Source organism: Oncorhynchus clarkii, chromosome 23 (genome assembly GCF_045791955.1).
Source record: "Oncorhynchus clarkii lewisi isolate Uvic-CL-2024 chromosome 23, UVic_Ocla_1.0, whole genome shotgun sequence".
Classification (NCBI taxonomy): domain Eukaryota; kingdom Metazoa; phylum Chordata; class Actinopteri; order Salmoniformes; family Salmonidae; genus Oncorhynchus; species Oncorhynchus clarkii.
In genome coordinates, this window is record NC_092169.1 from 29,690,349 (window position 1) to 29,762,437 (window position 72,089).

Sequence of the window (72,089 nt, forward strand, 5' to 3'; positions counted from 1 at the left end):
CAGACCACTGCAAATGTACCAAGACCTGGCCGTCCCTCTAAACTTTCAGCTCATACAAGGAGAAGACTGATCAGAGATGCAGCCAAGAGGCCCATGATCACTCTGGATGAACTGCAGAGATCTACAGCTGAGGTGGGAGACTCTGTCCATAGGACAACAATCAGTCGTATATTGCACAAATCTGGCCTTTATGGAAGAGTGGCAAGAAGAAAGCCATTTCTTAAAGATATCCATAAAAAGTGTCGTTTAAAGTTTGCCACAAGACACCTGGGAGACACACCAAACATGTGGAAGAAGGTGCTCTGGTCAGATGAAACCAAAATTGAACTTTTTGGCAACAATGCAAAACGTTATGTTTGGCGTAAAAGCAACACAGCTGAACACACCATCCCCACTGTCAAACATGGTGGTGGCAGCATCATGGTTTGGGCCTGCTTTTCTTCAGCAGGGACAGGGAAGATGGTTAAAATTGATGGGAAGATGGATGGAGCCAAATACAGGACCATTCTGGAAGAAAACCTGATGGAGTCTGCAAAAGACCTGAGACTGGGACGGAGATTTGTCTTCCAACAAGACAATGATCCAAAACATAAAGAAAAATCTACAATGGAATGGTTCAAAAATAAACATATCCAGGTGTTAGAATGGCCAAGTCAAAGTCCAGACCTGAATCCAATCGAGAATCTGTGGAAAGAACTGAAAACTGCTGTTCACAAATGCTCTCCATCCAACCTCACTGAGCTCGAGCTGTTTTGCAAGGAGGAATGGGAAAAAAATTTCAGTCTCTTGATGTGCAAAACTCATAGAGACATACCCCAAGCGACTTACAGCTGTAATCGCAGCAAAAGGTGGCGCTACAAAGTATTAACTTAAGGGGGCTGAATAATTTTGCACGCCCAATTTTTCAGTTTTTGATTTGTTAAAAAAGCTTGAAATATCCAATAAATGTCGTTCCACTTCATGATTGTGTCCCACTTGTTGTTGATTCTTCACAAAAAAATACAGTTTTATATCTTTATGTTTGAAGCCTGAAATGTGGCAAAAGGTCGCAAAGTTCAAGGGGGCCGAATACTTTCGCAAGGCACTGTACAACTTTAAACTAGAGTAGCCTCATCTGTCCTGGAGGAACACCTGACCTGAGTATTCAGAGTCACAATCTTTTGTGAACTCTCAACTCTACTCAACCAGATAAATACTCACATAACTTTCCACACTGGAGTCACTAATAAACCATGTGCTGTTAATTAATATTTTTGCAAGTACAAGACGAGGAACATTTGATCTTTTCCCCTGTTCATTGTAACATTGTTGTCATTTGGAAATAAACCACAAAACACTTTTTTTTTTTAGAAACTCTGGTTTGATTTAGAGTTATTGTGGTGCTCTTGTCTAAACTTGTGAATATACCTAATCCAAAGATAGTGAAATGTTTAGAAACAGCAAATAAAATAGCAGCAGAGAAAACTCACTAGTCTTATTTAAAGTACAGGTTTCTCTAACCCACTTGTGTGCTATGTAATATAGGTGGTGTCTATTATTGACTATCTATTTTGGTCAAAATCCCATGATTGTATTAGACGCTTTAATAAAATAAAAAGTATATTACAAACCAAGGTGGATGTCATAAAACGGGACACTATCCAAATCCAAATGTCACTGTGCTCCATAGTTAACGTTCCTTAGGACCCACATGTCTGACACAATGGATTAGCCAATCACAAAGTCCTTGATTAGTTGAATGAAGTGCGTTAGTGCTGAGCTGGAGCAAAAGCCTGCACATCATATAGGTCCCCAGAGGCAGGGCTGAAGACTAGTGATGAAGAACACAGATTTAAAACATCAGTCCAACTCCACTCTTCCACTACTGAGGTCACTGGTCAGATGCATGACATCATAAAAGGGTCAAAGCATGGAGTCCAGGGTCTGCTGGGGGTCTGATGATGTCATCACCAGGCAGAGACGCTTGGAGAGCTCAGGACCAACCCGGCGAGTTGTGGAAGTCACGCCCTCCCCTCTGCGAATCAGGAGGTCCGATAGCAGTGACAGTTTCTCACGTTCTGACTTGCACCGACTGTACGCCTGCCAACGACATCACAATGCGGAGAGCAATTGTGAGATTCAGTGTGGGGAAAACACATGCTGTATGTGTGTGTACATATTATGTGTAGTTTTACCTGGTTGAGTAGCTGGGGAGAGGGGTAGGCAGCGAGGATGGCAGAGGCCATATCTTGGCTGACTCTGTTCAGCTGCTGGATCTGTCTCTTCCAGACCTGCAGCAGTCCTTTCCCAGCCTTGTCCACTTTCTGGCCTCCAGCCCACTCACTCTCCAGGTAGAACGAGAAGCCTGTCTTCTCCCTCTCTCGTCTGGAGACAGACACGCACACAAACACACAATATATGAGATGTTACTCCCTTACAACTCTGCACAGCTGTATATTGTAATGACTTACTGATTGAGTGGTTCTATATTGAAATTACACAGTTGACAGTTTATCTGTCACATTAGCTCACTCACTTGAATGGGGCCTCAGCTACTGCTTTGGTTGCCATGGCAATGTGGTCAGAGAAATCCTTCCAGGTGGACAGGAAATGCACCTGAACCCCTGTGTGTAGCTGCAGGTGTACCACGGCCTGATGGGATGGATGTTGGAGGATCAAGAGACTGTTACAGAGGTACTTTGGAAAACTGTCACACAAGTGTCCTACATGACATGAAGCATGTAGGCTTACCTTTACTCCATACAAGTGGACATGGGTGTGCAGGGGCGTCATACACCCCAAAAATCTGAGGGGGCCCAAAGTACGTGAGGATGGCTGGGGGGTGGTCCGTAGGAGTGCTAGGCCTCCCGACCGTAAGTTTGAGAATTTAGCATTTTTCAAACACCTGAAAACAGCCTTTTCCTGCAATCTAGACCCATAATGTATGTAAACAAATGTCTATTTTTCTACATATCTAAGCATACCTCGAGCTGTCTGTACCCTCCTGAGGGTGGTTATTTTTTTAAAGAAACTAAATATGCTTCTCTGCATCTCTACTAAAATCTGGGTAAAATAATGAAAGTGGCGGACCGTGACTATTGGACTTAGGCCTTCAGTTGAGATTTTTTTCTCTCCAATAATTCCTATCCAAAATCATGAAAACAACCGATACAGAGCATCATTTAATGCGCCCAACATAATATTGTGTAGTCGGACCATTCTAGTGCAGACTCTAGCACAGGAGAATAAAACATTTTTGATGACAAAATCAAAACAGGCCTGAGCTGTGCTTCGGGCTGCAGCAGCGGTGTGTGTAAATCATGGGGGAACCAAGCCAGGAAAAAAAAGCCATATTACAACTTATGTTGTGATAATTGCGTTGTTAAGGCTACTCTATACCCATTAGAAATGCATTCATATGGCACCGTTATATACAGTGTACAAAACATTTGGAAAAACTTCCTAATACTTTGTTGCACCCCTTTTGCCCTCAGAACAGCATTAGGGCATGGACTCCACAATGTATAGAAAGCGTTCCACAGGGATGCTGGCCCATGTTCACTCCACTGCTTCCCACAGTTATGTCAAGTTGGCTGGATGTCCTTTGGGAGGTGGACCATTCTTGATACACAGGAAATTGTTGCGCATGAAAAGTCCAACAGCGGCGCAGTTCGTCACACTCAAAACATTGCACACACACAATCCAAGTCTCAAGGTATCTCTTTATGTAGTGGTGTGACGTCTCTTGTTGTGATGCGTGTTTTGTCCTAATTTTCTTATTTTTAATCCCAGCCCTCATCCCTGCAGGAGGCTTTTTGCCTCCTGGTAGGCCTTCATTGTATATAATAATTTGTTCTTAATTGACTTGCCTAATTAAATAAAGGTTAAATAAAAATAAGTAAGTAACCTTGTCCGAGACAGATCGGCCCTTAGTTGAGTTGGTTTCAAAGACTAAAAACTTGCTCAAATAGTATTTGCAAAGACAATTCCACACACTATATTGTCAAACAATTACCAGCTGTTAATCATGACAACCCACCTCCTCTACCTCAACTCGAGACACCTTGGGCAGTGCATCACCTTCATCCTTCTTCCTCCTCTTTTTCACTGCCCCCTTTACTGCTGCTTGCTCATCCCCCAGGACCGCATCCCGGAACTTCTTCTGATTCTGGGATTTCTGGGATCTGTAGGTAAAACAATGTTTTTTTGGGGCAAAATTGAGGACTTTTATGTAACACAGCTTGACGAAGTTTGATGTTTCCACAATAAACACTTTTCCTTCCTCCAAGTCACACTTATTTGAAATGCTAACACTTATAATAACTTCTAGCAATAAACCATTTAATTATGAATGCTTAATTTAAAAAAATAATTGATCAAAATGCTTTATAAAACTATTAGAAATACCCCCAAGTGGACGGTGGCATAGTACCTTGTCCCTACATAATGCACTTTGTAGGCAATATGGTGCCATTTGGGACACACACCACATCCCTCTCCAGCCCCCTCACCTGAAGTATTTCTCCAGGTCTATGACCACCAGACTGGGGGTCCTGCCAGGGTTGCGAGCCTGCAGACCCAGGGTCCAGGAGGTCAAAGAGGCACTACAGTCTGCACCTCCACCCTTCTGTTCCTGGGTAACATACAGACAGGAGTGAGGGAGGTCAGAATCTAGTAACAGTGTATTGCCTAATAGTTGTAAAAGTGTCCTGGATTGATGCAATTATTATCAACAAAAGTGTTGAGACGGCAACGGTTGTTTTGTGTATTTTTTTTTACGCATTTTTAGCATGAAATACTGTACATCATCAATGTGTGACTATGCCTTTTTGGTTGTTGTTATTGTTGCTCGACAACAAGGTATTTTTAAGCAATAAGGCCAGAGGGGGTGTGGATTCTGGCCAAAATACCACGGCTAAGGGCTGTTCTTAAGCACAACGCAACGTGGAGTGCCTGGATACAGCCCTTCCCTGAGGTGCCTTATTGCTATTATTAACTGGTTACCAATGTAATTAGAGCAGTAAAAATAAATTCTCATATCAGTGGTATGCGGGTCTGATATCACAGCTTTCAGACAATCAGCATTCAGGGATCAAACCACCCAGTTTATAAAATCAGCAATATGCTACAACAAAACATGCTAATATGCGCTTCCGGGTCATTGTCATTGTCAATGGTGAGCCCATGTCAGCATTTTAGGATGTTTTGTTGTAGCCTCTGTAAGCTTTACACTCATCATTATTCATGATACATTCATGGTTTTCCATAAATCATGGCATTATCAAGATTAATTTAGAACTGTTTAAAAACATGTTCTTCTCTTACTTGAATAGAAAATGGCACAAGACATTATTCACCATTCAATTCTGGTCGGGCAAAACATAACCCACAACAAGAAAAAAGTGCAAATGCATCCAAGGAGTTTGTAGAATTACAAGCGTGATGTAGTCATTGCATGCAAGGAATATGGGACAAAATAATCAATTTGAGACTACTTTCATACACTTTATTTAGTTCATTAATCTAGAGGTTCACATACTTTTTCTCACAAAGAAAGTGAATGTTGGATCAACATGCTCAATAAAGAAATTAAAAAGTATAATTGTTTTGTGCCATTTGTTTAAATCAGATACACTTCATCTATACTTAAAAAAGGAATTAAAGCAACAAAGTATTGGTCCCATATTTCATGAGCTGAAATAAAAGATCCCAGAATTTACCATTTGCATAAAAAGCTTATTTCTTTCAAATGTTTGGCACAAACTTGTTTAAATCGCTATTAGTGAACATTTGTCCTAATTCAAGATAATCCATCCACCTGACAGTTGTGGCATATCAAGATGGCGATTAAATGGCATGATCATTACACAGGTGCACCTTGTGCTAAGGACAATAAAAGGCCACTAAAATGCCTCAAGTTGAGGGAGCGTTCAATGTCATATTGACTGCAGGAATATTCACCAAAGCTGTTGCCAGATAATTTCTCTACCATAAGCCGCCTCTCCAACATTGTTTTAGAGAATTTGGCAGTATGTCCAACAGGCCTCACAACCGCAGACCATGTGTAACCACGCCAGCCCAGGACCTCCACATCCGGCTTCTTCACCAGTGGGATCGTCTGAGACCAGCCACCCGGACAGCTGATGAAACTGTGGGTTTGCACAACTGAATAATTTCTGCACAAACTGTCAGAAACGGTCTCAGGGAAGCTCAGTTGCGTGCTCATCGTCCTCAGCAGGGTCTTGACCTGACTGCAGTTCGGCGTCGTAACCAACTTTAGTGGGCAAATCCCGGTTTCAACTGTACCGGGAAGATGGCGTTGTGTGGTTGAGCGGTTTGCTGATGTCAACATTGTGAACAGTGTCCCATGTTGGTGGTGGGGTTATGATTTGGGCAGACATATGCTACGGACAACGAACATAATTGCATTTAATCAATGGCAATTTATTTGCACAGAGATACCGCGACGAGATCCCGAGGCCCATTGTTGTGCCAATTATCCACCCCCATCACCTCATGTTTCAGTATGATAATGCACGGCAGTATGTCGCAAGGATCCGTACACAATTCCTGGAAACTGAAAATGTCCCAGTTCTTCCATGGCCTGCATTCTCACCATTGAGCAAGTTTGGATGCTCTGGATCCATGTAGACAATGGCATGTTCCAGTTCCTGCCAATATCCAGCAACTTAGCACAGCCATGGAAGCGGAGTGGGACAACATTCCACGAGCCACTATCAACTGTATGCAAAGGAGATATGTCGCCCCAATCCTTTTTTTAAAGTGTCACCAACAGGTGTATTCACAGTCATGTGAAATCCATAGATTAGGGTCTAATGAATTTAATTCAATTGACTGATTTCCTTATATGAACTGTAACTCAGTAAAATCATTGAAATTGTTGCATTTATATTTTTGTTCAGTGTATTAGTACATTTTAGGTCAAATGTAGGCAGAACTAAAGAAAATGCTGAAGTTTTCAAACTTTCTCTAAGCACTATATGCATATAATGGTATGTACATACATTGTGGACAGTATATTAATAGAAAAGGTGTGTACAGCTGTAGTTATATAGGATGAGCTTTGACTAGAATACAGTATATACAGATGAAGTGGGTAAAAAACAGCATGTAAACATTATTAAAGTGACCTGTGTTCAATGACTATGTAACAATTTGTAAAGTCAAAACAATTTCAATGTTTGAGGGAAAAAATGCGTTCATCTTTAGATCAGAGTTGTAGTTGTACTGAATAACACAGTGCCTTCAGAAAGTATTCATACCCTTTTACTTATTCCACATTGTGTTGTGTTACAGCCTGAATTCAAAATTGAATAAATTATATTTCCTCACCCATCTACACACAATACCCCACAATGACAAAGTGAAAACATGTTTTAATTGAACATGAAATACTGAAATCTAATTTACATACAGTACCAGTCAAAAGTTTGGACACACCTACTCATTCAAGGGTTTACCATTTTCTACACTAACGTTCAAAAGTTTGGGGTCACTCAGAAATTCTTGTTTTTGAAAGAAAATAAAAAAAATTGTCCATTAAAATAACATCAAATTGATCAGAAATACAGAAATGACTATTGGAAATGGAAATGGCAGATTTTTAGGCGTACAGAGGCCCATTACCAGCAACCGTCGCTCCTGTGCTCCAATGGCACGTTGTGTTAGCTAGTTCAAGTTTATCATTTTAAAAGGCTAATTGAACATTAGAAAACCCTTTTGCAATGATGTTAGCACAGCTGAAAACCGTTGTTCTGATTAAAGAAGCAATAAAACTGGCCTTCTTTAGACTAGTTGAGTATCTGGAGCATCAGCATTTGTGGGTTCGATTACAGGCTCAAAATGGCCAGAAACGTGGCCTCCCGGGTGGCGCAGTCGTCTAAGGCGATGCAGTGCTAGCTGTGCGTGAGATTCTGGGTTTGAGCCCAGGCTCTGTCGCAGCCGGGAGGCCCATGGGGTGGCGCACAATTGGCCCAGCCTCGTCTGGGTTGGGCCGGCAGGAATATCCTTGTCCCATCGCGCACTAGTGACTCCTGTGGCGGGTCGGGCGCAGTGCACGCTGACCAGGTTGCCAGGTGTTTCCTCCGACCCATTGGTGCGGCTAGCTGTGCATTGTGTCAAGAAGCAGTGCGGCTTGTGTTTCGGAGGACGCATGTCTCTCGACCTTCGCCTCTCGAGTCCGTACCAGAGTTGCAGCGTTGAGACAAGACTAACTACTACCAATTGGATAACACGAAATTGGGGAGAAAAAAAAAAGGGTACAAATAAATAAAAATGGCCAGAAACAAAGACCTTTCTTCTGAAACTCGTCAGTCTATTCTTATTCTGAGAGAAATTGCCAAGAAACTGAAGATCTTGTACAAGGGTATGTACTCCCTTCACAGAACAGCGCAAACTGGCTCTAACCAGAATATAAAGAGGAGTGGGAGGCCCCAGCGAACAAATGAACAAGAGGACAAGTACATTAGAGTGTCTAGTTTGAGAAAGACGCCTCACAACTGGCAGCTTCATTAAATAGTACCCACAAAACACCAGTCTCAACATCAACAGTGAAGAGGCGACTGGGATGATGGCCTTCTAGGCAAAGAAAAAGCAATATCTCAGACTGGCCAATAAAAATAAAAGATTAAGATGGGCAAAAGAACAAAGACACTGGAACTCTGCCTAGGAATTATTCTTAACTTATTTAGGCTTGCCATACATAACAAAAGGGGTTGAATACTTATTGACTCAAGACATTTCAGCTTTTCATTTGGAAACATTTAGAAAAACATAATTCCACTTTGATATTGTGTGTAGGCCAGTGACAATTTTTTCCCAAATGTAATATATTTCTAATTCAGGCTGTAACAACAAAATATGGAAAAAGTCAGGGTGTGTGAATACTTCATGAAAGCACTGTACATAGGGCAGCAGTCTCTAAGGTGCAGGGTTGAGTACCGGGTGGTAGCCAGCTAATAACAGTGACTAAAGTTCAGGGCAGGGTACTGGGTGGAGGCTGGCTATTGTGTGTACACTGAGTGCTCTTTCAATGACAGACTGACCATGTGAATCCAGGTGAAAGATATGATCCCTTATTGATGTCACCTGTTAAATCCACTTCAATCAGTGTAGCTGAGGGAGAGGAGACAGGTTAAAAATTTAAAAAATTAACCTTGAGACCATTGAGACATGGATTGTGTAAGTGTGCCATTCAGAGGGTGAATGGGCAAGAAAATAGTTTTGAGTGTGCCAAGAACTGCAATGCTGCTGAGTTTCACACAAACAGTTTCCTGTGTGTATTAAGAATAGTTCAAAACCCATAGAACAGCCAGCCAACTTGACTACTGTGGGAAGCATTGGAGTCAACATGGGCCAGCATCCCTGTGGAACGATTGAAACCTTGAAAAGTCCATTCCCCGATGAATTAAGGCTGTTCTGAGGGCAAAGGGGGGTGCAACTCAATGTTAGGAAGGTGTTCCTAATGTTTTGTACACTCTGTACACCCCTCCCCAACTAGCACATTCAAGCTAGTCAGCAGAAACAGGAAGTGGGATGAAACCATAGCCATGCCCAACCCAGAGAGGTGTCACTCACCTGAGTGTAGCTGTGGATCAGGTTGATGAAGTCATCAACAGGTACTTGCATCACTGTGTGGGCCTCCGGGATACACAACACCTCACCTGTCTGAGAAGCAACAGAGATTAAGGGCTTTGATTTGCTTGTTCGACATAGATCAACCACTGCAGTCAGCGACTGCCAAGTGACTGATCTACAAATCACCTGGCATAATGAATAACTACTCGTTATTATTTGTACATCAGTCAATCAGTAAAAATGTACCCATAATGCATCACGGATTCAACACGACCACAAAAAGCTATGGGTTGAGTGTAGGGGTGTGAACGTTTAAAAGAGATTGGGATACATAACGTGAAGAAAAATCCCTAACCAAAAAACATCCCCCCACATAATTAAAATCCCAGTGCAGTTATCACAAAACATTATTTTCCGTGTTATAGCCTGACTAGACGATAGGCAATAAAGGCCTGGGGAAAGTTGTGTAATTTAAATGAAACCAGGGAGGAAAGGGCAAACTTTAGGCTACTTTGGTAAATTTGCAAGGCATTCAAGACAAACGTTGCAAGATTCAGATTACCAGGACATATGCACATCAGTTCTTTGTGCCTGCCCCCTCATTTCTCTCCCTCCCTCCCTCCCTCCCTCCCTCACCATGGCTCGCCTGGGGCATATTCAGTATTCTGTTGCAAACGTTTCGGAATGGAAGCAAACGGAGCAAAACCGGGAGGGACCTACCTGAATTTGTCCAATAGAAACTCTCGTTTAAGTTGCAAACTGTTTGAACTAATGATTACAACCCTGCTCTTTTGCTTCCCTAATAATGCGAGTGTGTGTTCAGTTTTCAGTCTGTTGCGTGTAGAATATCCTCGCCTATTCATTGACGATATACTCTGCTTTTTACTGAAGTTGCAAGACATGGCAAGCCAAGAAATTGCAAGATACAGCATTCCATTTCGATAGATAGGCCTAGTGCACGAACTGCCTATACTGTGCCCCACCCCTCTCTCTCCGTCCCTCGGTAGATCGCCTTGAAAGATGCAAGGGTGTTGATGTTCTCAGAAGTACAGCAAATAAATCAAATCAAATTTTATGTCACATACACATGGTTAGCAGATGTTAATGCGAGTGTAGCCAAATGCTTGTGCTTCTAGTTCCGACAATGCAGTAATAACCAACAAGTAATCTAACTAACAATTCCAAAACTACTGTCTTATACACACAAGTGTAGGGGGATAAAGAATATGTACATAAAGATATATGAATGAGTGATGGTACAGAGCGGCATAGGCAAGATACAGTAGATGGTATCGAGTACAGTATATACATATGAGATGAGTATGTAAACAAAGTGGCATAGTTAAAGTGGCTAGTGATACATGTATTACATAAAGATGCAGTAGATGATATAGAGTACAGTATATACGTATACAGATGAGATGAATAATGTAGGGTATGTAAACATTATATTAGGTAGCATTGTTTAAAGTGGCTAGTGATATATTTTACATCATTTCCCATCAATTCCCATTATTAAAGTGGCTGGAGTTGAGTCAGTGTGTTGGCAGCAGCCACTCAATGTTAGTGGGGGCTGTTTAACAGTCTGATGGCCTTGAGATAGAAGCTGTTTTTCAGTCTCTTGGTCCCTGCTTTAATGCACCTGTACTGACCTCGCTTTCTGGATGATAGCGGGGTGAACAGGCAGTGGCTCGGGTGGTTGTTGTCCTTGATGATCTTTATGGCCTTCCTGTAACATCGGGTGGTGTAGGTGTCCTGGAGGACAGGTAGTTTGCCCCCGGTGATGCGTTGTGCAGACCTCACTACCCTCTGGAGAGCCTTACGGTTGTGGGCGGAGCAGTTGCCGTACCAGGCGGTGATACAGCCCGCCAGGATGCTCTCGATTGTGCATCTGTAGAAGTTTGTGAGTGCTTTTGGTGACAAGCCAAATTTCTTCAGCCTCCTGAGGTTGCTGTCTGTGTGGGTGGACCAATTCAGTTTGTCTGTGATGTGTATGCCGAGGATCTTAAAACTTGCTACCCTCTCCACTACTGTTCCATCGATGTGGATAGGGGGGTGTTCCCTCTGCTGTTTCCTGAAGTCCACAATCATCTCCTTAGTTTTGTTGACGTTGAGTGTGAGGTTATTTTCCTGACACCACACTCCGAGGGCCCTCACCTCCCCCCTGTAGGCCGTCTCGTCGTTGTTGGTAATCAAGCCTACCACTGTTGTGTCGCCCGCAAACTTGATGATTGAGTTGGAGGCGTGCGTGGCCACGCAGTCGTGGGTGAACAGGGAGTACAGGAGAGGGCTCAGAACGCACCCTTGTGGGGCCCCAGTGTTGAGGATCAGCGGGGTGGAGATGTTGTTGCCTACCCTCACCACCTGGGGACGGCCCGTCAGGAAGTCCAGTACCCAGTTGCACAGGGCGGGGGTCGAGACCCAGGGTCTCGAGCTTGATGACGAGCTTGGAGGGTACTATGGTGTTAAATGCCGAGCTGTAGTCGATGAACAGCATTCTCACATAGGTATTCCTCTTGTCCAGATGGGTTAGGGCAGTGTGGTTGAGATTGCATCGTCTGTGGACCTATTTGGGGCGGTAAGCAAATTGGAGTGGGTCTAGGGTGTCAGGTAGGTTTTCAGATTAGCCTTGTTAAAATCCCCAGCTATAATGAATGCAGCCTCAGGATGTATGGATTCCAGTTTGCAAAGAGTCAAATAAAGTTCGTTCAGAGCCATCGATGTGTCTGCTTGGGGGAGGAATATATACGGCTGTGATTATAATCGAAGAGAATTCCCTTGGTAGATAATGCGGTCGACATTTGATTGTGAGGAATTCTAAATCAGGTGAACAGAAGGACTTGAGTTCCTGTATGCTTTTGTGACCACACCACGTCTCGTTAGCCATAAGGCATACGCCCCGCCCCTCTTCTTACCAGAAAGATGTTTGTTTCTGTCGGCGCGATGCGTGGAGAAACTAGCTGGCTGCACCGACTCCGATAGCGTCTCTCCAGTGAGCCATGTTTCCGTGAAGCAAAGAACGTTTTTTTGGGTCGCCGGCTGGGATCCATTCCATTGTCCTGGGTGAAAGGCAGAACACAGGATCCGCTTCGCGAAAGTCATATTCTTGGTCGTACTGATGGTGAGTTGACGCTGCTCTTATATTCAGTAGTTCTTCTCGACTGTATGTAATGAAACCTAAGATGACCTGGGGTACTAATGTAAGAAATAACACGTAAAAAAACAAAAAACTGCATAGTTTCCTAGGAACGCGAAGCGAGGCGGCCATCTCTGTCGGCGCCGGAATAGTCTCCTCCGCTCCAAAAATATTGAATCTTAGGAGTCTATTTGTAGCGGAATCGAATCTTGACACCCAGAAATTGGAGTCGAAACCGAGAGTCGACAATCAAGGAGTCGAGGAATCAATTATTTTGGAGAGCGACGCTCCACCACTACGTCATCGTCATTAATCGTCGGAAAAATAGCAGAGAAAGGCAACAGACAGCAGCTAAGTCCTGTATGGAAAATGAGAAGGTGGAATTAAGGTACAGTAATGATAGTACATGTACTATGTTTACCCATCTGAAAGGGATGCACCATGAGACCCAAACAGTTTTTGGCAGCATTGTGAATTCACATGTAAAATGGCAGTTTAAACATTAAGAAACAGTTTTGATTTGTCACATCCCTAGTTGCGTTGCATGATTAAGATGAAGATAAACACACACTTGTGCTTGGTTAATACAGAATGGATAAGCATGGCAAGAGGAGAAGCGATAGAGATGTGTGTGTGTGTGTGTGTGTGTGTGTGTGTGATGCTCCAGTCACCTGAGTGCTAGGTGTTCTCCTGACCCAGTTGACGCTGCGAGGGAGGGGCTGTTTCTCTATGGCACAGCTGCAGCCCATGGCCTGGAGTGACGTCAGCAAAGGGCCCCCACCTTCCAACTGCAACAGAGCTACACACACACACACGCGCACATATGTTGGAAACTGGGAACTACAAAATCCTCTGTGTAGCCCTTACTTACACCTATTCAATGCTTTTAAATACATGCGGGTGAGACTGAGCAAGTGCACACTCTGGGGAAAAAGGTAGGGAATCGAAACACAGCCACTGCCTCTCTTCAACACACCTGGATCCACAGACACCACCATGTGTTTGATGCACTCCTCTGGTCGCAGTGCTTTCACAGCCTCTGCCAGGGCCGCCTTCTCTGCCTTCTGCCTCTCCTGCTGCAGCATCCGCGCCTCCTTGTCCCCCTGTTGCCTCTCCCTGGCCTCCCTCCTCCTCAGCACCTCCCTGGACCCCTGGATCTCCTCACCAGTCATCTTGGAGGGCTTCCTCTTGGCAGGGGAGATGGTGCTCCTAGCCCAGGAGGATGGCTTTGGCGGGGGCCACAGCTGAGGGAGAGCTGCCTCCTCTGGGTCATCCCAGTCTGGTCTTCCACCTTTCTCCTTCCTACGATGACTGTTTAGGGTCTCATATGAGGTGAATAGAGGTTCAGACTCTGAGTGACCATTCGGTGCCAACAGGCCTAAACCACCAGGAAGGTCAGGTGAGGAGTGATGGTTGTCCTGTCCATTACTGAGTGTGGAGGATGCAGGCTCCAAACCCTCCTGTCTCTGTTTGAGTCTCAGCGCCAGGGGGATATAGGGAACATCCTCTTCCTCATCATCACTACTGATCATCATAACATCAGCCAACCCTATGGGGAGGTCTGTATGAGAGCTGTCCAGGACCACCAGGTCTGGTTGGTCTGTGTGGATCTGGGAGGCTTGGCTCAGGCTACATCTGGGCTGGAGGAAGTCATACACAGGGAGATCCTCATCCAGGTCACTGGTGGAGTCACTGTAGCTACCCATGGTGGGTCCAGCCTCAGACAGTCGAGACGGACTGTGGATGGACAAAGCAGGTTAAAAATCAGAACCATGGCGTTATGTTGACAGGCGCCATTGGATTCTGTATGGTTGGCACTATTCATTATGTTCCATCCAGAATGATAACATACATATTTATTGTACAATCTATTGGAGTAGGCCTAAATAGGCTAAAGAGTATCCAAATTGGCCTTCCTCTCTGGCCATACTAGCCTCGAGAGACCGCTAGTGAGTGCTGTTCTTCTGACGTTGTAGTTCCGCTCTAGGTCATCTTCAACCTAGGTTCCGCTTAGGGTACAATGTCAGGAAGAACAGCGCTCAATGGATAGAGGAGGTGCAACCAAGAAGAGTAGTAATATGTTCAGATTCTGCATCAGTTTTGTGTAGTCTAAGATCAGGGAAGTCAGAACGTGAGGATTTATGGATAAAAATTATGTTGTTAGGGTTACAAAGAAATGGGATAGAGATTCAATTTTGTTGGATCCCTGCTCAAACAGGAGTCAAAGTAAATTATTTAGTAGATATACAGGTGCAATTAGGGAGAGGAGAGGTTAAAAACATGAATCCAAAAGTTTAGGTTAGATTGCTGGCAGAGGAAAATATAGTAAAAGGAAATCTGTACAATAAATTGGGTCTTGTAATGGGAACCGTAGAGATTAAGTAATGTCAACAACAAAAAAATGCTTGGTTAAAAACAACCCAATTTGGATAAATATTGGACAGAACACACATTGGATTATTTTGAACCAGCCATCTGGGTAACCTAGTTTGCTTGTTGGGTTATTGATGCTGGGCTATTGAGCTATGACTCACCGGGTCAGATCAGAAGACTGGTGGAGTGGCTTTCGTGTTGGCGACCCGGGAGAGTAAATGTCATTCCAGTTCTCTGGTCATCTGTTCTGTTCTGTTGTTTTTCGTAGTTTTTTTTTTTTAGAGTGAGTGTAGGATGAGATTAAGGCATATGGGATTGAATTATTTGAACTTGGTAGGGAAGCATGTTACTGGAATGTGTGATGGGTGTATGGTGAAAGAAACAGATGTCCATGTATTTTATTTTCAATTGTATGGGGGAGTTTGACAGGGTCAGAGGTTGGATGGGGCTGGGGTGGTATTTTGGGTGGTGGTGGCGGAGGAAGGGGGGGTAGTGAGGTTTGTAGGGGATATAGATTAATAGGAAGGCCGTGACTGGCCTCACACTCCAGTGGCTTCAAAGCCTCTCACTGGCCAATACAAAGCATCAGCAATCCAGGGTTTACATCAGGGTTCCCCAAATGGTGGCCCGCAAGCGGTTTTATTTGGCCTTCCAACTTTTCTGAGCAATAATAATTTTTTTAAGACTAAAAACACCAGGAAATCAGCTCCGAGTGATTTTAAATTTTGGAAATACAGTGGGGCAAAAAAGTATTTAGTCAGACACCAATTGTGCAAGTTCTCCCACTTAAAAAGATGAGGCCTGTAATTTTCATCATAGGTACACTTCAACTATGACAAACAAAATGAGAAAAAAAATCCAGAAAATCACATTGTAGGATTTTTAATGAATGTATTTGCAAATTATGGTGGAAAATAAGTATTTGGTCAATAACAAAAGTTTCTCAATACTTTGTTATATACCCTTTGTTGGCAATGACAGAGGTCAAACGTTTTCTGTAAGTCTTCACAAGGTTCAAACACACTGTTGCTGGTATTTTGGCCCATTCCTCCATGCAGATCTCCTCTAGAGCAATGATGTTTTGGGGCTGTTGCTGGGCAACACAGACTTTCAACTCCCTCCAAAGATGTTCTATGGGGTTGAGATCTGGAGACTGGCTAGGCCACTCCAGGACCTTGAAATACTTCTTACGAAGCCACTCCTTCGTTGCCCGGGCAGTGTGTTTGGGATCATTGTCATGCTGAAAGACCAAGCCACGTTTCATCTTCAATGCCCTTGCTGATGGAAGGAGGTTTTCACTCAAAATCTCACGATACATGACCCCATTCCTTCTTTCCTTTACACGGATCAGTCCCAAAGTATGATGTTTCCACCCCCATGCTTCACAGTAGGTATGGGGTTCTTTGGATGCAACTCAGCATTCTTTGTCCTCCAAACACGACGAGTTGAGTTTTTACCAAAAAGTTATATTTTGGTTTCATCTGACATTCTCCCAATCTCCTTCTGGATCATCCAAATGCTTTCTAGCAAACTTCAGACGGGCCTGGACATGTACTGGCTTAAGCATGGGGACACGTCTGGCACTGCAGGATTTGAGTCCCTGGCGGCGTAGTGTGTTACTGATGGTAGGCTTTGTTACTTTGGTCCCAGACCTTTGCAGGTCATTCACCAGGTCCCCCCGTGTGGTTCTGGGATTTTTGCTCACCGTTCTTGTGATCAATTTGACCCCACGGGGTGAGATCTTGCGCGGAGCCCCAGATCGAGGGAGATTATCAGTGGTCTTGTATGTCTTCCATTTCCTAATAATTGCTCCCACAGTTGATTTCTTCAAACCAAGCTGCTTACCTATTGCAGATTCAGTCTTCCCAGCCTGGTGCAGGTCTACAATTTTGTTTCTGGTGTCCTTTGACAGCTCTTTGGTCTTGGCCATAGTGGAGTTTGGAGTGTGACTGTTAGAGATTTATACTGATAACAAGTTCAAACAGGTGCCATTAATACAGGTAACGAGTGGAGGACAGAGGAGCCTCTTAAAGAAGAAGTCACAGGTCTGTGAGAGTCAGAAATCTTGCTTGTTTGTAGGTGAACAATGTGCTATGTAAGAAAGCTAACGTTTAATTTCCTTGCTCAGAACATGAGAACATATGAAAGCTGGTGGTTCCTTTTAACATGGGTCTTCAATATTCCCAGGTAAGAAGTTTTAGGTTGTAGTTATTATAGGAATTATAGGACTATTTCTCTCTATACCATTTGTATTTCATTAACCTAACTATTGGATGTTCTTATAGGCACTTTAGTATTGCCAGTGTAACAGTATAGCTTCCGTCCCTCTAGTTAGCACGCGCTAACTAGCTAGCCATTTCACTTCGGTTAGACCAGCCTCATCTCGGGAGTTGATAGGCTTGAAGTCATAAACAGCGCAATGCTTGACGCACAACGAAGAGCTCCTGGCAAAACGCACGAAAGTGCTGTTTGAATGAATGTTCACTCGTCTGCTTCTGCCTATCATCGTTCAGTCAGATACTTAGATGCTTGTATGCTCAGTCAGATTATATGCAACGCAGGACACGCTAGATAATATCTAGTAATATCATCAACCATGTGTAGTTAACTAGTGATTATGATTGATTGTTTTTTATAAGATAAGTTTAATGCTAGCTAGTAACTTACCTTGGCTTACTGCATTCGCATAACAGGCAGTCTCCTTGTGGAATGTAACGAGAGAGAGGCAGGTCGTTATTGCTTTGGACAAGTTAACTGTAAGGTTGCAAGATTGGATCCCCCGAGCTGACAAGGTGAAAATCTGTCATTCTGCCCCTGAACAAGGCAGTTAACCCACCGTTCCTAGGCATTCATTGAAAATAAGAATGTGTTCTTAACTGACTTGCCTAGTTAAATAAAAGGTATTAAAAAAAATCCATTTAAAAAATAAATAAAAAATAAAAACAAATCGGCGCCCAAAAATACTGATTACCGATTGTCATGAAAACTTGAAATCTGCCCTAATTAACCAGCCATTCCGATTAATCGGTCGACCTCTAATATATATATATATATTTTTTTTCATCCCAGCCCCCGTCCCCACAGGAGGCCTTTTGGTAGGCCATCATTCTAAATAAGAATTTATTCTTAACTGACTTGCCCAGTTAAATAAAAATAATAGAACACTAGTCACTTTAATAATGTTAACATATTTTGCATTACTCATCTCACATGTATATACCGTATTCTATCCTACTGTATCTAAGTCTATGCCCCTCTGACATTGCTCGCCCAATATTTATATATTTTTAATTCCATTCCTTTAGATTTGTGTGTATTGTTGTGCAATTGTTAGATATTACTGTTAGATATTGCTGTACTGTTAAGAGCTAGAAACACAAGCATTTCGCTACACCCGCAATAACATCTGCTAAACACGTGTACGTGACAAATATAATTTGATTTAAATACCGTCACACCATCATAAAATAAAATTGTGATATGATATTTTGACCAGCACTAATCCAAAAACCCTAACACAGTTGTGAAGAGGGCACAACAATGCCTCTTCCCCCTCAGGAGGCTGAAAAGATTTGGCATGGGCCCTCAGATCCTCAAAAAGATCTTCAACTGCACCATTGAGAGCATCTTGACTGGCTCCATCACCGCTTGGTATGACAACTGCTTGGCACCCGACCCCAGGGCACTACAGAGGGTAGAGCAGGGATGGGCAACTCCAGTCCTCAGGGGCCTAATTGGTGTCACATTTTTGTCCCGGACCCCGTTAACACACCTGACTCCAATAATCAACTAATCATGAGTTTCAGTTTAGAATACCAGGCGCTGTCAAAGGTCGGTCCTAACAATTGTTGTCAACGACACCAGCCACGGACTGTTCTCTCTACTACCGCACAGATCACCAAGTCTGGAACCTGAACAACTTCTACCCCCAAGCCATAAGACTGCTAAATAGTTAGCTGCACTGACCCATTTTTGCATTAACTGACTCCTCACATACGCTGCTACTACTGTTTACTATCTGGTTTATTGACATAATTGGTCGGAACACATCAAACGAAAGACTAGTTTCTCAGTGACTCGTTCAATTTAATCATGACTCGAGTCAGTAAAGAGTCGTTCAAAAATAACGACTCGTTTGCGTACTACATATCACTACTGCTCAATGTGCCTGCTAGCTACTACTTGCTAGCTTCATTGACAAACACAGAGTTGGAACTGAGCTAGAAAGTGATTTTGGGCACTGATAAACCGCGTGTAAGTTAGCTGGTGCTTTATTTACGATAGTTTGACAGCTTGCAGAAGATTAAGTTGTAGACATGTTCTCAGAAATCAGTCCTGAGCGCGCAGCCAGACTTTCCCGACTCGATAGACTATGCAGTACACTTACTACTTGTTAATGCACATGTTTTTACTTGAAATACTGCAAACACTAAAGCTACAGTTAACGTGTATGTAATTATCGTAACAGTAACATTCGAGGCATATGGGTTGGGTTAATGTCATACTATTACATTTAGCTAGCTACATTAGCTAGTAAATGTTCTCGAGGCGTGTTGGCTAGCTAACGTTTAGCTACCAATACAACGTTAATATCTAAAGTCTGTCAAATTAATTGAACATAATTATGTACTCACGTTCTTGTAGAAGGGGTTCAATATTTTATTTTCAGGACAAAAAATAATTTCTTTAACTTTCGAGCTATTTCGTCTTGCTAGCCTTTTTGTAACTGGATTTTCATAATTTTGGATTCCGCGGGTTTAGTGGACGAACTAGTTACCACAGCCACAATTATGGTTAAACCCCGCCTATTTCTACAATTTCTCTTTTTAACAATTTTATTTTAAACCAAACCTTAATCACACTGGCAACCTTATGCCAAAACTTAATCTTCAATTAAGACCAAAAAGCTCATTTTTGTTTACGATTTTTTAGGACGTAGACAATTTTGACTTTGGCTCTGGTAACTAGTGACAAGCGGTCAGTAGTTTAGAATTTGATGTGACAACGTTGACGTCACGTGATCCAACATGGCGGCGCTCGCGTCCTTGATGCTCAAGTCCAGATCAGGTAAAATATACACATTACAATTTATTTGCGTTAATTCAAACCTCTCTATGAAACACACTAGTATACGTCAATGACGCTCATGTATTGTAGTTACCCAGCTGATTAACGTGTTTTTGAAGCTAGCTGGCATGGCTTTAGCCACTCTCTCGTGCCTCCATAGCCGAAAATTGTATATTTAAGTGGATATATTTTTTAAATTTAACTAGGCAAGTCAGTTAAGAACAAATTCTTATTTACAATGACTTCCAAGGAACAGTGGGTTAACTGCCTTTTTCAGGTTCAGAGGCAGAACAGATTTTTACCATAGTCATCTACCATAGTCATCTAGCAACCTTTCGGTTACTGGCCAAACGCTAGGCTGGCTACCTGCAGATGTGATGCAGCCTGGATTCGAACTAGGCATTGCAGTGTCTTAGACCACTGCGCGACTCGGGTGCCCACTGGTTTTGTTCGTTGTTGGCCTGCAAACCGTGCCAATATATTCTCCAAACGCTGTCTTCGAAGGCATTATCACTTTTATACCATGAGTTACCAACATATTAAAATAATGATTGACATATTTTCATTAAACTTTATTTTGACTAATTTACTCATACTATTTAATCCTTCTGCAAGATATAGTCCCCACACAAATCTAGGGTTGCTAGAGACACGACCCAGTTGTTCAGTCTTTTTGTTTTGTTTGTAATGTTGCGGCCCAGTCGTTCATTCTAAATGTTCCATTGTCATCCAGGCTGGCAACTTTCTTATCCCTTGCTTGCTAGCTAGCCAAATACGGCTAACATAGTCAAGTCAAAAAGTGCAGCCAGAATAACGGCAAAGTAGCCGCACTTGCGTTGTCATAGAAAATGTGCTCACTCGTCAGGTCACTGTTATTCAGAGGAGCTAGCCAACGACACAGCAACAGTAACACAATCACTTCAATCGGAACCTGGAAAGACTGCAAATGAGCTACTTTTCATTTTCATTTAAAAAAAATATATATATCCATAAAAATGATGCCAGCTGATTCATGATTTCAACTGCCTGTCTGTCTCATCCTGACAAGTTCATTACTATGTCACAGCAGGAGATCAAATTTGAATATTGAAACAATGCAAATGTCGGAGATGGACAGTGAGGTTTATTCAAATCTCCCTGTTGAAAACAAAATGTTAGTCTAAAATATATGTGAGATAATGTCTAGATGCTTTTTATAGTGGAGATCAAGTTTATAAATTACCTGGCTGGGCTGATGAGACAGTGGATTGCGCAGTCAAATGGAACAGAGTAAATGGGCCTTTTAACATAATAGATTTAGCGGTGGCAACTTGTGGAATTGACACCGCCTGGAATGCAGTTTTAACCAATCAGCATTCAGGATTAGACCCACCCGTTGCATAAAACTAAGACCACAGCCTGTCGCTTCCAATGGGAACAAATGAGTCATAGTAGGCAGAACAAGCAAAGAGGTGGGCAGAGCCAAGCACAAGCTAGCGAGAGCCTATTGGCGTGTTCTAGCCAACATTTGTATATTTCCGTTAGGGAACACCTACCCTGTGAAGTGCGCAATAACTCAATTTGCATTTGCACTCTTAAACAATGCATTTAAAAAAAAAATTAACAAAGGGTAAAGTCAACAAAACTTTGTCCACTCTGTTCAAAAAAATAATATCGTTTTCGGAACAGAACAGTATTGAGATCAAATGTATCATGATTGAGAATGTGCAGAATGTTGGACAAAATCAATTTTGCCTTAAAATGGTCATAGTGATGTAGAATACACAACCAAATGATCCAGGTGTACGAGATATAAAGATTATAAATGATTCACACAATTGTGGTAATGTGCCCAAAAAGCTGTCTGAATTGCTGATTTCTGAAGATGTCATTATCAATCATTTAAATATTTAATCTTCAAATGTCTAAAATGCATATGTACAAGTGAATAGTCATGGATGTGAGCTGATTTAAAATATGCAATATTGTCCAATGAACCGTTTTCATAAAACAGAGGACCAGGAACTTGTAAAATTCCATAAGATTGCCAATACGTTTTAACCAAATATCTTGATGTTGAGAGCAGCAAACCATTACACATAGTTCGTTTTAATTCAGATGTATTTTTATTATGGGGTTATAGCAGATTGGTCTGTTACTAGAGTACTAAAATGTATATAATTGTCCACAACAGGCCCAACATTGGATTTTACTACAATGGAATGGAATGTACAGGAAAGGTTTAAAGTCCTCATAATGAAAACAGTTAAAGGATAACATTGTTTATAATTTGAATCAGACCACATGACTATTTACATGTATAAATCTATTTTACATGTTTGAAGATGTTGAAGGAATTCTAAATTCCTCTGTATTATTTCCCAATCAGAATGTAATACTCTGTCAATGCATTCGAAGGGTTTGTAAGACCCTTAATTTATAAGAATGGACAGAGCCCCGGTCTTAAAAGTCAGGTAACAGCGTTTAATTCAAGAGAGTACTGGGTACATACACATTTTTCCACAGGTTATAAACTGAAAATGACGTCAGCGTTTTCTAAATGTTCTATCTCTTCATGACACTAGTAGAGAGGCCCTATAGTTCTCGAGCCTTCCCTCCTCGCCTGAAGCCAAGGTCCGTCAGAGTAGATAGCATTCTAGACAGTCTGGAGATAGTCCGTCCCTGCCATCTGGAGATAGTTCATTCATTTGTACCAAGGCACTGTTCTAAACTCCTGACTATATTATATACAATTGGGAATGGGAGCAAGAGAGAAAATTCATATATGTACAGTACATAATAGCATTTGGACTAGTCAGTCCTGATTGAAATGTATACATAATTAGTCATCATTGATAAAAATTCCCTCAACATATCCACCCTTTGATTAAATATTATACATTCAAACACACATTGTAGTTATATTGTAATATTGAAAAGCCCATTTCTATTTTTATTAGAGATATTTCTTGTCATCAAAACATCACCTAAACATAACCCAACACTTGTATTCGCCATAACTGTTTCTCAGGCCTACATCAGAATCATAACTCTTCTTATCAGGATTTTCGTTACAATCTTCATTAAAAAAACAGTCTAATATTGAGATGGGATACAACCTAGCCTCCCTAATCATCAAAAATGGTCTCATCAAATATAAATTCCCCACAAATAAAATATCCAGATTCGTCCACATGTTCTGTAGACATGCATTCAGTCCTCCACGGGTCAGAACCTGGAATTGGCCCATACTGCACCATCTATTGTCATAGATTTCTCCAGAGTCCTGGAAATAAGTCCTCATACACAGGGAATTAGACAACAGCCCCCTAAAACTAAAACAGTCACACAGGTGAATATAGCCCATAACACAGTGATCATAACATTTTTCCAAACATAATATCAAACCAATTATTCAGAGAAGTATCCACCCCAGAGTTTTCTGCCAACTCGTGAGCCAGGGTGGTCAAACCAGCTAAGGCTTTGGTCACTGATCCATCCGGAGCCATTAACATATCAGCCATTAACATATCTAATGCAATTCTATTCTGCCAAGCCATCCAGCTGATTGCTTCAGTCTGTTCTGCAAAACCTTTAATAGCATCTCTGGTATACTTGTTAAAGCGCTGTTGATTATCATAAATATAATTAATCCAGTCCACGTTCTTATTGAGAGTAGACCCCCCGGAAATGCTTAACTCTAATCCTGCTAGGATCTGATTTCTTGCTTTGACTCATCTGGCACCCCCCCTGGAACCCCAATGTTATCAATGTATATATACTTAGCCAATAGAGACCCGGATGGAATAGCTCTTTTCTCCCATTTGGCTATACTTCATGCCTTGGTGTTGAATGAGTGTGAAAGGCACAATGGAGCATAATCCTGTCCAATCTGTCGGTAAAACCTCGCCCTGATATCATTTCCCAAGAGTACTGTACCGGGCCAAACGGTAATAATCTCCTCCGGTCACTGTAAAGGGAGGAACCTGGGGATTTAAATAATGACAGTTGTATTGATTTGCACTATCTGGCATTCCTGCTTTCGTGAACAGCTTTACCATACCGGCCTAAACTCCTCTACCCAGAACCGTACTAGGGTGTCGACCAAGACCTGGTCATATCCATACCACAACCCTAGATCCTCCTTCATTTTCAGTTTAAAGGGTTAGGCGTATCTTTATGCAATACATCCCTCTCTCCTGATTACAATCAAAAACTCTCACCTTCACTATACTCTACCTTCTTCCATACTGGGTGATTGGATTCATATAGCCCTCTCTCTCCAAATGAGCTATGACCTGTGTCCACGATCAATATGGGAACCTGCACCGATATATGCCATAATGGCTCAGAGTCCTAGACTGCCATGTAGTTAGAGACTCCATTTTGATCTACATAAAACTCCATTGAGAGATCCTTTCCAACCTCTACTCTAACTTCCTGTCTACCTAGATCTAGGGATCTCTTATGCTTATTTTGGAACAAAATCCTCATCGTCTAAACCATGGGTCAAATTACCACTCTCCGCATACTTAAGTAGGACGTGCTGTATCAGGAATATGTCACCCACGATAAAACAGCTCAGACGAACAGTTTCCATGTGAAGCCTCACCCTCTCCCCGAGAACACATCACTTAGCAAGAGCCAGACACATCTTCACTTCTATGAACAACAACAGGGATGAAAAGACAGGGAGGGTTTTCATTCGAGAGATGGCCCCCGGAATTCTGTTAATTCCAGTTCTCCTCTCGAACACTGTTTATTGTTCGACAGTGTCAGTGTGTCTTACCCTCCCGCCGTGCGATATGAATCCGGGTAGCTCTTTCAGCTAGCTATCACCAGGAGTCCTTGGTATGGTCCCCCCAACAAGCCTCTGGGACTGGATTGAGTGACTTCACCTGTAGTTCATCTGTAATGCATAAAATCCTGGACCTACAGGCTTGGTTAACAAAAAGTTTCTCATATGCTTTATCTGATAGCTAAAAAATGTTTTTATTTATTTTTTATTATAAGTTTCTTATCCAATAGGCCACTAACTTACCCACCCCCCTTTTGATACCTGGCTCTGCCCAGGTATCAACCTTATATACCCTAAATAATGACTTAGGTAGGATTAGTAAATTATCCTAATTTTCAGACATTATCATGCATGTCCAATTCTCTCTTGGGCATCCATTCATCCCAATCATGTATCAATTCTCTGTCCAGTGGCTTATCTAGTTTAAGAAGTATCTGTGCTATTTATATATGTTCCTAAATATATATATTTACCGATTTCAACAGTAATTCCTTTCTCTGCTATTTCTCAAAATGCCACTAAGCGTCTCACTGTTTGACTATCTAAAATCATTGATTTTAGAAAAAACATGTCTATAAGTGGCCATCTCTAAAGTCCTTACATTTCCTTAATCAATCTATCTTAGTCCTTACAATAATCCTAAATCACCACAGATGTCCTATATTCCTGTCAAATGTAATAATATTTAAAAGACCTCCTAATGGTTAACCAGAGCCTGAACAAATGCTAACCATATCGAAATCCTTCCGACACTTTACAAGCTCTTTACTTCAAGAATCCTCAGTATTCTATCTGACAATAACATGGAATACCTTATCTACAGTAATTTATCACCCCTATTTATTCTCAATGATAAATATAAATATTTTCTGTTGTAATATCAAATCCATAATAGCCAATTCAAAAACTTCCCAGCTAATATTGTAAATCAGCTTCAGTGATTCAAACAACAATTCTAAGCCCAAAACTAACACTCCATTATAACTAATTTACCTTAAAATGAGTAACCCAACTGACCACAATTCATTATACAAATGGCTCTCCCCCGGGGCTGATCAGACCCCAAAAGATAGCCACGATAAGGTCAAAAGGTCATACCACCCCCCTTATTTTTTTTAGTCATGTTTCCATACCATTTTAGACATATTAAAGAACCCTTTATCCTTAAAATAAAAATAATCACCTGTGTAATTAAAACCCATAAAATTAAAACTCCTAAATAATCCATATATGAGTGTACCCCTTTAAGATATCTTGTCTCTGGGAACATGGAAATCCCCTTAACCCAAACGTTTACTACAAAAACAAAACCTAATAATTATGATAATCCCCTCAAACTCAAATAATTTGTCTCGATGTTTCATGTTTTATTCGTGTTCCTCCAAATTGTCTCCCCAAAATACTTCTTAAATACCCAGCCATTAGAACCACACACAACTGTGATAAACGTATACTGTCTCTGCGGGCCTTTCATTGTTCCCCATAATGAAAACAGATTCTAATGTTAGTATACCTTAACCTCCTGTTTAATTTCAATGGTGTTATCTGAACAATCAAACCAAAATCAATAACCGGGAAGTACTTGTGTAAATTAATTAAAATAAAATAAATCTGCCTTATTTCTCAGCACTTGGTTAGAACACCACTCCCCGTCTTACATCGACCACACCCGTCGCCCCGTACCTAGTGTATATCTTATCTATCTCTGTGGCTCAATTCATGTTTAACGTAAGTATGTTCAGATGTTGATTATGTAATTCTACCATATTAGTATAGTTCAAACCTCATAATATAAATCTACACACAGAATTTTACGTTAATAGAGTTTAACACTTTTTCCAACAGTCATGCACACCCCCTCAATATTCTATGATATAACTCTGTGCAAACATCTCGTCAGCAAGCCTGCGACTTTTTCAACATTCTCACCGGTACCAGCTCCAACTGAAATACCTAATGTACCACACTCGCTTGGTCCCCGACCTCATTCATACCGATATTAGTCCCTGACTGAATATCAAGCGTATTTCATGCACACGATTTGAGTCTCACAAATCTTCATTTACGCCAGTAAGCTTCAATTTACACCATACACACACAAATCTTCATTCACCCCAGCAAGCAGACCAGTGGGAGACGCAATGGCCCCGCCTTCTGTCCATTCTCTGTACAGCTTCTCACCCCGTTTCTTCCACTCCTTACCCTCTCTGCCTTCCTCAAGAAAGAAAAAAACCACCCTGTTACGGATGTCTACGTATCGGGAAAAGCTTGAATAACCAAATTCAACCTAGCTAACTTCCCGAAACATATGCAGTTATGTTTTTCTATAGAGGTTGCTTTTCAACATTAAATACCCTAACCTCAGCCCAATTCGTAGCGACTTTCAATGAATTGTAAATAATTGTTGTTCGATAAACCAAACCTAATTTATCACATCTGTTCAAATCTTGAATTATCATTTATCACCCCAACCAATATCTCTAAATTCGCTAATTTTATAAAACATTTCGATGGGTATAAATCGTAATTGTCTCTTTGTTATTATTTTGAATTCATTTTGATCTAGTAACTGTCTCGTCTTTGACTTAGTATTTTAAATACGACTCTATTCCCAATACGTTATTCACTTGTCTAATTAAAACTCATACTAGCATATGTGAGTGTACTCCTTTAAAATACCTTGTCACTGGGAAGAGGGAAATCCCCTTAACCCAAACTTTTACTACTACAACGAAACCCAATAATTCTGATAATCCCTTCACATCGTTTGTTTTAAATCTCTCGATGTTTCATGTAACTCATTCAGTCTATCTTCAAATTGTCGTACCAAAATATTTTATACACTGCCATACACTCAAACCACTGTGATAACCGTGCACTGTCCCTTTAAGATAAAACATTTTATTTTTTCCCCGCAATCAAAACGGAAAACAGATCATGTTTAGAATACGTTACTTTTTGTTCGAATTCACTGGCGTTACCTAACCAAAAATCAATACTTAGGAAAACAATCACAACTTTTCACGATTAAACTATTCTTACCTATTTTATAGTCCAAAGCGTTGCACCATATAGCCCATTGAGTGCCTAGCACTTCCGTTGCAAGCTGTAGCATCTTTTCAGACTATCTTTACGATACTTCTCCTTTTTAAAAGATATGTATTTGGAACTTATAGCCGCTTTTGAAAAGTAACTCTAAGCTATAATGCACGCATTTTCCCTCTAAATGCCACAACCCCTTTTCTCTGTTTAAATTTGAGGAACGATGTTGTTCAATGTGAAACGGCACCACAAATCTGCCTGCCTCTGTAAAATATATATTCCCTATTCAGATTGCGTTCAGTTTTAAATTATAATCATCAAAGTAAAACCAACCCAACTTCTCAACTTACTATACCCTAACATCTGAACGTACCATGTTTTGTGCTAAATTTATCATATGTCAGTCGATTCATAAATAGCTATAACGTCCGGATAGCACGAAATTGTATCGTATCTCTCCGTTATTCCCTACATTTAACTTTAGGTGCCTTTCTCTTCTATGATACATTTATTTAAATACGACTCCCCTCTTAATACATTATTCCACCAGATCATTTTGGGCAAAATAGCGTATTACCTCAATTGTCTCGCCATTATTTTGAACGCCTTCTTTTTTATTATTTTTTTATTCAATCTAAAACACATAATAAACGTTCAGTTATATTTAGACAAACACTGGCGACCGTATTTTTCCGGCAAAACATGCAAATAGGTGAATTACACTCTAATATCAGTTTTAGTTAACCGCCTCGGCTGGGAACCGAACCGTGGATTGCCGTTGGTAGGACTGCTGCGCTCACCACTATACTACCAACGCAATGGGACTGACTGAAATTCTCCGCAAATAGACCCATTTTACAGTTATCTGTATTTGTTACTCCGGCAAATAGCACCAATTTAAACACCCAAAGTTTTCCCTCAGTTAGGATTCTCATTAATCTCGCTCCCTTTATATCTGACTCTTCCTTTTTTTTACACGATTTTCGCCTCTGACTTTCCCCACAGTTAAATTACAACCTTGTTGACGACGTTTGCAGGGAGTGTTACACTCCCGGGCGAAATGTCCAATTTTGTTACAATTAAAACATCTTCTATTTTTCTTTTTACTCACATTATCCACTTTTCTCGACTTTATTCCCTTCTCTAACTCCATTATACCTCCCTCGGCTTCAGCGGGATCCACATACATGGGTGGTAATTTCACAGGTAGCTCCTGCAGCCGTATTCTTATAACCACTATTTCGTCGACTGGATTATCTCTGTATTGTTGGTATAATCGAGGAAGATATAGTTTGTTACCCTCACCTCCACCTAATTGGTTAACTTTTTCATCTGCGGGAGCGGAGGGCAGCGCCTCTCGAGTCTTGTCAGATTTAACCTTTTTTCCTGCGCGTCCAATTCTCTTTTTTGCTTCCGAAAGCCAAACTCCGGCTGTGTATAACCCCTGTAAATTCGGATTTTTCACATTATTTCCACATTCCTTATGTATCTGTTTTATAAGGGATTCCAGCTTTTCTACATTTAGGCGGCCATCAAAATCGTATTTCTTTCTCCATCTTAGCCCGAAATCAATGTTTCTCTTGTCTCTCTGTTCCATATAACGCTCGTCTCCCGTTAGTTCCGGGGCTTCTTTTGAGGCATTTCCACCCATCCTTAATCCTTACCGTTACTAGTAGCTATGGTATTTAATCACTTATCTATGCCTTACTATATTTAAATTTTAAATTCTATGTGCGTGTCTTTCTACGAATTAACAATTTGCCGTTACTTAATTACTTTTAGTGCTTTTCTGTCTGACTATGTGTGTGTCTCTTTAAAAATAATCAGTATGTATTTTCCTTCCTGTGAACCGCGTCCATAGAAGACTTTTGATCAGACATCACATTTCACTCATAGGATATTCTTTTTGGGACTTTCAACATTAATGTCTCATATCTCACTACTCTAGACTAAGTTAACCTCTCCTGTGAACCGCGTCCATAGAAGACTTTTGATCGGACATCACATTTCACCCATAGGATATTCTTTTTGGGACTTTCAACGTTAATGTCTCATATCTCACTACTCTAGACTAAGTTAACATCTCCTTTTTTGGATATACATTTTTTTCAGCATCGTACAGGTTCAATTATTCTGTACGCCTAGAATTACCCTGCCTTCTCACCACGCCTAATTTATCCTCACCTGTTATATATATTATCTGCTACTTCTTGATAGTCAGACTACCTCCCATATACAGATAGATTACTCAGGTTCAAACTTTACTTAGGTATGTCTTTTGAATTAATGGTTATCCTATTTGTACGGAACAAGCGTCCTAATTCTCCAATGCGTACTATATCCCTTCCTTAATAACCTTCTGGCGTGCAAAACCAGGATTTATTAAGCTCTAGTTTATTTATGGTAGTGCACCTTACCACAGGTCAATTTCAGACCTGTTTCCTTCCTATCGATTTTGGTTAAAACCCAAGGTAGAAACACATTTTATTTGTTCAGAATATTCAAGCACCTATTATTGATTAAATCCAACTCCTTTATAACATTTTAATCAATAAATATCCTAAATAATCCCTCCCAAATTCGAGAATAAAGGCTACTGACCTGCTGCCGACTGGGTCATCATTGATAAAAATTCCCTTAACAGAAGATGAAGTATTGCAATTAAGGATTTAAACATTCTAAAATGAGTGATTCGGACAGCTTTTTGGGAACATTCTTTCCACAATTCTGTGAATAATTTACCATCTTTACAATATGGCACACCTGGCTCATTTGGTTGTGTATTCTACATCACTATGAAAATGTTAAGATATTATTGGGCATGCTACAATTATATTTCATACAGGTATGGTCATGCGCAATTGATCCATAACAGTTGTTTGGCGGCCATATTGGGGAAAGGTTTCTATGGGGTTGATACGTGAATCCTGTGATGGCCCTGTATCTACAAATATTTTTTAAACCCTGTTCTAGCTGTGTGTCTGTGAAATGCGGCGCCTCTATCACCAAAGTTACAATCCAAAAACATAGCTACCCCACTACATGGAATTCTATGGCAAAGCTTCAAACATTCTAATGTCAATGGCAGAATATGGGTTATTTTTTAAATAATAGTTGTATCTGGTGCTTTCAGATTTGGTTATATTATATATCATTTGAAAGGTCATTTTAATGACCTTTCAGAAGAACTTGTCAAACAAAGATGAAAGTGTATCAGGGTTTACATTGTTAAAGCAATTTATACAGGTACATTTAGTAAATTTGCCAGTGGCATACCAAGTGAAAACTACTGGCCTGAAGGAGAGTATTACTGGGCCGGCCAAGATCACAGGAAAGCACACAGAATTTCAATCATGGGTGGTTTCATTTGCAGTCTGGGCAAGTAACTTATAGCCAACCATGCAATCTGATATTTAAATCGATTGTTTGGAAAACTAAAATAACACCATCCCCCCCCCCTCAATGATGACTCTTTGATGAAAAGCAATATATTTAGGGCCTGCACAAAGCCAAATATACACTGGAGTTTCTTACCAAGATGACGTTAAACATTCCTGAGTGGCCTAGTTACAGTCTAATATTACATTTAAATATGTATTCAGACCCTTTACTCAGTACATTGTTGAAACACCTTTGGCAGCGATTACAGCCTTGCGTCTTCATAGGTATGACGCTTCAAGCATGGCACACCTGTATTTGGGGAGTTTCTTTCATTCATCTCTGCTGATCCTCTCAAGTTCGGTCAGGTTGGATGGGTAGCGTTGCTGCACAGCTATTTTCAGGTCTCTCCAGAAATGTTCGATCGAGTTCAAGTCCTGGCTCTGGCTGGGTCACTCAAGGACATTCAGAGCCACTCCTGCGTTGTCTTGGCTGTGTGCTTAGGGTCGTTGTCCTGTTGGAAGGGGAACCTTTGCCCCAGTCTGAGGTCCTGAGCGCTCTGAATCAGGTTTTCATCAAGGATCTCTCTGTACTTTGCTCCATTCATCTGTCCCTTGATCCTGACTAATCTCCCAGTCCCTGCTGCTGAAAAACATCCCCACAACAAGATGCTGCCACCATCACCATGCTTCACCGTAGGGATGGTGCCAGGTTTCCTCCAGATGTGATGTTTGGCATTAAGGCCAAGGAGTTCAATCTTGGTTTCATCAGACCAGATTATCTTTTTTCTCATGGTCTGAGAGGCCTTTTGGTGCCTTTTGGCAAACTCCAAGTGGGCTGTCATGTGCCTTTTAATGAGGAGTGGCTTCCGTCTGGTCACTCTACCATAAAGGCCTGAATGGTGGAGTGCTGCAGAGATGGTTGTCCTTCTGGAAGGTTTTCCCATCTGCATAAAGGAACTCTGGAGCTCTTTCAGTGACCATTAGGTTATCGTCACCTCCCTGACCAAGGCCCTTCTCCCCCGATTGCTCAGTTTGGCCAGGTGGCCAGCATTTGGTGGATCCAAACTTCCATTTAAGAATGATGGAGGCCACTGTGTTCTTCGGGACCTTCAATGCTGCAGAAATATTTTGGTACCTTTCCCCAGATCTGTGCCTATCAATCCTGTCTACGGAGTTCTAAGAACAATTCCTTCGACCTCATGGCTTGGTTTTTGCTCTGAAATGCACTGTCAACAGTGGGACCTTAATGTATATAGACAGATGCCTTTCCAGTGCCTTTCCAAATCATGTCCAATCAATTTACTATACCACAGGTGGACTCCAATCAAGTTGTAGAAACATCTCAAGGATGATCAATGGAAACAGGATCCACCTGAGCTCAATTTTGAGTCTCATAGCAAAGGTTCTGAATACTTATGTAAATAAGGTATTTCTGTTTTTTATCTTTAATGCATTTGCAAAAAAATCTACAAACCTGTTTTTGCTTTGTTATTATGGGGCCTTGTGTGTAGATTGAGGATCATTTAAAAAAAAAAAAAAAACATTTTAGAATAACACTAACATTACAATGTGGAAAAAGTCAAGGTGACTTTGACGGACCCAGACTTTGACGGACCCTCCATCTCCAAATTGATCCCGCTCCAGAGTACAGGCCTCGGTGTAACGCTCATTCCTTTGACGATAAACTTGAATCCGACCATCACCCTGTGGTGAGACAAAACCACTACTCATCAGTGGAAAGCACTTTTTGCCAGTCCTGTCTGGTCCAGCAACAGTGGGTTTGTGCCCGTAGGCAACGTTGTTGCTGGTGATGTCTGGTGAGGACCTGCCTTACAACAGCCTACAAGCCCTCAGTCCAGCCTCGGACAGTTATTGTTGCCATCCTGTACTTGTCCCGTAGGTGTGATGTTCTGATGTACCGATCCTGTGCAGGTGTTGTTACATGTGGTCTGCCACTGCGAGGACGATCAGCTGTCCGTCCTGTCTCCCTGTAGCGCTGTCTTAGGCGTCTCGCAGTACTGACATTGCAATTTATTGCCCTGGCCACATCTGCAGTCCTCATGCCTCCTTGCAGCATGCCTCCTTGCAGCATGCCTAAGGCATGTTCACGCAGATGAGCAGGGACCCTGGGTATTTATTTTTGTGTTTTTCAGAGTCAGTAGAAAGGCCTCTTTAGTGTCCTAAGTTTTCATAACTGTGACCTTAATTGCCTACTGTCTGTAAGCTGTTAGTGTCTTAACGACCGTTCCACAGGTGCATGTTCATTAATTGCTTATGGTTCATTGAACAAGCATGGGAAACAGTGTTTAAACCCTTTACAAAGAAGATCTGTGAAGTAATTTGGATTTTTACGAATTATCTCTGAAAGACAGGGTCCTGAAAAAGGGACGTTTTTTGTTTGTTGCTGAGTTTATATACACATCAATATACACATCAATTACACAATACATATCTATAAACACCAATTACACTATACACATCTATATACACTTAAATTCACCAACAATCCTGAAATTTCCTTCCCCAACTACAACATTTTCTGACAATATAGAACTGCGTAACGGGGCGGAGTTAGCCTGCAGAGTTCCGTCATACTATCCAGGTCTGTGCCCAAACAATTCAAGCTTCTACTTTTAAAAATCCACCTTTCCAGAAACAAGTCTTTCACCGTTGCCACTTGTTATAGACCCCCTTCAGCTCCCAGCTGTGCCCTGGACACCATATGTGAATTGATTGCCCCCCATCTATCTTCAGCGTTCGTACTGTTAGGTGACCTAAACTGGGATATGCTTAACACCCCGGCCATCCTACAATCTAAACTAGATGCCCTCAATCTTACACAAATTATCAAGGAACCTACCAGGTACAACCCTAAAACCGTAGCCATGGGCACTCTCTTAGATATCATCCTGACCAACTTGGCTTCTAAATACAACTGTGCTGTCTTCAACCAGGATCTCAGCGATCACTGCCTCATTGCCTGCATCCGTAATGGGTCCGCGGTCAAAAGACCACCCCCCATCACTGTCAAACGCTCCCTAAAACACTTCAGCGTGCAGGCCTTTCTAATCGACCTGGCCCGGGTATCCTGAAAGGATATTGACCTCATCCTGTCAGTAGAGGATGCCTGGTTGCTTTATAAAAGTGCTTTCCTCACCATCTTAAATAAACATGCCCCATTCAAAAAAATGTAGAACTAAGAACCTTAATAGCCCTTCGTTCACCCCAGACTTGACTGCCCTTGACCAGCACAAAAACATCCTGTGGCGTACTGCACTAGCATCGAATAGCCCCCGCGATAGGCAACCTTTCAGGGTAGTCAGGGACCAATATACACAGTCAGTTAGGAAAGCTAAGGCTACCTTTTTCAAATTTGCATCCTGTAGCAGTTTTGGGACACTGTAAAGTCCATGGAGAATAAGAGCACCTCCTCCCAGCTGCCCACTGCACTGAGGCTAGGAAACACTGTCACCACCGATAAATCTACGATAATCGATAATTTCAATAAGCATATTTCCTCCTGCAGCAACTTGCTCCCCCCCCCACTTCTCCTTCACCCAAATCTAGACAGCTGATGTTCTGAAAGAGCTGCAAAATCTGGATCCCTACAAATCAGCTGGGCTAGACCATCTGGACCTTCTCTTTCTAAAATGATCTGCCGAAACTGTTGCAACTCCTATTACTAGCCTGTTCAACCTCTCTTTCTTATCTTCTGAAATCCCCAAAGATTGGAAGCTGCTGCGGTGATCCCCCTCTTCAAAGGGGGAGACACTCTAGGCCCAAACTGTTATAGACCTATATCCATCCTGCCCTGCCTTTTTCTAAAATATGTGAAAGCCAAGTTAACAAACAGATCACCGACCATTTAGAATCCCACTGTACCTTCTCCGCTATGCAATCTGGTTTCTGACCTGGTCATGAGTACACCTCAGCCACGCTCAAGGTCCTAAATGATATCATAACCGCCATCGATAAGACACAGTACTGTGCAGCCGTCTTCATTGACCTGGTCAAGGCTTTCGACTCTGTCAATCACTGCATTCTTATCAGCAGCCTTGGTTTCTTAAATGACTGCCTCGCCTGGTTCACCAACTACTTATCAGATAGAGTTCAGTGTGTCAAATTGGAGAACCTGTTGTCCGGACCTCTGGCAGTCTCTATGGGGGTGCCATAGGGTTCAATTCTCGGGCCGACTCTTTTATCTGTATATATCAATGATGTCGCTCTTGCTGCTGGTGATTCTCTGATCTACCTCTACGCAAATGACACCATTCTGTATACTTCTGGCCCTTCTTTGGACACTGTTAACGAACTTCCAAACGAGCTTCAATGCCATACAACACTCGTTCCGTGGCCTCCAACTGCTTTTGAATGCAAGTAAAACTAAATGCATGCTCTTCAACCGATTTCTGCCCACACCTGCCTGCCCGACAAGCAACACTACTCTGAACTGTTCTGACTTAGAATATGTGGACAACCACAAATACCTAGGTGTCTGGTTAGACTGTAAACTCTCCTTTCAGACTCACATTAAGCAGCATCTCCAATCCAAAATTAAATCTAGAATCGTCTTTCTATTTCGCAACAAAGCCTCCTTCACTCATGCTGCCAAACATACCCTCGTAAAACTGACTATCCTACCGATCCTTGACTTTGGCCATGTCATTTACAAAATAGCCTCCAGCACTCTACTCAGCAAACTGGATATAGATGTCTATCACAGTGCCACCCGTTTTGTCACCAAAGCCCCATATTCTACACACCTTTGTGACCTGTATGCTCTCGTTGGCTGGCAATTGCTACATAATCGTTCCCAAACCCACTGGCTCCAGGTCATCTATGTCTTTGCTAGGTAAAGCCCCGCCTTATCTCAGCTCACTGGTCACCATTGCAACACCCACCCGTAGCACGTGCTCCAGCAGGTATATTTCACTGGTCATCCCCAAAGCTCCCTTTGGCCGCCTTTCCTTCCAGTTCTCTGCTGCCAATGACTGGAACGAATTGCAAAATCACTGAAGTTGGAGACTTATATCTCCCTCTCTAACTTTAAGCATCAGCTGTCAGAGCAGCTTACCAATCACTGTACCTGTAGACAGCCAATATGTAAATAGCACACCCAACTATCTCATCCCCATATTGTTATTTATCTTCTTGCTCTTTTGCTCCCCAGAATCTCTACTTGCACATCATCATCTGCACATCTATCACTCCAGTGTTTAATTGCTAAATTGTCATTATTTCGCCTCTATGGCTTATTTATTGCCTCACCTCCCTAATCTTCTACATTTGCACACACTGTACATCGATTTTTCTATTGTGTTATTGACTTTAAGTTTGTTTATGTGTAACTCTGTGTTGTTTTTGTCGCACTGCTTTGCTTTATCTTGGCCAGGTCGCAGTTGTAAATGAGAAATTGTTCTCAACTTGCCTACCTGGTTAAATAAAGGTGAAATAAAAAAATTACACAATACAAATCTATACATACATCAATTACACTACATATCTATATATATATATATATATATATATATATATATATATATATATATTTTTATTGTGCCTTTATTTAACAAGGCAAGTCAGTTAAGAACAAATTCTTATTTACAATGACGGCCTAACCCGGCCAAACCCTAACGATGGTGGGCCAATTGTGCGCCGCCCTATGGGACTCCCAATAACGGCCGTTTGTGATACAGCCTGGAATCGTACCAGGGTCTGTAGTGATGCCTCTAGCACTGAGATGCAGTGCCTTAGACCCCTGCGCCACTCGGGAGCCCTATATTCACATCAATTCTATACATATCTACAGTTGAAGTCAGAAGTTTACATACACCTTATCCAACTACATTTAAACACAGTTTTTCACAATTCCTGACATTTAATCCTAGTAAAAATTCCCTGTCTTATGTCAGTTAGAATCAGCACTTCATTTTATGAATGTGAAATGTCAGAATAATAGTAGAGAGAGTGATTTATTTCAGCTTTTATTTCTTTAATCACATTCCCAGTGGGTCAGAAGTTTACATACACTCAAGTAGTATTTGGTACCATTGCCTTTAAATTGTTTAACTTGGGTCAAATGTTTCGGGTAGCCTTCCACAATAAGTTGGTGTAACTGAGTCAGATTTGTAGGCCTTCTTGCTCGCACACACTTTTTCAGTTCTGCCCACAAATATTTTATAGGATTGAGGTCAGGGCTTTGTGATGGCCACTCCAATACCGTGACTTTGTTGTCCTTAAGCCATTTTGCCACAACTTTGGAAGTATGCTTGGGGTCATTGTCCATTTTGAAGACCCAGTTAAGACCAAGCTTTAAATTCCTGTCTTGAGATGTTGCTTCAATATATCCACATAATTTTCCTGCCTCATGATGCCATCTATTTTGTGAAGTGCACCAGTCCCTCCTGCAGCAAAGCACCCCCACAACATCATACTGCCACCCCGGTGCGTCACGGTTGGGATGGTGTTCTTCGCCTTGCAAGCATCCCCCCCTTTTCCTCCAAACATAATGATGGTCATTTTGGCCAAACCAGTTCTATTTTTGTTTCATCAGACCAGAGGACATTTCTCCAAAAAGTAAGATCTTTGTCCCCATGTGCAGTTGCAAACCGTAGTGTGGCTTTTTTATGGCGTTTTTTGAGCAGTGGCTTCTTCCTTGCTGAGTGGCCTTTCAGGTTATTTTATTTTGTTTTTATTTGACCTTTATTTAACCAGGTAGGCAAGTTGAGAACAAGTTCTCCTTTATAATTGCGACCTGTTCAAGATAAAGCAAAGCAGTTTGACATGTACAACAATACAGAGTTACACATGGAGTAAAACAAACATACAGTCAATAATACAGTAGAAAAATAAGTCTATATACGATGTGAGCAAATGAGGTGAAATAAGGGAGGTAAAGGCAAAAAAAAGGCCATGGTGGCGAAGTAAATACAATATAGCAAGTAAAACACTGGAATGGTAGATTTGCAGTTGAAGAATTTGCAAAGTATAAATAGAAATAATGGGGTGCAAAGGAGCAAAATAAATAAATACAGTAGGTGGATGAGGTAGTTGTTTGGGCTAAATTATCGATGGGCTATGTACAGGTGCAGTAATCTGTGAGCTGCTCTGACAGCTGGTGCTTAAAGCTAGTGTTTCCAATTTCAGAGATTTTTGTAGTTCGTTCCAGTCATTGGCAGCAGAGAACTGGAAGGAGAGGCAGAGTGGCTGATGGAATTCTTCCGCTGGCCAGCTCCGGAATAATTGATGTTTGCTCTGAGACCGAGGTACGCCAATAGTCACTCGGATAGCAACTAGCTAGCTGCAAGATCCAGGTGTAAATGTCCAAAGCTTGCGGTAGAAGTCCGGGGATATGGAGAGAAAATAGGTCCGGTATGCTCTGGTCTGAGTCGCGTTGTACAAAACTGCCGATGGCTTTTCGAGCTAAAGGATAGCTGATGACCACCCACCGTGGTTAGCTGAATACTAACGTTAGCCAGTAAACTGGCTAGCTTCTATTGTGGATTTCAGATTTGAAGTGAATAATGCTTTTTTTTTTTTTTTTTTTGTGAGGCGGGTTGCAGGTGAGTGTTTTGAAGTTGAAATTTTTGGAAAAAAATATATAAAAAGATATGCGAAGAAAATATGTAAATATATATATATATATATATATATATATATATATAGAGAGAGAGAGAGAGACACGACAAGATGAGGACAAAGGACGTCTGACTGTTATGCCATCTTGGGGAGCAGGTTGATATGTTATGTCGATATAGGACTCGTTTTACTGTGGATATAGATACTTTTGTACCTGTTTCCTCCAGCATCTTCACAAGGTCCTTTGCTGTTGTTCTGGGATTGCACTTTTCGCACCAAAGTACGTTCATCTCTTGGAGACAGAACACGTCTTCTTCCTGAGCGGTGTGGCGCCTGCGTGGTCCCATGGTGTTAATACTTGCGTACTATTATTTGTACAGATAAACGTTGTACCTTCGGGCATTTGGAAATTGCTCCCAAGGATGAACCAGACTTGTGGGGGGCTACAATTTTTTTCTGAGGTCTTTGCCGATTTCTTTTGATTTTCCCATGATATCAAGCAAAGAGGCACTGAGTTTGATGGTAGGCCTTGAAATACATCCACAGGTACACCTTCAATTGACTTATGTCAATTAGCCTATCAGAAGCTTCTAAAGCCCTGACATCATTTCTGGAATTTTCCAAGCTGTTTAAAGACAGTCAATTTAGTGTATGTAAACTTTTGACCCACTGGAATTCTGATACAGTGAATTATAAGTGAAATAATCTGTCTGTAAACAATTGTTGGAAAAATGACTTGTGTCACGCACAAAGTATCCTAACCAACTTGCCAAAACAGCAGGTATCCTAGTGGTTAGAGCGTTGGACTTGTAACTGGTTGCAAGATTGAATCAACCGAGCTGACAAGGTACAAATCTGTCGTTCTGCCCCTGAACAAGGCAGTTAGCCCACTGTTCCTAGGCCGTCATTGAAAATAAGAATTTGTTCTTAACTGACTTGTCTAGTTAAATAAAGGTTTAAATAAAACTATAGTTTGTTAAACCTCTTGAGGGGGCAGTATTTTGTTGGGGGCAGTATTTTGTTGAGGGCAGTATTTTGATGTTTGCATGAAAAACGTACCCAAATGAAACTGCCTATTTCTCAGGCCCAGAATCTAGAAAATGCATATAATTAGGATAGAAAACACTCTAAAGTTTCCAAAACTGTCAAAAATATGGATACTATTTGGAATTTTTGTCTGCCCCGTCGTGACCGCTCGAGCCTGTGGATTTCTGAACATAATGTGCCAAACAAATGGAGGTATTTTGGATATAACAATAATCTTTATGGAACAAAAGGAACATTTATTGTGTAACTGGGAGTCTCGTGAGTGCAAACATCTGAAGATCATCAAAGGTAAGCGATTCATTTTATTTATTTTCTGACTTTCGTGACCAATCTACTTTGCTGCTAGCTGTTTGTAATGTTTTGTCTGCTGAGAGAGATGTCCATACATAAACGCTTGGTATGCTTTCGCCGAAAAGCTTTTTTGAAATTTGACACGCCAGGTGGATTAACAACAAGCTACACTGTGTTTTGCTATATTGCACTTGTGATTTCATAAACATTTAATATTTTTAGTAATTTAATTTGAATTTGGCGCTCTGCAATTCAGCGGATGTTGACGGAAATGATCCCGCTAAAGGGATGGGTGCATCAAGAAGTTAACAAGACATTTGTGGAGTGGTTGAAAAACAAGTTTTAATGACTCCAACCTCAGTGTATGTAAACTTCCAACTTCAACTGTATATACACATCAATTACACTATACACATCAGTTACACTATACACATCTATATACACATCAATTGCACTATACACATCAATTACACTATACACTTCTATATACACATCAGTTACACTATACACTTCTATATATATATACACATCAATTACACTACACATGAAAAACAAACACAAAACGCGACAAGCAAAACAAAATATGAATGTGGAACCACCACATTCTTCAGTAAAAAGGCCCCCTAACATCTGCCTGAATTGCCCTAGAAACACCAACTTGTACTTTTGGTAGATCATTCCACAAACTAAAAACAGATTTACCTAACTCATGTCTACTTTATGATACAAAATGCAATGATGTGTACTGAACTTATCACCCGTAATAAAGCGCTATGATAAACTGTGTCCAATGGCTTCAATAGTGTTCAGCTGTGCTCCATATTTTCAGCTGAGAACCCTAACACGGAACCCAAACAGGCTGCGCGCGTGCGCTATCGTGCATAAATGTATTTTGTCCCCCTACACCAAACGCGATCACGGCACGCAGGTTAAAATATCAAAAGAAACTCTGAACCAATGACATTAATTTGGGGACAGGTCGAAAAGCATTAAACATGTATGGCAATTTAGCTAGTTAGCTTGCACTTGCTAGCTAATTTGTCCTATTTAGCTAGCTTGCTGTTGCTAGCTAATTTGTCCTGGGATATAAACATTGAGTTGTTATTTTACCTGAAATGCACACGGTCCTTTACTCCGACAATTAATCCACACATAAAACGGCCAACCGAATCGTTTCTAGTCATCTCTCCTCTTTCCAGGCTTTTTCATCTTTGAACTTATATGGTGATTGGCATCTACACTTTTACCACAACAACCGGCAAAACATTTAGTCTTTCAATCACCACGTGGGTATAACCAATGAGGAGATGGCACGTGGGTACCTGCTTCTATAAACCAATAAGGAGATGGGAGAGGCAGGACTTTCAGCGCGATCTGCGTCAGAAATAGAAAGGAGTTCTATTTTAGCCCTTGGCAACGCAGACACTTGTTGGCGCGCGCGCGTGAGCAGTGTGGGTGCAATAATTGAATAAAATGGATTTCGAAATGTATTTTGCGACGCTCGCAAAATTGCAGGTCTTCTGCTGTGTCCGGTCTGGTCAAGAGGCTGAAAAGCCCCCTTGGTGTCTCGAGCTAATTTATTCCCAACATAACCATGCTATCCAATCCCTGAACAGCAGGGACACTTATAGTTGACAAAAACCTAAATGTTCTTTGTCTGTCACGAATGTTGCTAAAAATTATATTTGAACTTACTCTAACAATTGTCTATGGGGTTGGTTCGTAATAGGGTGGAACTTTAGACAACCTTTCTAAAGGAACTTATTATTAAAGACTTTGTTGTAGACCCGGGGTTGGGTTGGGTTAAATGCAGGGGTTGGGTTAAATGCAGAAGACACATTTCAGTTGAATGCATAAGAACAAACACTATGGACATTTGCTAATGTAAGTTCAAATATAATTTTATTCAACATTCGTGACAGACGAGGCGTTTAGGTTTTCGTCTATGTAGTAATGTTGTCCAGGGATTGGATAGCATGGTCAAGTCGGGACTATGACTGGTGTATCAGGCTACTAGCTACCTACATTGGAAAGAAGTTGCTAACATAGCATGAGCATCACAAATGGTATTGAACAGCCCACTGCCTTCATAAAAGCCAGACAGTAATTTATCAACTGTATTGACTGCTTCAAATGTATCCCCTTGCTACAACTGCTACAATGTTAACTCAACAAAATTGCAGGTCTTCTGCTCCCTTGCCAGTCCTCTGCATCCAAGAAGGCAGGCGGTAGCAGCAAGAACCTCGGGGGAAAGAGTCCGGGTCGCAGATATGGCTTCAAGAAAACAGACGGTAGCTACGTGAATGCTCTTATTTGTCAGTATGCTATGCTTAGTTCTGACATCTCTGTGAGGTGCATGTTATGTATTTTGATCTTACACATGTCATGTTTGCATAGTCTAACTAACACTTCTGTTATGTTGGCATCCACCTTCAGCGAACTTTGTCCATGCTGGCAACATCCTAGCAACACAGAGGCTCATGCGGTGGCAACCAGGAGCACGTAAGGTTTCTCACTTTCACTGTTAATATCCTGAGGTGTATTCATCACATGCACATCATAGCAAATAGTTTAGCACCGCAGCTAAATGTTTTGCAACAGAAACATTTTACTCCAAACAGAAAACTATTTGGAAGTTTCTATTGGACAAATTTAGGTAGGTCCCTCCTTGTTTCTTTTGATTCCGTTTGGTTCCTAGTGAATACACCCCTGGAAGCCTTCAAATGTCTGCAAGTCGCCGGTTGATTGTCAACTAATCGCTCTTACTCTCTATCCCCCATCTCTGTCAGGTGGGGATTGGAACCAACAACACCCTTTATGCCCTGGAGGATGGCATTGTCAGGTTCACAAAGGAGGTGTATGTTCCAGCCCCACGTAGCACTGAGACATTCAAGGTCATCACCAAGCTGCCCACGGGAACTGTGCTCTACAAGACCTTTATCAACATAGTGCCCAACAAACAAGAGGGCAAATTCAAACTGGTTGGCATGTTCTAAAGACTGCTGACTCATTCATATTCCACTCTGTGGAAGATCAAATCCTACTTTTTCTATGGACTTGGCGGATTGAAAGGTTCTGTTCAACCGCGGACTCCTTTGTCGTGAATGTTGTGGAACTGAGCTGCTGTGTGGTGAGGAGGATTCTGGAAGTTCTGAGGGAATTCCTCAAAGCTTCCTGTGTTGTTGTGGTGACCGTTGCCATATTTTCATTGATCCTACACAATTTGACTATGGTCGAAAGTTTAATCAACCTGACTTATTGTGCTGTAAGAAGACGTGTCACTCCATCCAATAAAGTTTTTTATGAACTGGGTGGTTTGAGCCCTGAATGCTGATTGGTATTCTTACAGCTCTAATGATGTTGGTAACCAGTTTATAATAGCATTAAGGCACCTCGCAAGTTTGTGGTATATGGCCAATATACCACAGCTAAGGGCTGTATCCAGACATACCACACCCCTTCGTGCCTTATTGCTTAAATATATGACATCAGCAATCTGTTATGTGCATTGTAAGCTTAGTCAATGGAACAATTTCATGTGTATCCAAAAGTATTTCATTTTTGGGAATATTTTTGTATCATCTGGTGGGGAAAACCCTATGGTTGACAAGGAAAACATGAAACCACCCCTTGATCAAGTGTGAGTGTGGTCTATAGTTCCTGAACTAACCACAGGGTGTTTCAAGGTTTAACACAGAGGTTTCCCCTCTGATTTCTCCAAACAGGCCACAGAGGGATAATGTGAAACAAAAAAAATACTACAAAGCAGAGGGAAGTAATATCACAGTTTTTAGCATCAGACTGTACTCTAAAGAACTCTCCTTAATAATTTACTCTCAGCGCCATGTGGTCTCTTAAAGCCAACTACCTCTTTCACATAATTTTGTGTTGATGACACCGGTTCAAGAGATGTTGGGTGTTGACTTGTAACCATTAACTCAAATTTGTATCTGGGGAATTTTGTGTAAACCCATTCACAATCACCAGGATTGACCCATTTTAGAGAAAAACAAGAAACTCCAAATAGACACCCATGACAAGATGTGTGTAGTATTCCCCAAACATTTTACAGATCATTCTTTACTCTGAGTTTAAGGTGCCATGTTTTTTGTGTTTTTGTTTTTTTTAAGAGTATGAGTTACAGATAGAATGAATGGTATTTCAACTCTCATAGTGGTATGCAGGGGAGTGTGGAGTACATTCAGAATACCCTTGGTACCTTCACTATGAAATGACAGCTTGTCAAAACATGTATGATGAAGGCCCTCTCTACTAACTGATGAGTGCTGTACTTGAGATACTATATATTTTTGTACATGATGTATGTGTTATGAGAGTTGATAAGGGAGGATAATGTACAGTACACAAGAGTTGGGGAGGGGGGGGGGATAACTCTGCAAAGAGGGAGAGGTCAAAATGAGGTTGCGACTCTCTCCACTGATTGACTCACTGTCTAGGTTATGGACATATTTGTACCTGGTAGAGAAAAACAGATGACCAGAAACAGGAGTGTATTCCCTTTTGATATCTTGACACTATATTATATTAATCCTCATCAGATTGATATAGCTCAAGTTAATACAAATCTTTTTTATTTAAGCGCATAGTTCAGCTATTTCATTTATTTGCATAGGTCATTTAAGCGCATAGGTATTTTAAGTGCATAGTTTACTTTTACTTATTTTTTGATTTGGGTGAGACATAATATTAATGTTTTGCATAGTTACGTATCTGTCTAAAAACGCATTGAGAAACCCCATTCCAGTTTAGCCCAGAAGGTAAAACGTCAGGGTCATGGTGAGTTTCTCTGCATAGTTAGTTTGACCTGGTTAACCGTCCCTGAGTGAACACAATGTGTCCCAAATGGCAAACTATTCCCTATGTAGTGCACTACTTTTGACAATTAGGGTGCCATTTGGTACACAGACATTGTCTGTCAGTAGTGATAATTTGTGGTGCATTCAACCACAACAGCTCTCTGGTCTGGCCCTACACTCAAAGATATCAGTACATGTTAGGTAGCTAAGTATTCATAGCTCAGTGTTCTTTTGTAACGAGGGGATTTAGATTTTTCATTAACACGTTCAACCCGAGACAATGTCTATGTTTTGTGGTTGTCTACGACTTTGAACGTTGTGATGAAGCATCAGATGTCTGCTGCTGAGGTGCAGACGTCATCTTTCCACACACTGGAGCATGTCTAGAGTTTGAAATGTAGGCTTATTTGATTATCTCAGGGGTGTCAAACTCATTTTGCACCAGGGGCCGCATTCGGTCTCAACCGAGGTCCAGAGGGGCGCATTTAAAATGGATTCTACTTCCTCACCATCTTAATGTGCAAAAAATAGTCCTGTATTAATAACCTTTTGAATGTTGATGCTCCCTGACTGTCAAGCTTTCACAAGCTGGACAGAGTGAAGAGACTATAAAAGTATGTCCATTATAATTTCTACACAGTTTAGATTTTGTTTTAGTCATTTCAATTGAAAGTTTTTCCCCAGATATTTTTTTTTTACTCAAACAACCAGTGGGCCGGAATGAATGGACTTGCGGGCCGGATCCAACCTGCAGTTCGCATGTTTGACACCCCTGATATAACTGATAAATGATATCATTGTCAGTGGCAGGATATCAAGCCATTTACAGTGTACAGTCATGTTAAAACCACTAGCGAGTGGTCCATCCAACTGATGACGGTCAGAGCCGAGAGTGGTCTCAGGATCATAAACTGAGTGAAACTGAGTCATGCATTATCATGACAATGTCTCTTTCTTTGTTGATATTTCTTCTTTCCTCTTGCCAATGGTGTGAAAGTGAGTCTGGTTAAATTGCTAAGTTGAAAACGGTCCTCAAGGAGCCCCTGATCTAGACAGAGAGGGATTCCCGAATGGGGTTCTAAATAGGCTAGTGAGGTGAGGGGGCTGCCTCTATTGTCACTGTGTGTTCAAGGCTAGAGGGGGAGAGAGGGAGGTCTGAGGGAAATGTCTCCACAGACTGTAGGTCTTCAGAGGAAATTACCATGGACTGGCGAATAGTCTCCTCATACGTCGGAGGAGGCTGTAGGTACAGAGACATTTTATGTGGAAACATTTACTGTAATAAATGTTCTGTATGAATACATCAACATCCTTCCACAGTTTCATTGATGTAAATGAGAATGTGTTCTTAGTCAACTAATTTATACAGTGATTAATTGGACCAGAACATAGGAGTGACTTACTGCCGTTTCAAACTGTGTAGGCCTGAGACCAAAGCGGTCGGCTATCATGGAGTGGATCTGTCTCTGGCGGTCCTTCTTACGGACGCTCTCATAGGATGGCAGGTGGGGCAGGGGCCCATCCAGGTGGTAGCTGCTCGGCTTACCGATGATAAACAGTCTTCCTGGAAGCTGCAGACACACATGCAAACATGTTTATATTATATCACTTTTTCTATTTTTCAATAGTTGATCTGATTGGTCAAAAGACCAATAAGTGGAAAAAGATCAGAATTGGGCTGCCTGTGTAAATTACAGTGATGAGGTACATCAAAGTCAATATTTTCTCCTCAGTATAAGGACAACTGAAATCCAATGGTGCTGGGCATCAATAACACTGTGAAAGCAGCTCAGATGGTTTTTCAATAGAGATTATAATAGGGAAAAATGAATGAATGGATAATATCTCTGTGGGTAATACTATGTAAATACAGAGGCTTTTTTTCACCTGGGACCCCATATTTCCGTGGGTCATGGCAACAGTCTGTTCATCATAGGGATACCCTACTAGAGACTGTCTGATGTTGTACTGGGGTGGAGCGTCCTGGGTAGGGAGAGAAGATAGGCAAGACTGGTTAGTCTGTCTACGCTACAGTGGAGAATTGTCCTACATTTTACCTAAGTTCTGTCTGTTTAAAATAAAGTTATTCTGTTCTATCTTTACAAGTAGTAAGGCTGCAGCAAAAACAAAGACATGAACAGTTCAATGCAAATGTCCAATTAACCTCAAGTTAAGTTACTAGGTGATGATTGAGCAACTCTTTTATTAATTTTTTTTATTTAACCTTTATTTAACCAGGTAGGCAAGTTGAGAACAAGTTCTCATTTACAACTGCAACCTGGTCAAGATGAAGCAAAGCAGTGCGACACAAACAACAACACTGAGTTACACATGGAATAACAAACACGCAGTCAATAATACAGTAGAAAAACTCATATATATAGTATGTGCAAACGAGGTAGGATAAGGGAGGTAAGGCAATGAATAGGCCATAGTGGCTAAATAATTACAATATAGCAATTAAACACTGGAGGGATAAATGTGCAGAAGATGAGTGTGCAAGTAGAGATACTTGGGTGCAAAGGAGCAAAATAAATAAAACAAATAACAGTATGGGGATGAGGTTGTTTGATGGGCTATTTACAGATGGGCTATGTACAGGTGCAGTGATCTTTGAGCTGCTCTGACAGCTGATGCTTAAAGTTAGTGAGGGAGATATAAGTCTCCAGCTTCAGTGATTGTTTGCAGTTCGTTCCAGTAATTGGCAGCAGAGAACTGGAAGGAAAGGCAGCCAAAGAAGGAATTGGCTTTGGGAGTGACCAGTGAAATATACCTGCTGAAGCGTGTGCTACGGATGGGTGCTGCTATGGTGACCAGTGAGCTGAGATAAGACGGGGCTTTACCTAGCAAAGACTTATAGATGACCTGGAGCCAGTGGGTTTGGCGACAAATATGAAGCGAGGGCCAGCCAACGAGAGCATACAGGTGGCAGTGGTGGGTAGTATATGAGGTTTTGGTGACAAAATGGATGGCACTGTGATAGACTGCATCCAATTTGCCCAGGCTATTTTGTAAATGACATCGCCAAAGTCAAGGATCGGTAGGATAGTCAGTTTTACGAGGGTATATTTGGCAGCATGAGTGAAGGATGCTTTGTTGCGAAATAGGAAGCTGATTCTAGATGTAATTTTGGATTTGAGATGCTTAATGTGAGTCTGGAAGGAGAGTTTACAGTCTAACCAGACACCTAGGTATTTGTAGTTGTCCACATATTCTAAGTCAGAACCATCCAGAGTAGTGATGCTGGATGGGCGGGCAGGTGTGGGCAGCGATTGGTTGAAGAGCATGCATTTAGTGTTACTTGCATTTAAGAGCAGTTGGAGGCCACGGAAAGAGAGTTGTATGGCATTGAAGCTCGTCTGGAGGTTAGTTAACACAGTGTCCAAAGAAGGGCCAGAAGTTTACAGAATGGTGTCGTCTGCGTAGAGGTGGATCAGAGAATCACCAGCAGCAAAAGCGACATTATTGATGTATACAGAGAAAAGAGTCAGCCCATGAATTGAACCCTATGGCACCCCCATAGAGACTGCCAGAGGTCAGAAGACCCTCCGGTTTGACACACTGAACTCTGTCTGAGAAGTAGTTGGTGAACCAGGCGAGGCAGTCATTTGAGGAACCAAGGCTGTTGAGTCTGCCGATAAGAATGTGGTGATTGACAGAGTCGAAAGCCTTGGCCAGGTCGATGAATAGAGCTGCACAGTACTGTCTCTTATTAATGACGGTTCTGATATCATTTAGGACCTTGAGCGTGACTGAGGTGCACCCATGACCAGTTTGGAAACCAGATTGCATAGCAAAGAAGGTGCGGTGGGATTCGAAATGGTCAGTGATCTGTTTATTAACTTGGCTTTCGAAGACCTTAGAAGTGCAAGGTAGGATAGATATAGGTCTGTAGCAGTTTGGGTCTAGAGTGTCTCCCCCTTTGAAGAGGGGGATATCCACAGCAGCTTTTCAGAGGTTGAACAGGCTATAGATCTTTGATTAAATTCTTCAAGCCAAATAATATACTCCACTAATTTAAAAAGCAGTATTGATCCTTGTCTGATGCATGGAACACAATGGAAAATGCCCTGTGCCAAATTCTAAAGTTTTATCCAAAAGTCTCTTTCTTTATCCCTTCTTTATTTCTTATTAATTCTTTATCCCTGTTGCGGTCTCACAGATACACTATAAGCAGTAGTAGAAAGGTATGTATTTTAACATGAGACATCATTGTGTACATAACACAGCATAATTTCTCAATCAACTGATACTGGTTCAACAAGTAAACAGTGTTGATGTTTTCAATGAAAAATATTGAATTGAATGGAAGGAAGGCAGTGGGAGGCAAATGGGGCTGGAGTATGGCCTTCAATGTAACTGACTAGCATGTGATGCAAAGGAAAAACAGGAATGAAAGCTTATCTCAGATGAGTAGCCTACGGTTGAATAGCAAATTATTGTATAGTAACAGAATAAAAACAATTTTGTTGATACAACCACAAAAAGGTCAAAGGAGAGTTTAGCTGTGGTTGCATTCTCGATAGGGGAAAAAATATGGATACAAAAAGCAGGGGGTATTGATATTAACCTTTAATTTACTGAGCTGTCGCTGCTTGCTCTCTCAGGTCTGTATCGTAAGAGATGCAGGGAATCTTATTCACGGAAACATTTTAAAACAGCCATACATTAGATCCCTTTGTTGATAAGATTGCCCCCCTATTGCCTTAGATTAGACGATGGTCTCATAATACCACCAGACCAGTTACATGGTCAAATCAAATCAAGTTTTATTGGTCACATACACATGGTTAGCAGATGTTATTGCGAGTATAGCGAAATGCTTGTGCTTCTAGTTCCGACAGTGCAGCAATATCTAACACGTAATCTATCAATTACACAACAACTGCCTAATAAACACAAATCTAAGTAAAGGCATGGATTAAGAATATATACATATAAATATATGGATGAGCAATGACCGAGCGACATAGGCAAGATGGTATAAAATACAGTATATACACTAGTATATACACTATCGTTCAAAAGTTTGGGGCCACTTAGAAATTCTCTTGTTTTTTGCCCATTAAAATAAACATCAAATTGATCAGAAATACAGTGCAGACATTGTTAATGTTGTAAAGGACTATTGTAGCTGGAAACGGCTGATTTTTTATGGAATATCTACATAGGCGTACAGAGGCCCATTATCAGCAACCTTCACTCCTGTGTTCCAATGGCATGTTGTGTTAGCTAATCCAAGTTTATAATTTTAAAAGGCAAATTGATCATTAGAAAACCCTTTTGCAATTATGTTAGCACAGCTGAAAACTGTTGTTCTCATTAAAGAAGCAATAAAACTGGCCTTCTTTAGACTAGTTGAGTATCTGGAGCATCAGCATTTGTGGGTTTGATTACAGGCTCAAAATGGCCAGAGACAAAGGATTTTCTTCTGAAACTCAGTCTATTCTTGTTCTGAGAAATGACGTCTATTCCATGTGAGAAATTGCCAAGAAACTGAAGATCTCGTAGAACGCTGTAGTACTACTCCCTTCACAGAACAGCGCAAACTGGCTGTAACCAGAATAGAAAGAGTGCCCCAGTGCACAAATGAACAAGAGGACAAGTACATTATAGTTTGCAGTTGGAGAAACGTACGCCTCACAAGTCCTCAACTGGCAGCTTCATTAAATAGTACCCACAAAAAACACCCGTCTCAACGTCAACAGTGAAGAGGCGACTCTGGGATACTAGCCTTCTACGCAGAGTTGCAAAGAAAAAGACACATCTCAGACTTGCCAATAAAAATAAAAGATTAAGATGGGCAAAAGAACAGACACTGAACAGAGGAACTCTGCCTAGAAGGCCAGAATCCCGGAGTCGCCTCTTCACTGTTGATTTCCTTGCCAGAGGGAATAACTACACTGTTTGTATTCTGACATATTCCCAGTCACCTTTCCATGGTTTAATGCGGTGGTTCACGCTTTCAGTTTTGCGCGAATGCCGCCATCTATCCACGGTTTTTGGTTAGGGTAGGTTTGAATAGTCACAGTGGGTACATCTCCTATGCACTTCCTTATAAACACACTCACCGAATCAGAGTATAAATCAGTTATTTTATGAGGCTACCAGGATCATGTCCCAGTCCGCGTGATCAAAACAATCTTGAAGTGTGGATCCGATTGGTCAGACCAGCGTTGAATAGTCCTTGTCACGAGTTTCTGCCTATAGGAAGGGAGGAGCAAAATGGCGTCGAGGTCAGATTTGGCGAAAGGACGGCAGGTGAGAGCCTTGTATGCATCACGGAAGTTAGAGTACCAGTGGTCCAGTGTTTTGCCAGCATGAGTGCTACAATCATTATGCTGATAGAATTTAGGTAGCCTTGTTCTCAAATGTGCTTTGTTAAAATCCACAGCTACAATAAATGCAGCCTCAGGATATATGGTTTCAAGTTTGCATAGAGTCCAGTGAAGTTTCTTGAGGGCCGTCGTGGTATCGGCTTGACGATAACGTTCGTCATAAGGAGTTGACCAAGGCGCGGCGTGGTTTGGGTTCATCATAATTTATTTAAATGTGAACCAGCAACAAAACAATAAAGAGTAACAAACGAACGTACAGCCTTGTAGGGCTCAAAAGCAACAATTCAAAAACAACAACGCGAACAAACAAAACATGACGCTAATATAATGCTCTCAGGCAACTATACATAGACAAGATCCCACAAAACTCAATGGGAAAATGGCTACCTAAATATGATCCCCAATCAGAGACAATGATAAACAGCTGCCTCTGATTGGGAACCATACTAGGCCAGAATAGAAATACAATTCACTGAGATAACCCACCCTTAAATCACACCCGACCTAACCAACATAGAGAATAAAAGCTCTCTATGGTCAGGGCGTGACAGGCGGATGGATATACACGGCTATAACAATAACCGACGAGAATTCTCTTGGGAGATAATATGGTTGGCATTTGATTGTGAGGAATTCTACGTCAGGTGAACAAAAGGACTTGAGTTCGGTATCCCAAATGACACCCTGTTCCCTACGTGTGTGTCTCTTTGTTAACGACAGCTGGTGCGCGATCTCTAATATTAAGGAAGTCTCGAGGTTCTGCTCGCCTGAGTTAGAATACCTCATGATAAGCTGTAGACCATACTATTTACCAAGAGAGTTTTCATCTATGTTTATTATAGCTGTCTATTAACCACCACAAACTGATGAGGGCACTAAGACCTCACTCAACGAGCAACATATGGACATAATAAAACAAGAAAATGCTCATCCAGAGGCGACACGCCTAGTGGCCATTGATTTTAACGCAGGAAAAATGATATCCTTCGTACCTAATAGCCTCATTATCCCTGCTTACATTTAAAAACTTAAACAGGAACTACCAGTGGCGCACTCAATACGGAAGTGGTCCGATGACGCGATGTTAAGATACAGGACTGTTTCACTGGTGCAGACTGGATTATTTTTCGGGATTCATCCGATAGCATTGAGGAGTTTATCACATCAGTCACCGGTTTCATTAATAACTACATTGACGACATTGTCCCCACAGTGACCGTACATACATATCCCAACCAGAAGCCATGGATTACAGGCAACATCCACACTGAGCTACGGCTTGTTGCAGCCGCTTTCAAGGAGCCGGAAGCTCATACGAAATCCGTTACGCACTCCGACAAATCATCAAATAGGCAAAGCGTCAATACAGGACTAACATCAAATACTACTACACCGGCTCTGATGCTCATCGGATGTAGCAGGGCTTGCAAACTATTGCAGATTATAAAGGGAAACCTAGCCGGGAGCTGCCCAGTGACACAAGTCTACCAGACTAAATGCCTTCTATGCTAGCTTCGAGGCAGCAACACTGAACCTTGCTTGAGAGTGACAAGTGTCTTCAGTCCCTGTGCAACCGAGGACAGATTATTTTTATGCGCTACGCACTTCAGCACTCGTCGGTACCGTTCTGTGAGCTTGTGTGACCTACCACTTTGCGGCTGAGCCGTTGTTGCTCCTAGACATTTCACCTTCACAATAACCGCACTTACAGTTGACTGGGGCAGCTCCAGCAGGGCAGAAGTTTCACAAATTGACTTGTTGGAAAGGTGGCATCCTATGACAGTGCCACATTGAAAGTCACTGAGTAAGGCCATTCTACTACTAATGTTTGTTTATGGAGATTGCATGGCTGTGTGCTCAATTTTATACACCTGTGAGCAACGGGTGTGGCTGAAATAGCTGAATCCACTAATTTGAAGCGTATGTGAGAATGCTGTTCATTGACTACAGCTCAGCGTTCAACACCATAGTGCCCTCCAAGCTCATCACTAAGCTAAGGACCCTGGGACTGAACACCTCTCTCTACAACTGGACCCTGGACTTCCTGACAGGCCGTCCCCAGGTGGTGAGGCTAGGCAACAACACATTCGCCATGCTGAGCCTCAACACGGGGGCCCCTCAGGGGTGCGTGCTTAGTCCCCTCCTGTACTCACTGTTCACCCACAACTGTGTGGCCTGCATGGCTCCAACACCATCATGAAGTTTTTGTCGACAATGGTGGTAGGCCTAATCACCAATGACTATGAGACAGCTTATAGGGAGAAGGTCAGAGACCTGGCAGTGTTGTTCCAGAACAACAACCATTCCCTCAATGTCAGCAAGACAAAGGAGATGATCAACTGGCAACTGCTTGGCATCCGACTGCAAGGCACTACAGAGGGTATTGTGTATAGCCCAGTACATCACTGGAGCTGAGCTCCCTGCCATCCAGGACCTTTATACCCGCCGGTGTCAGAGGAAGGCCCTTAAAAATTGTCAAAGACCCCAGCCACCCAAGTCATAGACTGTTCTCTCTGCTACGGCACAGTAATCGGTACTGATCAAGTCTGGAACCGACAGGATCCTGAACAGCTTCTATCTCCACACCAATTACCTCGTACCCCTGCACATCGACTCGATACTGGTACCCTGTGTATATAGCCAAGTTATCTTTACTCATTGTGCATTTATTACTTTTATTATTGTGTTATAAAATAATATTATTTCTCTATTTTCTTTCTCTATGCATTGTTGGGAAGGGCTGTAAGTTAGCATTTCACTGTTCGTCTACACCTGTTGTTTACGAAGCAAGTGATGAATAAAATGGGATTTTGATTAGATTGAATGATTTATGGAAGTTTCCCTAGCCTCGAGTACCACACTCCTATCAGAGAGGGTCTTAATATACATTAGGCATTTATAACATGTTTTCCCTGTTTATAACATATTCATAACATATATAATTATAATATATGTAATTTTGCTTTAATCCAAAGCAATTTACAGTCATGCATGCATAAATCTTTGGTATGGGTGGTCCCGGAAATCAAACCCACTATCCTGGCGTTGCAAGTGACATGCCCTAACAACTGAGCTATGTATAGTCTTACTGTATAGTGTTGGGTGGCCTGGTAGCTCAACACACTGCGGCAGAGAAGGTCTTTCCTGTACAGGACCACCAGGAGCATGAGAATCACTACGAAGAACGCCAGGCAGGACACTACAGAAAAGATAACAACAAGAAGACCGGCATGAAGAGACTTTATAAAACATATGTGACATTAAAGTAAACATATAGGTTATGCACGATTGCTTTTACGTATTTATTTATAAACATTTAAAAAAACATTCGCACATCTGAGCAATCTTTTTTGCAGGTGCATGGTAACAGTTGAACAAGATGAATGAAAAAGTAAACCGCACACGGCTCTTGATAGTATCACTGATCTTTAATAAGCTTACGTATCGGCCTAACACATGCAAAATATACATAACCTAAACAACCAACAGTTAGACAGTCCTGTATAAGAGCAAAAGGTTTATGTAGCCTGAATGCTGTATGATATGTTCATAGTTTAGCAGCCTGCTTAGGTTATGTGACTGCCACCACTCACCCGAGACCGTTATCTGATCCGCTGTCAGTGTAGGTCGAATAGTTGTAGTTGCAGACGAAGACATCTTAAACTAAAGTAAGTCCGTATAAGTAGCCTTGTAAACCAGGTCCTGCTATGTAGACAGTTCTAAATAAAAACGTTGGCTTTCTTTCGCTCCATTATGCTTCTACTGTCCAAACCGCGAAGATTAAACCAATTGAAAAAGAAAATCGATATTATCTTCCCCTTCATTCGAGGACAGAGCCCCACACTGTTAAATCCAGTTATGCTGCAGGAGTGTATCACCTACTGTCTGTCCGAAGTTGGAACGCACTAGTTGGAGAGAAGGGGCCTAGCATCACGTGTACCCGCCCTTCAATGGTCCATTTACGTACTTGGCTAAGATACAGACAGACCTTTCACGTCTGTTTAGGTGAAAAAAATAGAACTGGAGAACCTTTGCAAGGTTTTTAATGAGGCGCAGCCTACAGGACACATGCGATACACGGATCAAAGTATTGTTTCAGTTGCAAACTGGTAGGCTACAGGCCAGACAGATCTTTGGAACCAGAATTATAGAAAGCTTCATTAATTCATAGCCGACGGATCTATGCATCTTAATTCATTCAGTAAACATGCGATGGGATTCTCTGACTTCCCCTCCCTGAAACTACCGACTCTGAGTTGACAGGCTCATTAAAATGTGCTATTATCACATCAGAAAGATTATATATCTTTTCAAAATAAATATATTTAATCTATCTACAAATTAAGGAGATGAATGAATTATCTAGCTCAGCTCCATGATGCGCTCAGGAGGAATCCCCCAGCCGTTCGTGCTATTCGGGATCCTACAACAATTGAAGTTGAAATGTGAAATGGTTAAGGTAAGGGTTATGGTTAAGGTTAGGGTTATAGTAAGGGTAGGAGTTAGGGTTTTAGGGTAGGGACGTCCCAAGGATCCCTGTTAGCACTGACCATTTCCCAACCCCCTCCTCCCACTCCCCTCCTCCTCATTCAGAACTATCCGTGGTGCTGAACACGATTCGCTCTGACGTTGATACACTGTCACGTTGTGTGTGGTGCTGGCTGTAGCTGTATGGTACATACGTATGGTGCCTCCTACATGTCTTACATGTAAGTCATTACAGAGAAAAGCTGTGGGCAACATGCCTGGTATTCGTGTTGGGGGTTTCGTGGTTTCACACAAAGAAAAGTAGGAAGGAGAGAGACAAGGGGAGAGAGAAATAGATAGTTGTCAGGAAATATCTGGCTAATTTTCTAAGGGGGCATCATTGATTTTGGCATTGTATCCTGGTCTGCCTTGAGCGCTTCGAGAGGATGGAGACGATGGAGTCCATGGAACCGATATCTGCGCACTACACCACGGCATACCCGGAGATCCACCCCGATAGCGCCTATGGATCTACGGAAGGGGAGGAGAACCATTCACCGTCTGCCCCACCAGCTCTTTCATACGACGAAGAATTAATGCACAAGGTAGGAGGATGATTGGATTAATGTCTAAATAATATAAAACTCTGTTACTTGTTGATTTTCTCATAAGACGAGGCTATACACTCGGTTATCTCTTATTGATTTCAGTCACGTTAAGATAGAACTCGTAATGGTTCAGCTCTTTGATGCCACATCTAAATAACAGTTGTCTTGACCTGGTGGAATAGCACTTTGAATTGTCATTGGGCTTTCCATGGTACTGAAACGCTGGATAGCAGTTGGATAATAGCCCACTGACCATCGCAGCAGGAGAGAGTGTATGACGATGTTTCCAAACCAAAGCAAACACCTGTACTGTGCCCTCCCCGTCCCCGAAGTGTTTCGGTTCGCTGCCAGTACCAGCTCATACCCTGTCCAAATAACCTCACATTAACTAACCAGCCTTCGTGCTGAGGCCACAGCTTCAGCCTGGTCTCATAGACTAGACGTAACATATTCAATATGTTGAATAAGCAACTAATGAGCACAGAGACCTCCCAAGTTTGACGAAATGACTTTATATCTTTCAGTCTAACATGGATATTTACCTGCTTTTGTAGCTCTTCGTCAGAACAACACGTTTTACTGCACTAATCTGGTGTGTGTGCCAATATTTTACATATTTTTTAAACACAATTTTTGTAAGTAGTTAGGCCTACTGTCCTCTTCAAGTATAGCTGGAACAACGGTTATGGATATACTGAAAAGTTACATGTCTCTCCGCCCTAACAATGGGAGTCGTTGTCCACAAAGTGGCACTGTGGGCTGTCTAGTCATCTAAACCTCACGTAGCAAATAAGTCATACATTTTTTTGTTCTCCAAATTCAACACTCTCTCATTGACCGCCATTAAAAAACTCCTTGCTTTGTGGGCAACTTTAGCCTTGATCTCCCCTTTTAAATAAAGGAGAAACCATGGCTGCCTTCCAAGCAATGGGAACCTCCCCAGAAAGGAGAGACAGGTTAAAAAGGTCAGAGATAGGCACAAAACAACGAAAAAACACCACCTGCTTAAGGGAAGCATATTTTCCTCCGAGTTGGGCCTCTCTCTTCCTCTCTGGCTGAAATTGAGTACCACAGTATGAGTCATAATACCTATAAAACCTAGCAGTTAAACAAGGAAATGGTTCCAATAGTTTTTCCACCGTTCATTTTTCCATGGGAGATTTTATAATGACTTCATATAAGGTCTGTGTTTCGTGTAGGCTTACCCTGTCTTGATGTTTTGATAACCACGTAAATCTCTCTCGGACAAGTTTACTTGTACCAATATATTTGCCTGTAATAACCCCTCAAAAATGAAATGCTTTTTAGCCTCTAATGTGGCTATCATACAGAACTACAGATCCTGTTGCAAGCTTTGAAGTCATCAATCAAGGCAGTGTTGCAGGTGATGGAAAACCTAAACATTTCTCCATGCTAAATCTCAGGATCAAGTAACGTAAACTCACTCACTTTTGTACATCGCCTTGGTCCGTACAATTGACCTTATTTTAGCGCCCCAAAAACATAATACTTCCAGATCAACTGTAATGTCAATACCATGGTAAAGCACAATTTCTCCCCTTTCCAACAGAATCAATTACATGACCCCCACGCTGCCCGTTTCTGTATGATTCAAGAATGCAATCAGCCCCATCGGGTCTTTTTAAAAATGGCGGGTGGGGAAGCGAAACTGATGCGTGATAGTGAGAAGGAGAGATATTGTGTGGGAAAATAGCTTTTTTTCACTTGATCTGTCCAACTTATCACCTTATTGCCTCTAAAATGTAAATAAAACACTGTAAAGAGTTTATATAATGTGTCATTACATACCTATTTGAAGGTTTATGTCGCATTTGAATCGGGTTTTTAAGGCGGTGCTAAAGTGATCTTCAGAAGTAAACAGCGGCTTTGAGAATGATGATCGCTTGCAGTGATGATGCAAAAAAATGACTAGGTATCCCCCCTTACCCCCGTCATTGTCCATTTCTTGTTTTTAAATGATGAGAGAAGTGCTACACCTGGTGGAGAGAGATTGTAAGACAGAAATAGTTGCTTTATGCGTGCTGTATGTTACGGCATGACACATCACGATTTAACGGAGGGTCAGTTTTTTCAACCATGTCGATCAACGCTTGAATAGAAACGTAGTTCACACCCACGATTTTGAAGTCAACACAGTCGCTACAGTCCCATTAGTTTCCTTTGTAGCCTCATTTGAATGTTGCAGTTGCACACATTTGTACGGAATGGGGTGAGTTTACGTTAGTAAGGAACCTACAAGTAAAGTCAAATATAATAACTGGTAGATATTATAGTCTTTTTGTAGTTTCTTGTTTAAATAATTGATATTGTGTATTTATCATGTGCATTACTGTTTAGCATCTTTCAAATAACCTACCTTAGCATGTTTTATTACTAGAATAGTTCAAATTACCCTGGCCTTTGTAGCTAACTAGCTAACCTTAGGTCTTTCCGTCGATCAGAAGCAAGGGTGGTTCTGTGCTATGTAACCACGACTCCGGATTGTAACCACTACTCCGATAAGCATGCATGTGTATTTTATCATTTTCCGACCTCTGTAAGAGAGAGGCATCGCTGGAGCCATGTGATAAGGTAAGCCCTGTTTGCTAGCTTCTAATAAGCTATTTTGGTTTGGTCAAAGATCTGTAGTTAGCTAGGTGCTTATGAAAATTTGCTAGATAACCACTGACTGTAGTTACATGTACAACGCACATTACCTTCCTTACAAGTAAAAATAAAACCAGCATTAGCTGGTATAATGACTGTGTTTACCTTTTTATTGACAAGTATTTAGTGAGCTAGCCAGCTAGATAACGTTGGCTCACAGTTTGTGTAGTCATACTTTTTCACATTAGCCCACGAAGGAAGGGATATTTAGCTAGCTAGTTAATGTTAACTCATCGTTTGTGTTGTCAGACTTGCCAGGTAACGTTAGGCCATCACCATGGCAAGGATAGTTGATTAACTAGCATGTCACCACTTAGAAAAGTCTGACTACACGAACAGGGAGCTAATGTTAACTAGCTAGCTAGCTAAATATCAGCTGGTGGGCCAGCTCGTTAGGCATCTTAGTTGGCTAGTTAGCGACATTAGCTAAAGTTAGCTAGCTGGCTAGCTACCTTACATAGGACTTGTGGGCTCAATGTTTTCCCATACAAAACACAGAAACGGTTTTGTTCCACGAGTGCATCTGTTGTTCTTGACTATTCAAAAAATCCTGTGAAGTAAGTTAGACATGTTAACAGGGATGTAAATTAAGCTATCCCAAGGCTAGTACTTTTCAAACTGGCCCAGTAGACAATGTGCCAAACTAGCCTGACACAGAAGTGAAATGGATAGTAGAAAATGTGCCAAACTAGCTTGACACAGCAGTGAAATTTTGCCTTTACAAACATCGTATGCCACAGATTTTGGACCTAAATGTTACCCGGGCTAGTAAAAATCGTGGTCTGCTGGCCAATGCCCAAAATCCTTATATTCCATCCCTGCATGTCAGTCCCTTTCAGACGATCCCCCTGCCGATCCCTGTTGGTCCTCCTCAGTGACCTCACAGCTGAAGAATTAAACTTTCTTTTGAGAAGTCTGTTGGTTATGGTATTTAAATATAAATGCTACCATTTTAGAAATCAACCTATCTAGCTAGTAAAAGTAACTTTTGTTTGTCTTTCAGACTTGCAGACTGGAAACCCAGTGACAACACTTGGGTCTGCAGCTGCCATTTTCAGTTGGGAAAGTGAAGAGGCCCTGTGTTTTACAGAAAAGGTAGCTCATCCACCGTGCCAGAAGAGGAACATCCAGACACATCCACCATGGCAGACAATGAAGTTCCAGGCCCCTCGGCCGCTGAATAATGTAGGAGACTGCTGTCTGCACAGTTGCAGAATGCTCTCACTGAGGTACATCTTGAGGAAACATTAGCACAGTTGAAGGTTCTACAGGAGAATCAGATGTATACCTGCAACCGGTATTCAGCATCACAGCTGTCTGATAAAATACTTAGGGTGGAAACAGAACTTCCAGACAAAGGCATGTTCAACATCGTTGTTGAATACTTTGAACGTTGCAAGGACTGGGTTGTCTACTTTGCCAAGTGGAGGGTTAAGGTGCTGTCATTTGAGGATCAAGTGTTTATGGCGCTTATGAAGTTGTGTCACAGCTACACCAACTTGCACCTGGCTCAATTATTCCGTTGTAGTGCAAGCACTGTCAGCAATGTTACCATCAGTTTAATTCACGTGACTCACAAGCTTTTTTTCATTATGATCATGAAGACTGTTCCAAGTCGGGAGAAGAACCAAACGTGCTTGCCTGCGTCTTTTCAGGGGTCCAGCAGAAACTGCAGGATGGTCATTGACTGTACTGATAAAATATAACATATTCTGGGAGGAGCCTAGTGTGTGTGTCTGAACAATGTGGAATATTTTTGGACTATTGGATTGGAATAAAACCTCAAAAACATATTTGTGTGCTAAAACTATTTACAAGATATTTACAAATGTTCACTGTTGCAGTGCCAACTTTGGATACATGTGGTCCTTGAAGAACTCCTCTAGTCCAGCAATACGAGTCTGCCAGAGGTCGTCACGCTGGATGGTGATGGAAGCTTTGGTGGTCCACAAAACAAAGAAGCAAGTGTCCCTTCCAGTGATGTGGAGCTTCCCTTCGACCTCGTGCCAGTAAAGATGGTCTCCATGTAGGCGGTAAGACCCTCCCTCCTCCTGGATATAGAAATCCTTAGAACCATCCGGTGAGACACCCAGGATCCCAGACCCTGTGACCAAAAACCCTGACTCCTGCACATCCATCCCTGTAGCCATTTTGAATGCCTTGATGCCCCCCTATTCATTATCTGTACCCCACTTTACAGACAACACCCCATCCAATGACTGTGATCTGAGGACTCTTTTTAGCAGCGATGGAGTAACTGGCAGCCAACCTCCCTCTCCTTATGGTGTACCAGTTTGGTTTGGTGCGCTGTCCTACAGTTGCCTGCCGTAGAGCCTCCTGCAGCTCCACCGACAGTGCCATGCCAGCCAGGATGCCTGCATGCCCCAGGTGCCCTTTTTTAAAACAACGTCCAGTACAGACAAGGGTGACAGGGAGGGTAGCGGTTGTTCTGGCTCAGGTTCAAGGAGATATGCCATTTCACTAAACCTGCCCCGGAGACGGTTCCTTAGCTTGTACTTTTCGGCCGGCTGCAGGTCCTCAACTGACTGCACCTGGTTGGGCACGGCTGGCTTCCTCCACTCGCATTCCACATCCGTACAGCCGATATTGTGAACTGCAAAAATAGCCAATGCAGCTGTTTTGCTACACTTATGAGCTCCATGGGGGCATTTGCATGTGGTAGAGAGAATCCCTTGGTCACCTATAGAGACCTGCCAAGAGGAAGGATGTTAAGTGCCACATGCCATTCAATACATGACTTTGAACACCTCGAAATACATTTGTTGTAAGAAATGTGCTATATAAATAAAGTTTCATTTTATTGATGACATTAAAGTTGTAGAATATTTAATTAACAGTAATTTTTTACATGAGGACAAGTGCAGTTTTTCCATAAACTTTTAATTGATAACTTGGGATTTTATCACTTGACATATCACTCATACAGTTTGAAAGATCCTATAAATCAAGACAGTGTGAATGCATGTGCCACTCTGAATAAATAAATACTGTGCCTTTGAAGATTTGTCTCTGGTCATGTGACTACAATACAGGATGGATGTCTTAACAATGTCAATCATTCTGAATGTCAATAGATTTTTAGATTCATTTTCATGAATGACAACATTCTAGAACTGAGTTATCACTCATCTGAGTCTGGTATCCGGGGTAATTTAGTAAATGATTATATCATTGATTAGGTATCTCTTTCCTTGTAGACACAGGATAAACTTTATCCCTCATGCTGGTCCTGACCAAACCGGTAAGTTTCCCCTCACTATAGCTGCACTTCTCCACATCGCCATACTTATAGTGGTCTTCTCCCCTTTTAATAGCTCTTATTTACATTCTTGAAAAATATCATAAGGTCTGAACTTGACACTAAAGTTGACATACTGAACAAACAATTATCTAGGCTAAGTAAAACAAAATATTTTTTTAAATCTATTGCTTTGCTAACTTGCTAGCTAAAGTGTAGTCTGTGACTAGCTAAGACAGAGAAACCAGATGGAAGAAGTTCAACACTTTATTCAATTAATTTGAATACAGCACATGGATTCATCATGGATTGGGCACAGGACTTTTATCGCTCTTGTGAAATGCAGGAGCTTCCTGCAGGATTTTTAGTTTTGCTGAGGTCTTCTCTGTTGCTAAACTCAGCAAAAAAAGAAACGTCCCTTTTCCAGGACCCTGTCTTTCAAAGATAATTAGTAAAAATCCAAATAACTTCACAGAGCTTCATTGTAAAGGGTTTAAACACTGTTTCCCATGCTTGTTCAATGAACCATAAACAATTAATGAACATGCACCTGTGGAACGGTCGTTAAGACACTAACAGCTTACAGACGGTAGGCAATTAAGGTCACAGTTATGAAAACTTAGGACACTAAAGAGGCCTTTCTACTGACTCTGAAAAACACCGAAAGAAAAGATGCCCAGGGTCCTTGCTCATCTGCGTGAACATGCCTTAGGCATGCTGCAAGGAGTCATGAGGACTGCAGATGTGGCCAGGGCAATAAATTGCAATGTCCGTACTGTGAGACGCCTAAGACAGCGCTACAGGGAGACAGGACGGACAGTTGATCGTCCTAGCAGTAGCAGACCACGTGTAACAACACCTGCGCCGGATCGGTACATCCGAATATCTGCGGGACAAGTTCAGCATGGCAACAACTGCAACACCAGGAACGCACAATCCCTCCATCAGTGCTCAGACTGTCCGCAATAGGCTGAGAGAGGCTGGACTGAGGGCTTGTAGGCCTGTTGTAAGGCAGGTCCTCACCAGACATCACTGGCAACAACGTTGCCTATGGTCACGAACCCACTGACGCTGGACCGGGCAGGACTGGAAAAAGTGCTCTTCACTGACGAGTAGCGGTTTTGTCTCACCAGGGATGATGGTCAGATTCGCGTTTATCGTCGAAGGAATGAGCGTTACACTGAGGCCTGCACTCTGGAGCGGAATCAATTTGGAGGTGGAGGGTCCGTCATGGTCTGGGGAAGGTGTGTCACAGCATCATCGGACTGAGCTTGTTGTCATTGCAGGCAATCTCAAAGCTGTGTGTTACAGGGAAGACATCCTCCTCCCTCATGTGGTACCCTTCCTGCAGGCTCATCCTGACATGACCCTCCAGCATGACAATGCCAGCAGCCATACTGTTCATTGTGTGCGTGATTTCCTTCAAGACAGGAATGTCAGTGTTCTGCCATGGCCAGCGAAGAGCCCGGATCTCAATCCCATTGAGCACGCCTGGGACCTGTTGGATCGGAGGCTGAGGGCTAGGAGGTGCCTTGGTGGGGAAGTGGGGTACCACCTCACAGCAGCAACTGGTAAATCAGTCCATGAGGAAGAGATGCACTGCAGTATTTAATGCAGCTGGTGGCCACACCAGATACTGACTGTTACTTTTGATTTTGACCCCCTTTGTTCAGGGACACATTTTTCAATTTCTGTTAGTCACATGTCTGTGGATTTGTTCAGTTTATGTCTCAGTTGTTGAATCTTATGTTCATTCAAATATTTACACATGTTAAGTTTTCTGGAAATAAACGCAGTTGACAGTGAGAGGACGTTTCTTTTTTTGCTGAGTTTATTTAGGATTTAGCATTTGTTTTAGGTAATTGAGGCAAATATATTGATATAACTCCCCTAGTCCGAGAAAGAATTACACGGTTATCAAAATGTCACGCCAAGGTAAGCCTACACCAAATACACACTTAATTTGAAGTGTTTGTAAAATTACCTATGTGAGAAATGAATGGTGAAAAAACTATTGGAACCATTTCCGTGTTTGACCGCTAGGTTTTGTGGGTATTATGACGTTTCCACTCTGGGGGACTATTTAGGCTGAAAGGATTTGAGAAATATGATTGGTTGACGATAGGCCTATGACATTGACCTACGTCTCCTCTTGTGCAGAATATCAGATCTCAATAACAATTGGAGAAGTGTTTAACATCACCATGGCTACCACATCCTTATGATATAGGATTGTTTAGCTGCGGGACAAAGGACCAAAATGTGTGACTGTTCCGCACAATCCGAGACATGTGGTCACCCTGTCCAAACGTTTCGTGTTTGAATCTCATCACAGACAACTTTAGCATTTTAGCAAATTAGGATCTTTGTAACTACTTACAATTTTTTAACAACTTTGCAACTACTTAGCATGTTAATTAACCCTTTCCCTAACCCAGGGCCTTGGGATTCCACAGGGTGCACATTTTGGTTTTTGCCCTAGCACTACACACCTGATTAAAATAATCAACTAATCATCAAGCTTTGTAGTGTTAAGGCAAATACCAAAACATGCACCATTTTGGGTCCCGAGGACCAAGTTTGGAAAATGCTGCCCTAACCCTGACGTTTGCCCTTTGACCTAACTCCTAACCTTAACCCCTAACCCCTAGCCTAGCTAACGTTAGCCACCTAGCTAACGTTAGCCACCTAGCTAACGTTAGCCACCTAGCTAACGTTAACCACCTAGCTAACATTAGCCACCTAGCTAACGTTAGCCACCTAGCTAACATTAGCTACATCAAATTGGAATTCGTAGCATATCATACGTTTTGCAAATGTATAACATGTACAAATTGCAATTCGTAACATATTGTACGAATTGCAATTCGTTACATATCATACTTATAGTAATTCATAACATATCATACGAAATGGATGAAGGACATCCACAAATTAATACATACCATACAGAACCTAACATATCATACTAATTGGAGTTCCCGGATTTACATATACTATGTTACTTCTACACCTAAGCCCAGGTTGACAGCTTTGAAAGTACTGCAGTTCACTTTACTTAAATATGCAGTTTGCAAAGACTACAGTTCAATCCAGTTGAATTGGCTGCTGCAGTTGCATCAATTAAGTTTGTTTCTCTTGGGATAGACCTGGCTTACATTTCATTATATTTTATCAGTCGTCTGGACTGGCCTAGTTCTTTTCACTGTTGTGCCGCTCCATTAGTACTGTATATAGGTCAGAGTAGGGCACCACTGCACTGCTTTCATTTCTCTCTGAAATCAGGGGCAGGGAAGGAGCCCATTGATAAAAAGGTTTGTAGTACAAGCCAATGGCTGAATGACCGTAGACTTGGAGTCATCAGTGTGTTTTAGATCTCTCTACACAATGCTAAAGAAGGATTGTAGTGGTCAGTCCTTTCTGTAGTAATGGTCCTATAGCTTTCTAATTAGTCTGAATGACCTTATTGACAGCACTCTCTACAAGCCCCATAGGACGGACACACACACACACACACACACACACACACACACACACACACACACACACACACACACACACACACACAGGTCTGAACTTTCTGTTTTACTTATGATCTTGGAGGCAGAAGTAATACGTTTCAGTACAACAACCTGCTCCATAAAGACATTTGTGTTTTAACCCTCTCTGTGACTCAGCCTTCACACTGATGTAACAGTATAAGTTTACCCCGTCCCCTCGCCCATACACCCGGGCGCGAACCAGGGACCCTCTGCACACATCAACAACAGTCACCCTCGAAGCATCGTTACCCATCGCTCCACAAAAGGAAGAGCAGAGCAAGGGGAACTACTACTTCAAGGTCTCAGAGCAAGTGACGTCACCGATTGAAACGCTATTTAGCGCGCACCGCTAACTAAGCTAGCCGTTTCTCATCCGTTACACTGACTCATCACCTACTTCCAGATCTGTGCATACAGTAAAGGTCCACTGCATATTTGACAGGATTGACCAATTCCCAACCAACCTTACAGCCCTTACCCCCTGTGTACTTGTGGCGATCTGTCTGGGTTGGTATTGGCCATATAGAGAATATTCCACCTAGCCTATCAGTGCAGAAGGAATCATGTTCTCTGATGTAAGACAACGGGGTGGGTGATGACAACTCAGGCCACAGACAGGACACTTAGGGAATATGTGTGTGTGTGTATGTATACAGTGCATTTGGAAACTATTTAGACCCCTTGACTTTTTCCACATTTTGTTACTTTACAGCCTTATTCTAAAATTGATTAAACATATTTTTTTCTCATCAATCTACACACAATACCACATAATGACAAAGCAAAAACAGGTTTTTAGAAATGTTTGAAAATAAAAAATAAATAAAAAATGAAATGTCAAATTTACTTAAAGTATTCAGACCCTTTATTCAGTACTTTGTTGAAGCATCTTTGTTTGCGATTACAGCCTTGAGTCTTCTTGGCTGTGACGCTACAATCTTGGCAGACCTGTATTTGGGGAGTTTTTCCCATTCTTCTCTGCAGATCCTCTCAAGCTCTGTCAGGTTGGATGGGGAAGGTCGCTGCACAGCTATTTTCAGGACACTCCAGAGATATTTAGATCGGGTTCAAGTCCGGGCTCTGGCTGGGCTGCTCAAGGACATTCAGAGACTTGTCCCAAAGCCACTCTTGCGTTATATTGGCCCTGTGCTTAGGGTCATGTCCTGTTGGAAGGTGAATCGTCGCACCCCCAGTCTGAGCGCTCTGGAGCAGGTTTTCATCAAGAATCTCTCTATATTTGCTCCATTCCTCTTTCCCTCGATCCTGACTGGTCTCCCAGTCCCTGCTTCTGAAAAACATCCCCACAGCATGATGCTGCCACCGCCATGCTTCACCGTAGGGATGGTGCCAGGTTTCCTCTTGACGTGATGCTTGGCAATCAGGCCAAGGAGTTCAATCTTGGTTTCATCAGACCAGAGAATCTTGTTTCTGATGGTCTGACAGTCCTTCAGGTGCCTTTTGGCAAACTCCAAGCAGGCTGTCATGTGCCTTTTACTGAGGAGTGGCTTCCATCTGGCCGCTCTACCATAAAGGCCTGATTGGTGGAGTGCTGCAGAGATGGTTGTTCTTCTGGAAGGTTCTCCCATCACCATAGAGGAACTCTGGAGCTCTGTCAGAGTGACCATTGGGTTCTTGGTCACCTCCCCGACCAAGGCCTTTCTCCCCCGATTGCTCAGTTTGGATGGGCGACCAGGTCTAGGAAGATTCTTGGTGGTTCCAAACTTCTTCCATTTAAGAATGATGGAGGCCATTGTGCAGCAGAATGGTTTTGGTATCATTCCCCAGATCTGTGCCTCAACACAATTCTGTCTCGGAGCTTTACGGACAATTCCTTCGACCTCATGGCTTGGTTTGTGCTCTGACATGCACTGTCAACTATGGGACCTTATATGGACAGGTCTGTGCCTTTTGAAATCATATCCAATCAATTGAATTTACCACAGGTGGACTCCAATCAAGTTGTAGAAACATCTCAAGGATGATCAATGGAAACAGGATGTACCTGACATCAATTTTGAGTCTCATAGCAAAGGGTCTGAATACTTATGTAAATAAGGTATTTCTGTTTTTTATTTTTAATACGTTTGCAAAAATGTCTAAAAACATGTTTTCACTTTGTAATTATGGGGTATTGTGTGTAGATTGATGAGAATAAAATATAATGTAATCAATCTTAGGATAAGGCTATAACAAAATGTGGAAAAAGGGAAGGGGTCTGAATACTTTCAGAATGCACTGTATGTGTGTGAGTTAATGGCGGACACTCACAGCCTCCTAACAAGCTCCTCATTAACCACAGAGATAAAGAACCATAAGTGCTTGGAGAGTGGATATATCCTCGTGTTGGACACACACACACACACACACACACACACACACACACACACACACACACACACACACACACACACACACACACACACACACACACACTCTTCCTGTGTCTTCCACTGGTCCGTGACGAATTTCCCAAACATTTGCATCTGTTCCAGCTAATTGCATCTGAGTCACCGGGGGGATATAATGCTCCATTTCCAGCAAACCCCATGTTACCACAGAAAAGCTTTGCTCATAATCCCCAACAGATTTATTGCGTCTTCTTCCCCTCACAATACTCCTCCTTCCCTCCTTTCCTGTCGGCTTCCCCTCAATGATGTAACATGACTAGAGGTGGGTATATTATTTAGTTTACCAGTAAACCACCAGAATTTTGGTATCTTTCAAAGATTTATGTATCTAGTGCCCCTTTTGGGTACTTCAGATGATCATAGGTGTCTGTACTGTAAGTATCTCTGGTCCTCTGTGTGGCCTTATCACATGTAAAATATATGAAATAATTAAACAAGATAATTAAAAAATTAAAAATATTAAGTTACGAAGCTGTAAAATATAAATATAAACCATCAACTTAGTGAATATCATTGGTGTTTAATATGAAGGTTTCAGCATTAAATATACAGTACCAGTCAAAAGTTTGGACATATCTACTCATTCAATTGTAGAATAATAGTGAAGAAATCAAAACTATGAAATAACACATATGAAATCATGTAGTAACACCAAAAAGTGTTAAACAAATGTTATTTCATATTTGAGATTCTTCAAAGTAGCCACCCTTTGCCTTGATGACAGCTTTGCACACTCTTGACATTCTCTAAACCAGCTTCATGATGTAGTCACCTGGAATGCATTTCAATTAACAGGTGTGCCTTGTTAAAAGTTCGTGGAATTTCTTTCCTTCTTAATGCATTTGCGCCAATCAATTGTGTTGTGACAAGGTAGGGTTGGTGTACAGAAGATAGCCCTATTTGGTAAAAGACCAAGTCCATATTATGGCAAGAACAGCTCAAATAAGCAAAGGGAAAAGACAGTCCATCATTGCTTTAAGACACGAAGGTCAGTCAATGCGGAACATTTCAAGAACTTTTAAAGTTTCTTCAAGTGCAGTTGCAAAACCATCAAGCATATGACTGTCTTGGTGTGTTTGGACCGTTCTAGTTTGTTGGTGATGTGGACACCAAGGAACTAGTAGTACCACTACTGCCCTCAACCTACTCGAGTAAAAGTATAGATACCGTAATAGAAAGTTACTCAAGTAAAAGTGAAAGTCACCCAGTAAAATCTTACTTGAGTAAGTCTAAAAGTATTTTGTTCTAAATATATTAAGTATCAAAAGTAAATGTAATTGCTAAAATATACTTAAGTATCAAAAGTAATAGTATTCCATATATTATATTATATATTATATATTATCCATATATAAAAGTATTCCATATATTAAGCAAAGCAGACAGCACCATTTTCTTGTTTTGAAAATGTACAGATAACCAGGGGTACACTCCAACACTCAGACATAATTTGCAAGCGATGCATTTGTGTTTAGTGAGTCTGCCAGATCAGAGGCATCAGGGATTGGACCATTTTCCTGACCTGCTGCGCATTCAACATGTAATGAGTACTTTTGGGTGTCAGCGAAAATGTATGGAGTAAAAAGTACATGATTTTCTTTAGGAATGTAGTGAAGTAAAAGTTGTCAAAAATATAAATAGTAAAGTAAAGTACAGATACCCCAATACTTTACAGCACTGACAAAGTTACAATAGATTGCTATAGATTTTCTGTTAATTACCAAAATTATTAAACATTCCAGCAACTTTGGTAATTACCGGTAGCTTTGCAACCCTAAATAATGACTAACCCCAACCTCAAGGCTCTCTCAGCCTATTGCGGACAGTCTGAGCACTGATGGAGGGATTGTGCGTTCCTGGTGTGACTCGAGCAGTTGTTGTTGCCATCCTGTACCTGTCCTGCAGGTGTGATGTTTGGATGTACCGATCCTGTGCAGGTGTTGTTACACGTGGTCTGCCACTGCGAGGACGATCAGCTCTCCCTCTTGTCTCCATGTAGCGCTGTCTTAGGCGTCTCACAGTACGGACATTGCAATTTATTGCCCTGGCCACATCTGCAGTCCTCATGCCTCCTTGCAGCATGCCTAAGGCACATTTACGCAGATGAGCAGGGACCCTGGGCATCTTTCTTTTGGTGTTTTTCAGAGTCAGTAGAAAGGCCTCTTTAGTGTCCTAAGTTTTTATAACAATGACTTTAATTTTCTCAATCTTAACCCTTTAATCTAACTCCTAAACTAAACCCTAATCTTAACCCCAACCCCTCACGTAGCTAACGTTAGCCCCCTAGCTAGAATTCTTAACATATCATACGTTTTTCAAATTTGTAGCATATTGTACATTTTGTAAATTCGTAACATACCTATAATACGAATTGTAATTCGGAACATATCATGCAAATTAGGTGATGGTAATCCATCACCAAATACCTAAAGAGCTAAAACATTTTTTTTTCTAGAAAAACAAACTGGTCTCAGAGCATTTCATATTATTCTGTGCGTAAATCCATGACAGTCCATTTAATGGGATGTCTTGGATTTACACACAGAATAATACAAAATGCTCTGAGACCAGTTAGTTAGGAAAACAAATGTTTTAGCTCTTTAGATCTTAAGATTTGAACGGTTTGGGCCAGAGACGAGTACCGGTAGTTTTCTGCATTGTAAAGATGCAAACACGGACACAAAGCCATGCTCTGTTTGTTCCTATGGCAGAGGCTGTGGTACAAGCCTTATCAGACTTGCCTAAGCTAATGGTTTGTACAGGCAAAGTAAAATTATATAAACTACTTTGCTGGTGATGTGCACCCCTCAAATTATACAAACTACTTTGCTGGTGATGTGCACCCCTCAAATTATACAAACTACTTTGCTGGTGATGTGCACCCCTCAAATTATACAAACTACTTTGCTGGTGATGTGCACCCCTCAAATGATACAGATGTAACAACAGCCTTAGCGCACTGGACTTGAAACAATGATACCGATGTAATGTAACCATGTGCTATTCAATGTATTATCTGGGCGGAACTGGTGCTCCCAAGTCAAAATTCCATTGCTTTCCACAAGGCACGTTTATAAGTGATTGTTCAATAAAATAATAAAGATTAGGGAATGTTTTACGTCACACCTGAGAGTTCCTCAATGCACACCAGTTGAAAGCCACTATCAGATAGATGATACAGATATACCATGCACCTATAATTGTGAATGAGTGTGTTAGACTTCTAATCTGGCTAGTGACCATTTTAGTTTATCCAGAATAGTGATCAATGTTGAGTTTAATCCAGTTGTTTTTTAATTGAACCTTTATTTAATTAGGAAAGTCATTTAAAAACAAATTGTTATTTACAATGATGGCCTACTCCGGCCAAACCCAGATGACGCTGTGCCAATTGTACACCACCCTATGGGACTCCCAATCACAGCCAGATGTGATACAGCCTGGATTCAAACCAAGGACTGTAGTGACACCTCTTGCACTGAGATGCAGTGCCTTAGACCCCTGCGCCTCTCGGGAGCCCGATGAGTATACTTAATTTAAAGTCCTCATAATGGTATTTATCATTTATCCGCTGTATAAATTGTACATACTGCATGCAGTTTTATTACATATAGATGTTACCAGAATACATTCACTGTACTACCCGAAGCTTAATAATAATTTCATTTGTTAATAGCCAAGCTGAAATTACCCAAATAACCGATTTGAAATTGCAG

At 41.6% G+C, this 72,089-nt stretch overlaps 3 protein-coding genes across 3 annotated transcripts in view; 2 read left to right on the plus strand and 1 right to left on the minus strand.

Moving 5' to 3' along the window:
- Positions 1-1,694: 1,694 nt before the first annotated feature.
- Positions 1,695-19,838, minus strand: LOC139381752 (essential meiotic structure-specific endonuclease 1). Its single transcript, XM_071125501.1, has 9 exons — positions 19,720-19,838; positions 13,689-14,449; positions 13,384-13,511; positions 9,577-9,666; positions 4,491-4,612; positions 4,019-4,163; positions 2,516-2,631; positions 2,175-2,364; positions 1,695-2,079 (listed from the first exon to the last, which is right to left on the minus strand). The coding sequence occupies exons 2-9, from the start codon at positions 14,416-14,418 to the stop codon at positions 1,903-1,905; spliced, it is 1,698 nt and encodes a 565-aa protein (XP_070981602.1). The 5' UTR covers positions 14,419-14,449; positions 19,720-19,838; the 3' UTR covers positions 1,695-1,902.
- A 253-nt stretch (positions 19,839-20,091) lies between these two features.
- Positions 20,092-43,508, plus strand: LOC139381657 (large ribosomal subunit protein bL27m-like). Its single transcript, XM_071125339.1, has 4 exons — positions 20,092-20,152; positions 42,451-42,558; positions 42,704-42,774; positions 43,057-43,508. The coding sequence occupies exons 1-4, from the start codon at positions 20,113-20,115 to the stop codon at positions 43,261-43,263; spliced, it is 426 nt and encodes a 141-aa protein (XP_070981440.1). The 5' UTR covers positions 20,092-20,112; the 3' UTR covers positions 43,264-43,508.
- Positions 43,509-56,170: 12,662 nt separating this feature from the next.
- LOC139381582 (ras-related protein Rab-37-like) overlaps positions 56,171-72,089 on the plus strand; it is a 24,055-nt gene continuing 8,136 nt past the window's right edge. Inside the window, exon 1 of the mRNA XM_071125225.1 lies at positions 56,171-56,494. Coding sequence (XP_070981326.1) covers positions 56,336-56,494 — 159 coding nt within the window. The 5' untranslated portion in view covers positions 56,171-56,335. The remainder of the gene's footprint in view (positions 56,495-72,089) is intronic.

What these genes read in the sequence shown, in the direction of transcription:
- LOC139381752 (XM_071125501.1), bottom strand. Translation starts at nt 14,418, where the DNA reads ATGGGTAGCTACAGTGACTCCACCAGTGACCTGGATGAGGATCTCCCT. An exon ending in TGATCCACAGCTACACTCAG is followed by an intron (nt 4,613 to 9,576) that starts GTGAGTGACACC and finishes TATGTTACCCAG; the next exon opens with GAACAGAAGGGTGGAGGTGC. An exon ending in CTCGAGTTGAGGTAGAGGAG is followed by an intron (nt 2,632 to 4,018) that starts GTGGGTTGTCAT and finishes CCATCCCATCAG; the next exon opens with GCCGTGGTACACCTGCAGCT.
- LOC139381657 (XM_071125339.1), top strand. Translation starts at nt 20,113, where the DNA reads ATGGCGGCGCTCGCGTCCTTGATGCTCAAGTCCAGATCAG. An exon ending in TGGCTTCAAGAAAACAGACG is followed by an intron (nt 42,559 to 42,703) that starts GTAGCTACGTGA and finishes ATCCACCTTCAG; the next exon opens with CGAACTTTGTCCATGCTGGC. An exon ending in GGCAACCAGGAGCACGTAAG is followed by an intron (nt 42,775 to 43,056) that starts GTTTCTCACTTT and finishes CATCTCTGTCAG; the next exon opens with GTGGGGATTGGAACCAACAA.